Source organism: Artibeus jamaicensis, unplaced genomic scaffold (assembly GCF_021234435.1).
Source record: "Artibeus jamaicensis isolate MK-2021 breed Jamaican fruit bat unplaced genomic scaffold, CSHL_Jam_final contig_456, whole genome shotgun sequence".
NCBI classification, from domain to species: Eukaryota; Metazoa; Chordata; class Mammalia; order Chiroptera; family Phyllostomidae; genus Artibeus; species Artibeus jamaicensis.
The window spans coordinates 1,322,858-1,394,946 of record NW_026521839.1 but is presented as its reverse complement, the minus strand read 5'-3'; positions in this window follow the sequence as shown (position 1 = coordinate 1,394,946).

The window sequence follows — 72,089 nt, the reverse complement described above, 5'->3', positions numbered from 1 at the left end:
CTTTTTTTGTGTGTGATCAGTTGGAGGGGAAGGCAAAATGGTTTATGACAGCAGGAAACTATTCTATGATATTTACAGTAGCAGCCAGTAGAGAAGAGATAGAAAATCCTTTGGGTATGTACAGTGATAACCGTAATCTTCCACCCAACTGGCCACTTTTTAGAAAGGATGGAAAGAAGATAAGGCTCTTGTTGGGGAGGGAAGTTTTGTGAGTTGGATCTAGAAAGCAGTGAGGTTGTGGGAGGCCAGATTCTGAGATAAGGTGGAATAAATGATGGTAAATAGGTGTAGTGTGAAAGAGAATAGAGTTAACCACTAAAGTATTATAGTTCAGGAAACAATGAAGTGGGCTAAGATCTGGGAGAGGTGTTGTATAGTATTTATAATAGTATGGAGTAGCTATTATTTACAATATTAGAACAACAATCATATGACAGAATCTATGTCATATGAACAGGAGGTATTGGACCTTCAATAGTGTGTTGATGGAGCACAAGTGAAGTAAAGGACAGTAAATTAGCAATAGACTATGAATGAGGGGACAGGGAAAACCTGTCAAATGATACAATATATCCAGCCAAGTCAAAGAAGACTATACAGAAAGAGGAATAATACAAAGATACTATTAAAATAAAAGATGTAAGGATAATGAAAACAATATTATTTCATTATTAATGAAAACAATAATAATACAAATATGCAGTAACTTGTAGTTTCTCTGCTATAGCAAAGTGAAATTTGTCTCTCTGTCTCTACTTTTGGAATGTCCCCTCTTTGGGTCCAACTCTGGTCTTTTCACAGTTCCACGTTTTTTGTCTCACTTGTGGGGGGAAGGAAAAAGCAAAAAAAAAAAAAAAAAAAAAAAAAAAGGTAGCAGAAGGGAAGAAAAAGCAATAAGTTTGGAAAGTAAGGAAGAAGAAATAAAACAAGAAAGAAGGAAAGAGAGGTAAAAAGTATTGAAAGATAAAACAATAATAAAGTTAAAAAAATAAAAGATTACTTAAAAAAAAAACACCTCTTATTGGTTTCTAGCTGGCCAGACCAGTTTTTCTGGTCTCACTGGCTGCAGCAGGCTGAGGGGTGATTGGTTAGGCCTTTCTCCCTTCTCTGTGTACTCAGCCAGTCTCACAAGAACTCTCCCAAGATCCAGACCAGTGCCCCACAGAGGGAATCCAGGTCCTTTTTTAGAGCACTTCCCCTCCCCCTCGGGAATCACCACTGTGGGGTGGGGGGTCGGGTGCGGTCACGCGCACCAGGCCAGGTTTCCCTGGTCCTGCAGGCTTGGGTGAGAACCTTTCCCAGTGCTACGGGAAAACGCAAGGGTGACTCTCAATTCTCCCAAGCTGGTGACCACAGACCCCACAGGTAACCAAGGCCCCCTTGTTTGCTTCCTTGTGCCTATTCCTCTCTCTGACACTTCAAGCAAATAGGTCTCTCCCCGTATTTTTCAAACTGCGTGCAGCAGGGTATGGACGGAGCTGATGACCCTTCTCTCTCCCAAGGACCTTGCTGCCAACCCTCTGGTCCCAAAAAGTCTGAGGCAGACCCACTGGGGACCCTGGTACCAGGCAGAGGCAGCAGCCGCGGCAGCGCTCGTCCCTTGGACCTTATTGACCTGCATCCATTTCCTCACCTTCTGGTCTTTCAGTGTCCACTACAATTTCTGGACTCCTATTTTCCAGTGTGCTGGGGCACTGTTGGCTATTTGCTGTGTTCCTCCGCAGATCAGCCAGGTTTTTCTCTCATGCGTGGGGGGGAGCGGAATCCTCTATGTCCTACCCCACTGCTGTCTTCCCCATTCTCCTTGAATTTTCTCACTGTTGTTCTTAAATTGAAGTCAGAGAGAAATCCATTTCAGAGTTAGAAAATAAAAAGAATATGTTCTCCATGTGACTGAGACTGAGACATAATGATGGGACATTTCCCAAATTAAATGGGGATGGGGGAGTCAAACTTCAGGCTTCACTGACCTGTGAGGGTTGCAAATGCTGGGTTCATCCCAAATTCCAAATGATAGGTCCAGAATGGCCACACTAGGCTAACAACTGTGGAACAATGACAAGGAACCCAAAGCCTTGTACCTTTACAATTTAAAAAAATTTTTCCAAACATGCAAATTTTTCTCTGCTGTGTGTCACAGAAGAAGCAGTTAGCAAGCATCCAGTTATACAGCTTCTTTCAAAGAGTTATTGGACATACACTGTATGCCAGGCTCTGTGCTGGGGGCTAAAGATACCATGAGAATAAGACCTAGCTCTGGCCTTCCCTCCAAGGGCTCATGTGTAGAATTTGGGTGTGTGGGGTGAATGAAGAAATAGTTCATTACAATATAGCAGATTACACACCAGTATTATCTGAGAAAAGGGTAGAAGTAAGACTTAAGTTAGTGAAGAAATCTTGAAACTGAAACTTAAGGAGGAAACAGGGATCATGGAGCCTGAGTCAGTACGAGGCTTGGTTGACCTCTCAGGGTAAGTAGGAAACAGAGTGGTGAACAGGAGAGAGAGATCACGTGCTCTGGGCAGAAAAAATAGCATGTGCAAAGACCAAGAGGTGAGAGAGTTCATGATTTGTTTGGGGATGTTAAGCAATTCAGATTGCCCTGAAGTTATGAGGATGAGACAAGGAGCCTAAAGAAGGATGATATAGTACAAGGAAGACCCTGTGGACTATAGTCAAGTGTTTGGAATTTATCCTCAAGGCTATGGGGAATCATTGAAGATTTTAAGCAAATGTACACCTGAAGAAGAACATTTTGACTTCCAAGTGGCAAAGGAATTGGAAGATGGTGAAGAGAAAAGATTGAAGACAAGATGCAAAGGAAAAGCCAACTTGGAGACCTTGCAGTAACCCTGTTGACTCAACCTACTCATCTCCCTTTACGATTTCAGTGTTGGAGACCTCAATATCTGCCCATACCCCCCTTTGATGAAGCACTTTTTGTCCCAGTTGCTGGTAATACTGTCAGCAGATATCAGCTGTCAGCCCCATCAGGCATGATCTCAGCCTCAGAGAGCTGTCTGAACCAAGGTCATGTCTTTCTGGGCATCATCCAAAAGCTCACAACCAATGGCCACCTGATGTGTTGTGTGAAGGCCTGGCTATCTATGCCCAACACCTGACTGTACTGAGGTGCCATTCTGGCTTCAGAGCTCCCCTGGGTCAACTGAGGAAACCTCTGGGCCACCGTCACAATCTCACTTCTTTCTCTATTCAGTTAGGCACCCTCCTCTTTTATAGGCTTGATCCCAATGGCACTCCTTTAAAAGCAAAATCACGCACAAGAGACTTCAAGTCTGAATTTGCCTTCCAGGAAGCTTAACCTCTAACAGTTTCCTTCCCTGTAGGAAAGACATCACACAGGAAAGGTGAGGCAATGTGCCTCCAGAAACAATGTTTTTATTATTAACACCAATAATGAGTAACTGGCAGGAGTAGAAATTCTATGATACTAATGAATTAGTTTTTCTGGAAAGTTGCCAAACCTTCTCATTTAAATAATCTTGACCTTGGAATCAGTACCTATTAGTCCAGAACAGGTTATATCATTGCCTGAGAATAGGGATAAGAACGAGTGTTCTTTAATTATGTGAAACCAGAAATTTTGTATCCAGACAGTTCTATAATTCATTGCTAACTCTACATGGGCATTATTATACCACTTAAAAAATTTCACAACATTAAGATTTTCATGTTTGTTTTCCATGTCAAGATTATTAACTTTTATTGTGTAGTTGCTAGAGTTTGTCATTGTTTACAAATACCACATGATATATAAAAGTCATTTTGTAATTAGCTATATATTTGTAATGTGTCTATTTGGAATACACTTACCCTGATTCATGTAGTTAGGTGATAGGGCCATGCATGAATCACTACAATGATGTCCTATTTCTGTATTTAATGCCATATTTTCCTGAAGTGCTCATAACTTATGAGTGAAACTCTACTTGTAGATACCACTAAATTGTACTGGCCTAAAAATGAAGAGTCTTGAGTGGAGGAATTTTGTTTTGATAGATATATTGAAAAGTTTGCTTCCAAACAACATACAAGTTTTTCATTCCAGTGGAGCAGAAAATGCAGCAAAGCTTCCCAAGCACTTCAGCCTCTGCGATGGCTGCTGTCCTGGCCTGGTGGCTTTGGCCTGTGAGCAGTCTCACCCATTCTTCCCAGTGTGCCAACAAAAGTAAATGTTAGATTATACAAATGTTTGGACAAACATTAGATTATACAAACGTTAGATTATACAAACTTTGAAAACATAAATAGTTCATTGAAATCTCTACACGTATAGCTCTCTAAAAACTTGGTTTCTCAATGTCTCTAATGAAAAATTATTTTCAATTATTTTGTTGTAAAGACTCATTTATAAAACAGTAATTAGGTAAGAAGATAGAGAGAAAAAGAAGCATAATCATGTCATTTACTACCTCTAATATGGTAACTAGTTAAAATCAGTGCTGCCCACTTCATAGTGTTGCCAAAATATTTAATCGTGGAACCTGTCTTCACTGACCCATGAAAAAACAATGGCTGAAGTGAAGTCCATTTTGCTTTAAACAAAATGGAGCTCAAAGGAGTTGATAGCTGATTTTTTGATGATCCAAGTGTTGCTTGAGTATAGAAAAGGCAATACCTCTGGGATATGAATAAAAGTAATGCATGCCAGAGATAAATGCATGATTGAACCATTGTTCTGTAGAATTTTAAAGCTGAACGAATTGTTTAGAGATCAACTAATCCAAGTACATTTTTCAAATGTGAAAACTGAGACTCAGGATGAAAACTGTTCACCTAGCAAACTGATGGAAGAATGGACCCTATTCATTTGTTAATTGAATGAACAAATAAATAAGTGAGTAAATACTGAAATTTAAAAATCATATTTTATCAAGTAAAGAAGACTCAGAGAGAAGATTTATGAGAATTTGAAAAAATTATTAGGGATTAGGCATTAGGAATTAGTCTATAGAGAAAAAGATATCTGAACAGGAAAAGTCATTGTAAAACTGCCAAAGAGATTTCCCCAAACAAACAATATACAGGGAAATTAAATAGATGGGAAAATTTCATGGAGCCAGACTCTCAGGAATTGCAAAGAGAGCATTCCTTTAAAACATATATATCCCTGGCTGGAGTAGCTCAGTGGATTGAGCGTGGGCCTGTGAACCAGACTATCATGGTTCGATTCCCAGTCAGGGCACATGCCTGGGTTGCAGGCCAGTTCCCAGCAGGGGACGCATAAGAGGTCAACCATACATTGATATTTCTCTCCCACTCTTTCTCCTTCCCTGCTCCTCTCTCGAAAAATAAATAAATAAAATATAAAAAAATAAAACATATATATCATATAGTATATAATTTTAATATATATTTTACTGTTGTATATTTAACATGTTATATGCATTGTTATTGCTTTCATATTTTACACTCTAAGATTTATAATACTTAAAATTATTTTTGAAATGTTGTACGTTTAAAAGAATGTTATGTGAAATCATGTAAAACACTACAAAACTCACGTAACCTTGCTAAATTTTACATTTGCCATATATATATTACTTGTAACTTTTTATGATGACAAATTTTAATAGAGATAGAATAAAACAATCAGCACCACATATTCATCACCTAACTTCAATAATTATCAATTCCAGACTGATCTTGTTGTACCTTTATGCTTTCTAATCATTTTAAAATTAATCCAAGACCTTATCTGTGTTTGCTTCTTATTGACAGAACCACAATATCATTTCCACACCTTTTAATAAGATGTTCTTAGTATCATTAGACACTCAGTTAATATTCAAATTTCTAGTTGTTTTACAAACATCATTATTCTTAGAATCAAAATAAGATGAACATATTGAGATGGACTGCTGCAACTCTGAAGTCAGTTTTTATCGATAGGCTTTCCCCCATCACTTTCAGTTTTGTCTTTTACAGGGTATTGAACAAACTAGGGTGCTGTAGAATGTCAATTCCCTTGGTTTGGGTTTGGCCAATTGTATACTCATTATGTTGTTTAATACATTCCTCTGTGCTCTGTATGTCCTGTCACCTTGGAGTTATATCCTTAGGCCTGATCAGATTCAGTTTTAATTATTTCCCCCCACAGTCCTTGGATTTGAGGTCTCGCCATGTAAATTCATATCCCTAGCACATAGTAAACAAGATGGTATAATGGAAATGACACAGTACCAGCTCTCTCTCTTGACTCAACTATTGGCTGCATGACTATAGGCCTTAGCTTCCTCATCTGTAATAAGTCCAGTAATATCTGTTGCAAAGACTATCAATCATGGGCATTAAATATTCATCATAACACATACACCAATCATGTAGCCAGGATTATTTGTGAAAGAGTAAAAAAGCTGAATGAGAATTAAGCATAATCAAGCTGGATTCAAGTTTCAATGACAATGAATCGATAAAGTGCAAAGTATTTTTCTGAACATATTCAAGATATATACCAATAGCTCTACATCCCCAAATTCTTCCTATCATAGTAGTGGTCCTAAAGCTCTAGATGTTGTTAAGGTCAGCATATCAATTATTTATTACTTTAAGCTAATTAGTGGTTTGTTGTTGTTTGTTTACTTGAGTTTCCATCATCTCAACTTATACTTGACTTTAGTATAAAGCCATTGATGAAAATTTGGGCTTTGACACTGTTAGGACCATGGCATTTTGAGAACACAATACAATCTCCCTCTCCACTTTCCCTGACTTAAGTTCTATAATCACAGGTAGAAATGGGAATAGTTCAGTCTAGGAGACAAACAGTTAGAGATAAAAACCTTGGCTCTCAGTACTTCTGTGAACTAGTATATCAAATTTACCTCCCTGAGCTTCCAAACTGACAGCAATAACGTAAGTCCTTATAATGTCATCAGAATTAAATAACACTTGCAAAGCACCCCAAAGAGTGGAAGGAAATGCAGTATTTGCTACATTTGAATTAGAGGTAAGGATTGAGGGTTGTTTCTGACACGTACCTAATAGAAACAGGGAGGTCCCCACAGCTACCTTAAGTTCACCATGTAACGCTGACGTGACTGGGAGCACAGAAACACGGGCGCCAACACTGTGTGACAGCACTCCCCGAAGGTCATCCTCCAGAACACCTAACATCTTGCATTCCTTTTATATTATCACCTGAGAGGAGCTAAGCATGTTTACAATCTTAGAGTCAATTCATGGTCCCCTGAGATCACCTCTGCAGAATCTGGGCTGGGAGTCACCGGTTTACTGTCTCTCTCTCTCTCTCTCTCTCTCTCTCTCAGCATCATGGGAAATGTGACAGTGGGTGGCCATCTGTGAGCTTGATGGAAAGCACTGAGTGGCCTGGTATGCCTTTCTACAGAAACATTAATTAATAGATTCACTCAGGGTTCACCAATGTTTAATTAACTACATTAATTGCATTTCCACTGATTACAAAATGTATGACAGCACCAAGATGAAGAGACTACTTATTGTTAAAATTATAAAAGCTCCATTTCAGGATGCTGGTTGTCCTGTGGAACCCCAGGATATGTTCAGGGGCCATAGAGCCCATTGGAAATGACCATAATCGTGGCACATTTCTTTCTTCTTCCTTTAGCACTCATGGAGCCTCGGCTGGCACTACACAGTGACATCCAGGGAGTGTCATCTGAGTGTAATGGAACTGGAACAAATGATGTGCTGCTTCATCTTCACCTTCCTCATTTGGCTTCCATTTGGGAATATGCAGTAAAGGGACGTTTTCTTCTAAAAGCAGCAAAGTTGACTTTTTTCTGATTAATAAGAGTATAAAATAGGCTACTTAAAGAAAATTGGCAAAATAGAGCAAAACAGAGCAAAAGAAATAAAAATAACACATATTGAGCATGTAATACATGCCAAGTTCATGTCATATAAAGAAATATAATGCCTTATATTCAAAATTTTATAAATCAAATTCTCACAACCACCCTATGAAAGCAGCTGTATTATTATTCACTATGTAGAGTGAAGAAATTAAGGCTTTGAGAAGTACAGTAATTTGTCCAGTCACACAAAAATTTGTCCATAACCCCATCTTCCAGCAACAAGCACTCAGTATTTTAATAGCCCCTCCCACCATGCATATATCTTGTTTGGGGAAGTTAAATTATTTATTTATACTCATATTTACAGCGAAATTTTGAAATGGGTTTAATCATTCTTGTTATGAAGATAACAAAACTGAGATTCAGTTCGATTAATGTGCTCAAGGCCATATAAGCAGTAAGTGTCAGAGCCCAGATTTTAACCCATAGTCTTTTCAATACATCACTGACCCATTTCTCAGTAATAAATTTAGATCAGTGTCGAGATATAAGCCTTAGACTTCCAGACACCAAAACTCTGCTCTGTTCATTGAGTCAGCTCCCACTTAAAGGTTCACATTTTGTGGTGTCAAACTAAGTCTGCCACCATGGCACACATTTGGTATTATCTAAACTCCAAATATTATTATTAGTATGAAATAGTGGAATTTTGTTAACAAGTAGTTTATCTAGCATTATTTATCTCATTTGCATTGACCAAAATCACCTCTGGCACCTCTGCTCACCACTGCATGAATATGAGTTGGGAAACCTATTTTATAAGATAATTTGGCAATGTACTTTAAGAGCCTTTGGAATCTTTGCTTAATTTTTAATAATGCTTGACACCTTACATAGGTTTTTACAATAAAAGCCATAGGGTATACATATGCTTTATTTTGCCTTTTAAATTTATATTACATTTACTTTATGAATATTACTGTATATTTAAAAGTTTTATAAACAAAACTTCCAATGCATTTAGCTTATGTAATATAGTACAACATCTGACACAGTAGAGGCTATGGTAGAGACTCAGAAAATATTTGTTGAATGAATAAATGAGTATTAGTAATGAATCCATTTCAAATTGAGGACAGGTAGGATTTTCCTAATTTATAGTAATGATAAACTACACTGTCATGAATGATGGCAGTTTGAATGCATCCAACTATTTCTACTACCCTTCAAAACTTTACTGAAAATGACATAAAGGGATTTTTACAGCATGAAGATAGACCCCAAGCATAAAGAGAATAGAAAAAGAGAAGATGGAACAAATTTTTGGAAGTTTGAAAGGAAAAGAATGAGTATTAATGGGAAAACATGTAAATGGGAAAGCAAACTAATCTGTGCAATAGAACTGACTGAAGATTCAGAAATTAGGAGTGAATTGAAGATGCTGCTATAGAAAAATGATTGAATCATCCAACTCTGTATTTCCACATGACTGCCCTTTCCACCCTAAGCAAAGAATACAGGTAACTTCTCTAGAGAGGGGCAAACAGTCTTCAGACCAGGGTGGGATCAGGCACAATTGAGGATGATATGCCATAATCAATACACATCCAGTCATTTCCAGGTAAGTCCTGGGAACCACTACTCATCCCAGCAGTCCATCTGTGGGAAGAAGAGAAATATATATAAAAGCTCTTTCTCTCCTTCGTTCCATTGGTTTAGGCAAGAGACACCCCTGAAATTGGATCCTGTTTTGTTGTTGTTTTTTTTTAAGGTTCTACAGAGTATAAGCACTCACACAAAAAATTATTCACTACAAAATTTATGGACACCTCTGTCACTCATCTCTGGCACAGAGAAATCCTTCACTCTAAACATCGCTCTCAGAGCTGCTACTACTACTCATTCCCCAGAGAAGTATTTCTCATTGCCCATCCTGTGCACCAACTTAATGTAGAAGCCCAGGGTGGGCCATTGTTGATACAAAAGTGATACACTCCAGGAAATGACATGATTTGATCGGTGGGAACATTTAGGTCAGAGAAAAGACAAAGTAATGACTTGTTAAACACTCTTCTCAGATAGCAAGTGTGCAACAGACTCTTTCAAGATAAAATATGGCTTCCTTAGAAGTGTTGAACATCATCCATTGCCTTTTGGTACCCAGTCTACATCCTAGAAGCACCCACAAATTAATGCAGAATTACAACTGCAACTCATGGTAGTTAAAAGGCATTTTGCAATAACAAATGATGAAAGTTACTATTAAATTTCTATAAATTATATGTAGATATGGATATAAGTGTGTGAAAATTTATTGCTTATTGTTTACATTGGCAGCTGGGAGAAGTTTGAACCCTTTTGTTGAGAATAGTTTTATTTAATATGTGTATTAATTTAATAAAACATTTTAAAGTGAAGTAAATGTTTTAAGAATTACTTAACTAACTTTAATACCTGATATTAATTTGCATTTGATTTTTAATTTTAATGCAAAAATATAAAACTAATTTATATTAGTTATTTCAAAGAAAACTTTTTAAAAACAGAAGTGGAAAGTATGTTGCATTTATTTTAATTTACTTTTTTGTTGAAATACACTCAAGTTACATACACTTGAGTAAATTATACTTTATTTTCTAATCTCTTGGAGCACTAATATCAATCAGTTCAACCCAATTTATATGAAATTCTTAATTATAATAAATTAGTGATTTAGATTAAATAAGGTAAAATAAGTTTTATATTAATTTATGAAATATGTACAGCTTTATTTTTAATACTCATCAAAACATCACAAGCCCATTTACAGAATCCCTAGGTATGTGTCTTAGTTATTAAATTCAGCCATCTTAGATATTTTACTAATGTTAATTCATAAAAGTAATACAGCTTGATTCATTCAGTCTTGTCATTATAAAATTTGCTTGTCAAGGTAAGAGATGTAAATTACTTTGATTTTACAATTGGTTAACACGGTCTATAACTCCTACACATTTAGAAATAATGGTCTTTGCAGTCTTGCCAGGCCCTGTGATTGTTAGTGTCGAACTTGATCAAAAATTGCACACAGGGTACTCATTTCCCTTTATTTCTGTCATTTTGTTTTTTGTTTAGCCCTTCCAGGCAGCCGGGGGAAGCCAGACCCCACAGCCTAAAGCGTTATCCCTCATCTCAGGCTGGTACCATATGAGGAGCCACAGCCTCCTGTCTGGTTGGGACAGTCCTGGGTGCTGGAGCCTCCAGACCTGCCTGGATAGCAGGTACGTGGAGGACAGGCCAAAGCCCAGTCCTCAGCCAGAGAGATGCTCATGGCTAGTAGCCTGATTTCTCCAGCGCACAGCAGCTAATGTCTGTGGGCAACAGCACCCAGTGAATCCAGGAGGATATTTACCCTGAGTCTGATGTGCTTGCTTAAAGACACTCTGCTCCTCAATGTGAGGAGAGTATCACCTCACCCCACACCAGGTAAAACCTGACCCACTCCCACCTGGTCCAGAGACCAGCCTGTGAAACAGAACATCATCTTGTCTCACATTCCCCTGTGAGGGCACACCTACTCCGCTGACCTCCACCCACATCCATCCATCAGTAGTGTCCATTAGCTCCATTTGGTACATGGCCATTTGAGGTGGGATCCCTGGGTCATTCAGTTCAGTGTGGAGTGTTCTGGCTGTAACCAGAGACCTGATCTAATAGTTGTGCCTAACAGTAGCCCATGTGCCCCCCACAGGAAGTCTGAGTCATAGGAACAGACTATCAGAACCAGGAAGATCGTCAGGGCAGCAGGGAGAAGGATGGAGATTTACTCAGATCTGACTTGCTTTGGCATTTTTTCCAGGACTTTGAGATGTGTGTGTGGTCATTTTCCAGGCCTCCTGGTCAAGGCTGTCTGAGTCCCCAATCTCAGGCCTGTTTATCATATGAGTTCCCCTCACTGCTCCTCAATCTGGCACTCTCTGTGTATGCTCAGTGTAATTAAGGTGAGTGGTACTGTACAATGACAGAAGAGTCTTTTTAAGGGAGAAAGCAGTAATAAACTCTCATGAAAGCCACCACCAACCACTCTAAGAGGCATGAACCATCATCAGACTGAGAGAGGGCCCCACTGGGCCCCAGTGCCCGGGGATAACTGATGGCGCCCTACCAATTGGAGCCATTATTTTCAAAGACAAACACAGAACTCGATGCCCAGCAGTTCTAGGGTATGTACATATATATCCTGTCTGTACAGATGGGCCCATGATTTAGAGCTAACAAACATATTTCCAGGAGGAAAATAGATGTGCTAATCGACAAAGATTTAAGCTACGGAAAGAATCATCAATCTTCCCCTGATGTAATGGTCACTTTGCCTTCCTTTTTTTGTAATGTGATGTCTTAAAAACATGTTTTATTGCTTATGCTTACTTTTCAGTTTTCATGCACTGTAATTCCAAGTTGAGCTTCTTCCAACTATATTGCAGACACACTGATTCAAGAGTGTTCTCATCATATATATCTATGTACCTACATATCTACCTAGGAAAATAAACATAATAGATAGGTAGATAGATAGATAGATAAGAATATTTTTAATTAAAGGGTTGGGAGATATTTCTTTATCCAACAGTATATTCTTTCAGCAAACATTTCTGAGCATTGAATATTTTTAGGACTCCTAGCTGAGTCTTCACACACATTGGATGCAGAAATACGGCTTCTGGAAAGAATTTAAAAATGGATGGCAACTAGGGATTCAAATAGGATATAAACACTTTATGAAAGGCACCCGTCATTTTTACAAAGCTGTTTTCACAAAGCCATGTGGATCACAGGGACAGTTTGATGCCATCAAATTTTTCTTTACATAAATTAAGAGGCAGAACAGACATTCCCTGGGCCCCTTCTTGTCCGTGACTGTGTTTCAAGGAGGGCGAAGGCCTCCAGAATGTTGTAGGCAGTAAGGGTCTGAGGCCTCTTGAACATATCAAACTGGATCATTAGAAATTGTTCTTACATTTTGACACATTACCATATCTCTACCTCAAAGTGGTTGTGTCAAATAATAGAGCTTACTCAGCTCCATTAAAACACAGTGTTTGCTGCGTAGGGGCTGCATCTCTCCTCTGCATCTGTAAGCAAACACTGATGAGAGAAAATACTATAGAAATTAATCAGCATGCTATTAGCAGACCAATGTTCTTAAATCTTAGAAGAAAAGGGTGTCCCTATAAAATGGGTGTTCTAAGCAGACTTCATGAAAAGCTGACATCTGAGCTAGATCTGAAAGCTGGAAAGGAGAAATGACGAGAGCAAAGGCACTGGGGCCTGCCTGAGGGACTAGATTGAAGTTCATGTTGGAGAACAGCAAAAGATAGCGACAGAAAAAAAAGATGCAAGATTGCAAGTATTTACCAGCTCAGCTGAAGGGTTAGGACTTTGCCCTGCTAACAAAAAGAAGCCCTGCAATTTTTGGAGCCAGATGTGTTGAGCATTTAATAAAGGTTTGCTGACAATGGTATGAGATAAGCCTAATAAAATAATAACTACCTTTGATCTGGTTGCATGCTCATGAATAACAATAGCTAACACCAAGTATGGTGCCCAGTCTTCCTGTCTTATTTAGTCTTTACTGCTACATTATAAGTTCCACATTTCACAGCTTAGGAAATAAACAAAAGCTTTAATATTTGCCCAAACTACATGACATCAAGAGGTTGGAGCAAATATGTGACCCCATGACCTGTGCCTTAAACACCCAGATCTCTTTTTTTTTTAGTTTTTTTTTCACATATTTTTATTTAATTATTTTTCAAGTACAGTTTTCTGCCTTTACTCCCATCCCAGCCCATCCCCCCCATGCTCCCCACCTCCCTCCCATTTCCACCCCCCTTAGCTGTTGTCTATGTGTCCTTTACACTAGTTCCTCTAAATCCCTCCCCCTTTTCCCCTGAAATTCCCTCCCCTCTCCCCTCTGGTCGCTGTCCCCCTGTTCTCTATTTCAGTGTCTTTGTTTTTATTCTGCTTGCTTATTTGTTTTGTTGTTTAGCTTCCTGTTAAAGGTGAGATCATATGATATTTGTCTTTCAACACAGATCTCTTAAACATGAAGCCACCCTGCCTCTGCAAGCAACTTTGCAAGAAAATGGCTTCCCATGCAGCTCGTGAAAGGGAGAGGCTGGCTCACTGGGCCAGCTGGAGTGGCGTCTTTTCACCAACAGTATGATACAGACCAATTCTCTCAACCCCAAAATAAACACATGGACAAACAGTTCAATTAATAATTCAACCTTATTCCATTGAGACCTTGGATAACTAACTCAGTCTCTTCCTGCCTCAGTATATTCATCCGGAAAAAATGGAGATAATAGAATCTTACTTTCAGGGTTGTTGTGAAAACTGTAAGAATACATGTGAAACATTCAGAAGAGTGCCTGACAAATAGTGAGCATGAAGTAAGTGTTTGCGAGTATTGTCATTTCTTTGGGGGAAATGTCATCAATTTGTAGCCCCATTTTAAACTGGCTTCCTAAGTTGTTTGGGTGGAGAGTGAAATGTGATGACTCTATCCTGTCTGCTGGAAATTTGCATTTTTCCTTGTAATGCCAACTTCTAAATCTCCAGGAATAACTATCATGATCTGCACTGTGATAATTTTACCAAAAAAAAAATGCCCCACTTTGGGAAGCCTGTCCAAGTGGCCATATGCTTGTGCCCAGGAGACAATCATCATGTGTGACTCTGTGGGCCTATTTGAAACAGTCAAATGGTCATGGTTTATTCTAATGAAGTGATCGATTCTTAACTACAGAGGTGATAGACATTCTGTAGGATTTAACTCAGACTGCCTGTTTTGTTCAGGACATTAGGCTGCCTCTTCTTTCGCTCCCCTCCAGCTCCATCCATGGAGTTTCTTGGCCCCACCCAAGGGTCTATTCATCTTGATATTTTTCTGACACACATCCTGTCTCCCCTTGGTTTCCCAGAAGGCTCCCAGAAGTAGCTATTTCTCACTTTACATTCTCACTCTGAATCTCACTCCTCACAATGACCAGGTGACTTCTCTACCATGGGAGCGAAGGAAAGGGAACATCAGATGAAAGCTCTTCTCCCTGTCTCTTTCCCTCAAACACTAAGCAAATGTTCCAATTCTCCCTGGATTGGAATATTTTCCTATTACAAGCCAGGATATCGCAGGTATGTTCTTCATGCCAACCCTTCCTACCTTTAGCTACTAGTTTCTCAGTTAAGTTTTGACTACTTCCTCTTGATTTGAACATCTGTGATTGGCAAAGACTCAGATGTATGAGTCAGAAATAAAATTTAAAAAACAAGAACCATATGAGTTCACTCATATGTGAGATGTAAACGAGAAAGCAACAACAAATTAAACAAGCAAATAAAAAGTCATCTCATAGACTCAGACAACAGTACGGTGATTGCCAGAGGGAAAAGGAAGTTGGGGGATGTAGAAGAGAGTAAAGGGGTCAAGAATATGGTGATGAAAGGAGACTTGACTTTGGGTGTGAACACACAATGCAATATACAGATGATATATTACAGAATTGAATGCCTGAAACTTATAGAATCTTATTAATCAATGTCATCCCAATAAATTAATTTTTTTGATCTAATGGTCTGTCTTTACTACGATATATTTTTTTATTGTTCTTGTTTATTCTATTACAGTTGTCCTGATTTTTCCCCCTTTGCCCTCCTCTGCCCAGTCCACTCCCCATTCCCGCAGTCCATCCCCCAACTTGTCCATATCTGTGGGTCATTCATACAAGTTCTTTGACTATTTCTTTCTCCTTCTTTCCAACATTATCCCCCTCCCCCGTCCCCTCTGGCAGCTGTCAGTTTGTTCCCTGTTTCTACATCTCTGGTTCTGTTTTGCTTGTTAGTTTGTTTTGTTCATTAAATTCCTCTTATAAGTAAGAGCATACGGAATTTGTTTTTCACCGCCTGGCTTATTTTAGTTAGCATAATATTCTCCAGTTCCATCCACACTGTTCCAAATGGTAGGAGTTCCTTCTTTCTTTCTGCTATGTAGTATTCCATTGTGTAACTGTATGACAGTTTTTTAGTCCACTCAACTACCAGGGGGCACTTAAGCTGTTTCCAACATTTGGCTATTGTAAATAGTGCTGCTATGAACATTGGTTGCTTTGAATATTGCTGCTATGGTGCATAGGTTCTTTTGAGTTGGTGATTTGGGATTCATAGGGTATATTCCCAGCAGTGGAATTGCTGAGTCAAAAGGTAGTCCCATTTTTAATTTTTTAAGGAAATTCCATACTGGTTTCCACAGAGGCTGCACCAGTCTGCATTTCCACCAACAGTACACTAGGATTCCCTTTTCTCCACAACCTCGCCAGCACTTGTTTGTTGATTTATTAGTGACAGCCATTCTGATAGGTGGGAAGTGATATCTCATTGTGGTTTTAATTTGCATTTCTCTGATGGCTAGTGATGTCAAGCATTTTTTCACATGTCTTTGGGCCATCTGTATGTCTTTCTTAAAGAAATGTGTATTCAGGTCCTTTGCCCACTTTTTAATTGGATTATTTGTCTTCCTGGTCTTGAGTCAGATGAGCTCTTTATATATTTTGAAGATCAAACCCTTGTCAAATGTATCATTGGCAAACATGTTCTCCCATATGGTCAGTTCCTTTACATTTTGATAGTTTTTTTTAGCCATGCAGAAGCTTTTTAATTTAATGTAGTCCCATTTGTTTATTTTTTCATTTCCCTTGTGCTAGGAGAGACTGTGCTACTAAAAGTAGTGCTACATGGGCCTACATCCACTGGCTGGTGTAGCTCAGTGGATTGAGCGCGGGCTTGCAAACCAAAGGATTACAGTTCAATTCCCAGTCCGGGAACATGCCTGGGTTGCAGGCCAGTTCCCAGCAGCGGACGCACGAGAGGCAACCATACATTGATATTTCTCTCCCTCTCTCCTTCCCTTCCCCTCTAAAGATAAATAAATAAAATCTTTAAAAAAAAGTAGTGCTACATGGGATACCTGAAATTTTACTGCCTATGTTTTCTGCCAGGATTTTTATGGTATCATGACTTATATTAAAGTCTTTTATCCATTTTGAGTTTATTCTAGTGTATGGTGTGAATTGATGGTCTAGTTTCATTTTTTGCATGTGTCTGTCTAATAAATTTAATATAATTTTATAAAATGGCATAGATGATGAAGCAGTAATAATTTAATTCTGAAATCTCAGTGGTTTGCAGAAACTAACCACTCATTCACTGTATGTCCAACTACATGTTACCATGGGCTCTGCTCCCCACGGTCACTCAGAAACAGGGGCTGGTAGAAACTCTAACATCTGAGCAATCCTCAGTCGCACACACAGTTTCCAGGATCAGATGCTAGGGCCACAGGAGAGAGGAGCTGAAGTGCTGCCAGGGCTGGTTTCATGGCACAGCCCCTATACCACCCACCCATTTCCCACTTAGAAAAGCCTGTGTTTGGTTTCATGCTCTGCTATTGCATCTTGAGCTTCTTACTTTTTTAACAAGAGGCCTCACATTTCCATTTTGCACTGGGCTGCACAGATTGATGTAGTCAATCTTGAGGCAGGAAATCTTATGGCCACACTTTCCACCCACTGATTAACTCCATTAATACTCAGGCTAGGCTTGGCCTTGATTTTTGCTAAGGTGTCTGGGAAATGTAGTTTTTTAAATAAGCTATTTGCTAATGAACACGTGGTATTTTCCCTGCCATGTGAACTTCCATAAGCAATAATTCAGCGCAGAAAGATACCATGCTTAAAGTTAAATACATGATAAAGGAACACTGTTCATACTTTCAGCAGCCCAAGATGTTGAATGATCCCCATGACCCCAAATGCTAGATGACATGGAAGAACACACACAGAAAAATGTGATGTGCCTGCTGTCCAGAAGCTCATATTCTAGAGCAGTGCTTTTCACGCATTAATGTGTACACATATCTCCCAAGTAAAATGGAGATCCTAACTCCATAGCTTTGAGAGGGGCCTTGTGATTCTGCCTTTTTAATAAGCTGTCAAGTAATGCTGATACTACCTGCCTATAGAGCCATACTATGGGTAGGAAGGTTCTCAGTAACACTATAAGCACACATATACACATATATGAAATTAATGTTCTCTCTACATAGAGAGAGATATAAAGGCACTTTTGCTAAATAGCTATCTGGTTAAACAAAGTTTAAAGTTTGTTCTGATTATAAAAAATATTACATACAGGGTTTTTTTTTCTGGCGGAGATGTCTATCTTTCACCCAATTAGTTGTCCTTCGCATTTCTGGTACGTTTGCATTCTTAATTTGATAGAGAAAGAAAGGACTCTTCTTATTTTCAGGTTCATGTTTGGCTGGCTTTCATAATTGATAGTGTCAGAGAATTAGCGCTCCATTTGCAAAAACCCTCTCACCTTAGAATGTGCTATTTGGCAGAATGTTCTGCATCTGTTCTCAGACAACAGCCTCCTTGTTCTGTTCAGCCAAACTACACTGGTGACTGGTAACTGCCAGGAAAGAGTTGGAAGACAGGCTAATTGGGGATAGGAGCAGGGAGGATGTATTTAACCTCCACGAAAAATGGCATGACTCTACAGCTAAGCAGAGAAATACTCACCTTGCTCCTCACCCCTCAAGAGTTGCAACATTACATCACTTGCCTAGTTTAAAAACTGAGAAATGTAAAAAATGATTTGTCTAAGTAACAGGGTGTAGCTCAATATCATAAAGTTGAGCCAACTATAATTGAAAAGTTATAAATAAATAAGTAAATCTTATACCTCCAAAAATTACTTAATATGGTAATTAATTTTTAAAAAGAATACTTTTGAAAGAACTTGAAGAAATTCTCAGGGGCACACCCATCTTTTTAGTAGGCAGGGGAATCAGTGAACATCAAGCCTGATACTGCTCAGACTGCCCCTCCACAGTCATCTCAACATGTCTGTCCTCCATCTGAGAGCTCTGGCCCTCTCCTTAAGTAAGTGCACTGCCCTAGATAGCATCACGCAGTTCACCAAAGCATTTCACATTAAATCGTGTTACAGTGAGGTAACACTTGAAATAGAAAGGGACTGTGAGACCTTTGTTATGGATCAGGAAAAAGAGATGCCAAGGTAATGACTTAGCGTCTGCTTTGCTTAGTTGTTTAATAAATCGAAGTGAGACATTTTTAAATCATGGCTTTACTGAGATACAATTCACATGTGGAATTCACCCACTGAAGGCACCCACTTCGATGGTTTTTAGCACATTCACCTACTGGTGTACAACCTTCAACACAATGTGTGCGGGCGACTTCTCTCTCGAGTCCCCCCAGTGCCATGGACACGCGTGAATGAGTAAATATGGCCAAGAGAAGATGAGATCTGTTTGGGGATGGAGAGTGGGCTGTGGCCAGTTTCTCAGGGGAGACAAAGGCCAGCAGCAGCCAGTTTCTCCAAGGAGAAAAAGGACCCGAGCACCCTCTTCCAAAGCCTTTTATTGGGTTGTAATACACAGGAATACAGGGTGCAAGGATCAAACAGTAGATAACATTACAAAGAAATCTGAGGGCTTACTATGAGTCAGTGTCTGTCAGGAAGAGAGGTGCAGAAACTTTGGGAGACATACTCATTTCCTCTCCGACCCTTATCATATGAATGAAAGCACTCTTAGCAGAGCAGATTTCACAGGTGTATCAGCAAGTCTTTGTGATGCCAGATTTTCCCCCAGGACACGCTCTAGCAAGGCAAGGAGCTGCACCTCTCCCCATCAGGTATTCAGGCTTAAGGGGATTAGAGCCAGGAAGCGCTTCTCCCAGAGAACATGGGGACTCAGGCTTTGACAAAGCTGGGGGGTGAGAGTCCATTGCTCTTTGTTGCAGTGCCCCTCCCCAGTCCTTCCATGAAGGCCTCCCAGGTGATCCAGTCTGGGTTAGGTTGCCCCCTGCTGTGAGGGGTCTTACCTGTCATTGACTTCAGACCAAACTTTGGGGGCAGGGAGAGGAACTGAGGCAGCGTTTGCTACCAGAGACAGGCTTTGTCTCCTGCGGCTGGCATTCCAAAGGTTGTCTCTCACCCTTAGCCACAAGGGGTAGAGATACAATTCCTAAAACTAGGCAGAGTGGTCTACAACAACAATGAACTTCAGAACATTTCATTGCTCCCAAAAGAAAAGCCGAACCCATTAGGGGTCCCTCCTCATTTCCCCTAACCTTGCTTCTCCACACCCCACCTCCAGGAAGCAAACCACTGCTCTGCTCTCTGGCACCAACAGAGGTGCCTACACACAGTTAATGGTTTTTTTCTATTGTTCAAGAAGGGAAAAAGGAAAGAGCAAAATCTGCTCTTCCTCTATTAGAGACAGCTTACAGTTACTTATTCACTTGAGGGGTAAAGTGTTGTAAATTATAAAGTTAATAAGAGTGGAAAATTTTCAAGAAAGTAACTGCTAGGATTTAAATAGTGTTTTGAAGAGATATTTCTTTAATTATTTTTTATTTGGCTTACTCTTTGTTAATAAAATTTTCAAAAATACAGAAGAATATAAAAATAATATAACAAATATACTTTCACCTACCACATAGAGTCAACAATGATTAAGATACTGCCATGAAAGTTTTAATTTTTTTCAGTGTCATTTCAAAGTAAGCTGCATATCATGCACAGTCACTAAAAATTAAGGACAAGTTTTCTACATAGCTACTGTGGTACATAAAATATTAACATTGTGAATTTTCCTTTTACTTGTGCTGAGAGGAGAAAATTATATAATTTACCCATAATACTTTTTAGTCACCCTTTACCATCTGTCACCATTGTTTGGGTCTGAATTCTATACTTCTCTGGGGTTTTTTAATTGTAATTTTTGTTGTATAGTTTATTATTTGTTTTCTGTGATTTTGAAAGATAAATAAATTCAGAAGTCTTTAATTACATGTTAAATCCATCCATTGTCTAATTAATATACTCCACAATCATTCTTAAATCTATATTTAAGCATATAGATGTATCCAATCAGGGAGAATAACTTCTAATTCCCTTTTACTTAAGGTAACGCATTATAAGCATTTTAGTTTCACTCTCTTCAGGTTTTTCCACTCTGTAGCTGATTTACCTGAACGTTCTGGTGTTTGCCCATCTTTCAGTTTTTGTTTCTGTCAGCACAGCAGTCATACCAGTGAGATACCCTTTCTGGAAAGAGCACATCCTCACACATGGGCACTAAGTGGCAGTTTCAGTTTGGCTGACAAGGGGAAATTCTGGAAATAATTTTAAAGAAAGGGTGGCACATCTCTCCATAGAGGCTAGGCTCACCTACCCATGGACTGGCCAGCACTGAAAACAGTAAGCCTCTGGGGTCATTCATGTGTTAATCAGCTTGATTGTGGGGATCAGTTCACAGTGAATACATATATTGAAACATTAAGTCATACATCTTAAATAAATACAATTGTATATGTTGATTATACTTCAATAAAGTTATCAAAAAGATGAAACTCAAAACTCATAATTTTCTAATTATTTTACTACACTTACTGTTATCTGTGCTCTTGTGGTTATTTGCCTCTCTTGTCTCTCTGGTGAAAATACTATATAAAGGTTTCCTCTTGTGTTTCTCTTCCCAGTGCCCTGTCCAAAGTAGTCATATCTGTAGCCTGAAATTGGCTGGAGTAAGACTATTTATACCACAGGAATCAGCAAACACTACACAGAAATCAGGGCCTAGTTATTGTTTCCATTTTGACTTTTTATCATCTAGACTAAACAAAGTGGAGGAAATGTTAGTAGGGTAGGTTACATTTTAAAATGTATTGTAACTGTTACATTATAAAAAGCACTAAAGAGGAAATATCCTCTGGTATTCAATAAAATCTGTTACCTGAAGCAGCAAAGAAGTGGCTGTTATTGACAAACCAGTGACATGTTGACATATTCCTTTCTTATTTTCTTTGACCATACTCCTTAACAAATGAAAATATCAACCAACATGCCCTGGCCGGTGTAGCTCAGTGGATTGAGCGCGGGCCTGTGAACCAAACAACTGCGGTTCGATTCCCAGTCAGGACACATGCCAGGGTGGCAGGCCAGTTCCCAGCAGGGGACGCGTAAGAGGCAACCATACATTGATATTTCTCTTCTCTCTCCTTCCCTTCCCATCTAAAGATAAATAGATAAAATCTTTTTTAAAAGAATAAGAAAATATCAACCAACATTTGTTTTGCAGATACACTCAGGGACCTGATTCTTAAAACAGTCCCCCAATCATGCCTCACATAGCTAAAAACTATGTCTTCCTCAACTTCCAATGTGCAAACAATGGGGACCTGATGCAGAACTAATTAAAGAACTTTATTAAACAGGTTAGAAATAAGAATGAAAATAGAGACAAGAACAATGCCTGTAATGATGGCATTGCCTACAGTTTTCCCAGTGGTTAATTCTGAGATGACTGGCGGTTAGACCTAAACCTGAGCATTAGGAGTGAGTGCATTTCTACCAGGGAAATAAAGCTCAGAAAACCCCATGCTCCCCAGCTTGTTTGGGTGAATCCCATTTCTGTCATTTCCTAAAGCCATTTCATACATAAGAAGAGCTTATATCACCAACAAAGTCTGCTCGCTCATTGGAAATGTGTATGCATGCAAATGTCTCATTTAGTCCTTTCCCCCTCATTTACCACAATTCCATTTAAGTTCGAAGAATATATTCTTGCACTCACTAATCATCACATTTTTTAAATGTCATTTTATCTAAGAAGAAATCAAATTCCACCAGGACATTTCCGGTCCTTTTAGAAGCCATTCTATGGCTGAGAGTGAATTGAAAAATGGCTTCTTGCTGGAAGATCAGTACTTTAAATGTCTGGGTGCAGGGGTGATAATGTCGGGGTTCACTAGGGGGCTTCACCTGGGGGCTTCGTGTGGCCTCAGGGAAATCCCTGTGTTTGTCCAGTTTCAAATGTGCTTCCATGAACACCATCACCTTGGGTGCTGACAAGCATCCTCTGAGGGAGTCAGTTCAGCTGAGCAACATTTCTTCAGAGCCCACTGAGTGTGAGGCAACTTTAGAAGATGAGCACATGAAGCTGGAAAAGACATTGCTGAGATGTCCAGAGGGGCGGCCCCGAGTGGTGGGTTTTCAAATGGCTCCTGCGATGGAAGAAGTCAGCAGCTAGGAAGGTGGTGATTCAGGAGAGCCCATAAACATGCAGAGCAACTCTGTCCTTGTGAGTCAGCACTGTAAAAGTAACAGCAGCAGCTAACATTTGCTGAAAGCCTATTAGGTCTCAGGCACTGTTCTAAACATTGGGGACTCTCAGCAACATTATGGGATAGGTGGGATAGGTGTTTTGTTTTGTTTCACTCCATCTTATAAACAGAGAAGCTGAGACAGTATGTATTCATCTAATGTTATCCCTGCACTTTTATTAAATACTATTTAGAGTTCTAGTCATGTCCCACCAGGGCTACTGGGAAGCAAGGGAAGAATTATATTTCTATGTTTAGCCAAAGCATCACAGAAGTATTCATGTTTCCAAAAGGCTAACTTGGGAGTGCCATAATACTAAGGAAGATAAAGCAAAAAAATTGTAACTGTCAGGCACCAAGCCACAGTCACCCATTCCAGCCATAGTCATCCATTCCAGCCACCTCCTAATACACACAAAATTGCCTTTCTTTGCTACTGGATCTGAGCGTGCTAATGAAGCTAGTAATTTCATGTACTTTCTAATGTCTAGGTCAAATGGGATACATAAAGAATGAAAGGATGACTCATAATCTAGCCTAGCGTGCATTTTAGAACAAACTCCTGAAAAAGGTGGGTGCTGAGAATGAGGTTAACAGCACACCTTCCCGTGCCATGCTTTCTGTCGCAGTGCTCACAGATGCCTTGGTACTGAACTAAGAAAACTGAATTTTCCTTAAAAAATGTCAACTGAAACCAATAGCATCCACCTATCCTATTCCTGAATCTTTTCTCCAGTAATGCAGAGTTGTCTCACATTGTAAACCAACCCCACCGATGGTTAAAGGTGTTTATGCATGAAATTGCTGTGGTTTCTTGAACCTGAGCTCCAGTCTCGATGATAAACATGCTACCTAGATGCAGGTGCTGCATATAAACCATCTCACTGCTGCCAGAGCAGCCCTGTGTGTTCATTACCCCCACACACATGTGTGAAATGCACACCATTGCCTTTCTGTCAGTATCACTTCATCTCCACCAAAAGCCACTTTAATAAGCTTAGTTTATGTGCCTTATCCCTTTGACTACTTCCTTTTCCAAAGGGAAATTTAACCCATTTTTAACCATCCAGATATTTAAAGGATTTTTTTATGTGCAGTCTGAGCTCATTATGAATAAAATAGATCTTTTGCTTCTGTTCCATTTACTCTGGTTATATGCTGGATCAGACTTAAGAGACAATGTCTCATATTTTTAGTTAGAAAATAGTTTTTTTGAGTGTGCCTTTGCCCACCTGCACTTGGCATTTCCTGCCTCATCAGGGCACAGCAGCTGTGTCTACATGGACAAGCAATGTGAGGTGCTGAACAGTGACCAGGAAGGTAGGTTAGTGTAAAGACACTAATTCATATTGGGATCATTCGTACAAAGGATACACATTTCCCAACGCCCGTCATAATAACATTTTTCCACTTAATTTTGCCTGTGTTGCTGTGAGTGCTGCTAAGGGAAATTGGCCTTGCTTTCTTTCTGTCATTGTAAATATAAAACAAGGAAATGTTACGGTTTAGAATAACTGTACCCTAATCTAGAGAGACTGAAAAGTGAGAAAAACAAATATGATGACTCTTGTGTTGATCACGTTTCTGCTTAGTTTTGAGAGTGTACTTAAGGTCTGTAATCCAGCTAGATATTTGACTTGGCTCAAAGGTTAAGTCAGTTAAGGTGGCCAGAGTCACTGTTACTAAAATGATTCAGTGCTGTCTGTTGAGCACTCTCTACATGCCCAGCTCTGTGCTAAACACTTTAATGCATTATTTCAGTTAATTCTTATTTCCCCCCCTAAAGGCAGCATTATTTGTCCCATTTTACAGAATCAAAACTTGAGGCTCAGGGGGATTAAAAATTGTATATCATTCAAGGTGTTACCACTATTCAGTTTAAGAACTGAAATTAAAAGCAGTAGGAACCTAATCAATAAAACAAACAATCAAACAAAATATAACCAAAGACACTGAAATAGAGAACAGGCTGACAGTAACCAGAGGGGAGAGGGGAGGGAATTTCAGGGAGAAGGGGGAAGGGTTTACAGGAACAAATATAAAGGACACATGGACAAAAACAAGGGTGGGGTGGAAATGGGAGGGAGGTGGGAAGGGCTGGTGGGTGGGCTGGGATGGGAGTAAAAAGCAGAAAACTGTACTTCGAAAACAATTTTAAAAAAGCAAGCCCCCCGGCTTCAAGCCCCACACCTTTAATGATTCAATACAGCAGAGCAGCTGTGTTAGTAACTGACATTGACTAAGAAGGACCTGTCAATGGTCAGAAAATTCCAAAAGACCATTTGCACTGTCTTGTTGCATAAACAAGGCTTTCTTTTCAAGGTTACTAAGGGGGAAGAGAAATTACATATTAATTGGAAACCAGAGTTGGATAACTTCAATTCCATTTACAGTGAAGCTATTTTAGATGGCACTTTTCTTTGAAATGGCTTCCTAGGTAGAAGATTATGCTATAGAAGCCCAATGAAACTTCCCATTCCACATATTGGACATGTGAGCCAATAAATTTTAAGGCACAACTTGTGCTATGTAAATACTGGGCCCAGTTAATTTTTATTGCCCACTAACAATATCAGTTTGAGAGCAAAAACACATCTTGTTACTCCTTGACAGATCTTAAAAATGCTTTAGTTTCTCCTTCACTAACCCTAGTACCCTATTTTGTTGTATTGAACATAAGAAGGAAGGGAAGTCACTGAGGTTTGGATATTGATTTAAACTCGTCAAGCCATAGCAATTGCTCCCTCGGTAAAACTAAGTTTTTCAAAGCTATAATTTTCCAAGTTTTTGTCTTAAGGGAGAAATACAAAACTATATATGTTTAGAAAAGCTCTCTGTGTTGTGAGATGATTTGTGCCGCCCTCCCTTCCTCATATAGATCACATAATGCACTGAAATATAATCTAGAAGGTAGCACCCTGTGTCACAAAGAGCTAAGACACAGATGGGCCACTGCAGTCTGGAGAGCCCGCCATGACATAGCTTTAAAGCTCACCATCCTCAACAGATGCAGGCACAGTGAGTTTCAGATTTATTTTAATAGATTTTTGTTTGTGCACAGAATGTTTTATAGTTCGAGGTCTACTGAGGAGAGATATTTATTCTAATTTATTTGCATGTGCTTTCTCGCTCTGAATAAATATTAGTAATTCCTGGCCCTTCTTTGTGAATTGCTGAAATTATTTGAAAGTGGACAAAAATACTATAGAATCAAAAAAATTATCTCAGAATAATGCCAACCACAATGAGTTTCCATACCTGCTGCAGCCCACTTGCAAGGGCCCGGCACAAGAGTTACATTGCATTAACCCGCAGCACCTGCACTCGTCTTGGAACCGGATCCTAGGCTGTCCTTCCCATGCAAACTGGGACCTCTTCTGAGGCGGGAGGAATAAGCCTTCAACTCTCTGTGCTGAATACTTGATTAACCTGTCTCTTCATCATTATTTTTTTCTGATGTATTCCTTTCTCTCAGACACAATTCCCTCATGGCTAGGCCAAAAATGAGAAGCTCATTTGACACAGTGAGTCTGCAGACCTGAATGTTCAGCCACTTACATCCACCAAGACACTTTCACATTAGTGTCTGTCTCCTCAGAACCCTCTCCTCCCTGTCTGGTGAGATGAGAAAAAGAATTCAAATTCAATTTGAAAACTTCATTAGCCTATAATTATTTGAATCAATATTTACAAGGAACCAGCACTATAGTTGGCACTGGGAATATAATAAAGAGACAAACATAAAACTTAAGAAGTTTTATAACTTTATTAATTTATGCATTTATATTTAATTGGGAATATCTTAAGTCCAATACCTCACAAAACTTATGTTCTACCAGCAAGAAAACAAACTGAAAGGAGCTCAATAACAAATGCATCATCAGCATATAGTGGTAAGTGCTAGGAAGCTTGCCAACAGTGTGCTGCGATGTCAGTTAAGGGAGGGTTTTGCCCCTGGAGGGGTTCTCATGCAGGCCCTGAAAAGAAGAAAGAGCAAGCATGTAAGAACCAGTGGGAAAGAGAGTGCTAGCAGAGAAAAAAACACGTGCTAAGGCTTTAAACCTGGAAGGGGCATGTCTGAGGACCTGAGAGAACTGTAAGAGCAACAGGAGCACAGAGAATGGCTTCAAATGCAAATGGAGGGTCAGCAAAGGCTGAAGCACAGGGCCCTGGAGGCTGTGGAGCTGTGAATTTGACTCCAAGTCCAACAGGAAACCATTAAAGAGGGTTAAAGCAGATCAGAATTGCATTTTTCAAGGACTGTTCTGGCTGCTAAGTGGAGAATCTATTTAGAAGGGGTCAGGAGAAGTCTTCATCAAAGTCACAGCCATACCTAAAAACACATTGTTGAGATAATGACACTGTACTCCTTCTCCTCAGGTATGCATGATTCCCATCTCCCTGCTTGGACCAAAGATGTGCAAAAACACTGAAGGCCTTGGGTTTCAACAAAGAGTAGGATGAACTACTGCTTTCTAATTTTCTCTCATCTAACTAGTCATTTACATGGCCAGTAAACAAAAAGGGACACAAAAATAAGACTGAACTGTAGAACTACAAATTGATTTAACATTAATTTCATATTTATTAAATACCTATTAAGTGCCAGGAACTGTGATAAATGCCAAGGGCTCAAATTACTTTTTCCACAAAGAATTCAACCTGATGAGGAAACCAGATTTAGTAAAATAAGGAATTCCTACTCAAAGAGAGAAATACCATTCACTGGAGGTTTTTATGAGGAGCTAAGGGATCACTATAGACACTGTGAATGGCATTGCAATGCCATTCCTCCTTTACAAACTAGCACCCATGATGAAAAAGACATGCCAAAAAATGCCTGGATATTCTTTTCTTCCCACCTACAAAGCAGTTGGAATGCCCAAAACTAAAGGACAGACCTTCAACTCTAAGAGCCAGGCTCCAAGTTTTGAAGTGCACAAACCTGGATATTCTCCCAAACCACCTATGTGTTAGAGTTTGTTGATGGTGAATTCCAGAAGTTCCTTTGCTCTGGAACAAAGCTGGCTTGGAAATGTCAACATTCCTACCTACCTGATTCAGATACTCAAAAACTAGAATAGGTATTGCCAATAAATGTAGTGCCACAGTACATTTTGTTTGCACATATACTAAATGAATAGAATATGATCAATGAGATAATATGGTCATTGAGTCCTTATATACAAGACATGCCATATACAAAACACTATTCTAAGTGCTTTTTATTATTAATTCACTCAATCCTACATCAACTCTGGGAGTTGATACTCATAACAAACTATTTCATTGAGGAGCAAACTGAGGCCTCGAGAGATTGAATAATTTCTTGAGAGCACAGGACTAGTAAGAGGAGCAGCTAAGACTAGAAGGAAGGCAGTCTGGCTCCTTGGCTTTAGAGTAAATAGAATTAATTTTTTTAAGTTTCTGCAGTTTCCGTTTGCTCTGATATATTGAGACAAGGTTAGCTCCTTATCTCATGGGCGAGCATTCCTGAAAAGTCAGAGGGTTTGGTCACCTACAGATGATGCAGTACCAGAAGCAGAACAATTTCTGCCATCGATGGATTCAGTCATGATACTTTTATATAAGCAATAATAATATAAATATTCTATTTTAAACTCTGTTAAAACATGCAAAATATGTTTAAATAAGGAAATCTTATAAAATCAAAATTATCACTTCCCTAAGTGAAAGTAGACAGGTTTCACTGCTGTCTTGATTAGCTGTATATTATTTCTCAGGCATAATCCCACAAAAGAGAAAAATTTTCCCTACAAGACAAATGCTTTGGAGAGTGTTTCTTTCCAGCTGAGTACTCAGAGGCCTCTTTCTCTGACTGCAAAATACAAACCAACAAAAAAAAAGGCACCAAAGAATTCTGAAACAAATACCCAAATAATTGGGGAGGTGGAGCAAAAACTAGAGTAGTCTGAAAGGACAAGATTTTATTTTACTAAATAATAATAAAAGTAATTCTTAGTTGTGTTTTGTGCCTGAGAGTTTAGAGAGTGTTTTCATGTTCAAGCATTACTTTACAAGGGATTTAAAGTATCCCTGTGGGAAAAGCAGGGCAGAATTAGACCCATTCTTCTAATAGGGAACTTAAAAGTGAAGAAATTAAAAAGCTTGCCCAAGACCATACCAGCCCAAAATGAAGCCAGCACTCAAACTTTTGTCTTCTCCTTTCTCGTTTATTTTGCCTGACTCTTTACTGATGAACACGGACGATCTGCCTTAAGTAGATCTTTCTGGGGTGTGTGTGTGTGTGTGTGTGTGTGTGTGTGTGTGTGTGTGTGTGTGTGTGTTCTACTCCCTTATGTAAACGTTGGGAGAAGCATCAAAACTAAAAGTGGGCAAACTTTGTTTAAGGTTGGGAAAAATATTACTAGCAATGGACTGTGTGGAATTCTACTTCTTTTTTAAATATATTTTATTAATTATGCCATTACAGTTGTTCTATTCCCCCCTTCATTCCCCTCCACCCTGCACACCCCCTCCCCCACCATTCTCCCCCCTTTAGTTTGTTACCATGTGTCTCAAGTTCTTTAGATTCTATATTTCCCATACTATTCTTGCCATCCCCTATCTATTTTCTACCTACCATCTATGCTACTTATTTTCTGTACCTTCTCCCCCCTTCTCCTTCTCCCACTCCCCTGTTGCTAACCCTCCATATGATCTTCATTGCTATGGTTCTGCTGCTGATCTAGCTGTCCTCTTAGTTTGCTTTTGTTTTAGGTGTGGTTGTTGATAACTGTGAGTTTGCTGTCCTTTCACTGTTCATCTTTTTTCTCTTCTTTTTCTTAGGTAAGTCTCTTTAACATTTCATATAATAAGGGCTTGGTGATGATGAACTCCTTGAATTTGATCTTACCTGAGAAGCACTTTATCTGTCCTTCCATTCTAACTGAAAGCTTTGCTGAATAGATCAATCTTGGATGTAGGTCTTTGGATTTCATGACTTGGAATTCTTTTTTCCAGCCCCTTCTTGCCTGTAATGTCTCTTTTGAGAAATCAGCTGACAGTCTGATGGGGACTCCTTTGTAGGTGACTGTCCCCTTATCTCTTGCTGCTTCTAGGATTCTCTCCTTCATTTTAATCTTGGCTAATATAATGATGATGTGCCTTAGTGTGTTGCTTCTTGGGTCCAACTTCTTTGGGACTCTCTGAGCTTCCTGGATTTCCTGGAAGTCTATTTCCTTTGCTAGATTAGGGAAGTTCTCCTTTATTATTTGTTCAAATAAGTTTTCCACTCATGGCTGTTCCTCTTTCCCTTCTGGTACCCCTATAATTTGGATGTTGGAATGTTTAAAGATGTCCTGGAGATTCCTAAGCCTCTCCTCATTTTTTTTCTGAATTCTTGTTTCTTCATCCTTTTCTGTTTGGTCATTTTTTTCCTCCTTCTGGTCCAGTCCTTTGATTTGAGTCCCAGTTTCCTTTCCATTACTATTGGTTTCCTGTGTATTTCCCTTCATTTCAATTAGTTTAGCCTTCATATGTTCCTCTAATTTGTGACTAAAATCAACTAGTTTTGTGACCATCCTGATCACCAGTGTTTTGAACTGTGCATCTGAAAGTTTTGCTATTTCTTCATCACTTAGGTTTATTGGCTCTGGGGCTCTGAGTTGTTCTTGAGCCATGTTTTGATCTGTTCCTGCCTGTTTTGTATGAGGAGCAGAGCCTTAGTTGTTCACCAGGGTGGGGCCATTCAGGTCGCTGGTTTGTGATGCTGCATGTGGGGGCGGGGTCAGAGAGGGACAATGGTGGTCCCCTCTGCTGCTTCCTGCTGCTGGGGCCTGTGTGGTCCATCTCACTGCTCGCTCCTTCACGGGTTTATCGGTTTGGCTGAAGGGTTCATAGTTGTCAGACTTCTGTGTAGTTCAATTTTCTGTGGTTTGGCTGCATTTTTGTTGCTAAAACTTTGTTGTTTTTAAACTTGGTTGTGCGAGAAGGCGCGGTGCTTCCACCTACACCTCCATCTTGGTGGAAGTCCGAATTCTACTTCTGATTAGAATTGACAGCCTCTCCCTCTGCCAAGATGGGGTAATTGGGACCACATAAGTCCTCCCCCAAATATATGAAACACATCCTTACAGACACTGGAAAACAGTCAGCACATGATCCCAAAACTCAATATTATTAAGATGTCAATTCTCCTCCAAACTAATTAACACAATCCCAGTCAAAACCTCAGCAGCATAAATAGGCCAGTTGATTTTCAAGTTCATATGAAAGCGCAAAGTACCTAAAACATGCAAGATAATTTGGAAAGTTGAAGGATGTGATTACCTTATGTCAAGACTTATTATCAAGCTACAGTAATAAAACAATGAGTTATTAAAGGCAGACATATAAATCAATGGAATAGAATAAGGAGTCCAGAAATATACCCATACATATGCAGTCAATTAATTCTCCACAATCATATCAAAATAAATCAATGGGAAAAGATTGTCTTTTTAACAAATAGTGGTGGAACCCTTGCATATCTATATAAAAATTATTAACCCCAACCCCCTACCACACACTATAGAGGAAAAGTAACAAAACGGGTTATGTAACTAGACATAAAACTGTACTGTATAACTTCTAACAAAAGATGATAGAAATTCTTCATAACCTTGTTGTAGGCAAAAATTTTTACAGGAGACAAAAGAAAAAAGAAGCTAATGAAATGGAGTTTATCACAATTAAAATAAATTCTTTTCAAAAAACATGAGAAAGTAAAATGGAATCTAAGAAGAAGAAAATATTTGTAATACATATACAGACAAAGAATTTATATTCAGAATATGTAAAGCACTCTTACAACTCTAGAATAATGAACAGTCCAACAAAAATAGGAAGAAAATTGAATACAATGTTTACAAAAAATAAATATATGAATGCCTAAAGGAAGCTGAAAAGATGCTCACCATCATTAGTCATCAGGAAAATGAAAATGAAAATTAAATGAAATATCAACACATCGCTAAAATTGAAAATACTGACAAACCAAGTATTGGTGAAGATGTGTAACAACAGGACAGCTTATATATTGTTTATGGGAATGTAAAATGTTATAACCACTTTGGAAAACATTTGGGCAGTGTGTTTTAAACAGACACAATTTGACCTAGCAAGTTCACACTTAAGTGTTTATCCAAGATAAATCAAAACACATAAACCTTTAGCTAAATGCATATTAACTAAATATTCATAGTAATCTTATATATAATAGTCAAAACCAGAAATAGCCCAGGTGTCTATAAATAGAAAAGAAAGAATAAACAAGCTGTAATATATTCTTCCAATGGAATAATAATAATCAATAAAAGAATAAACTACTAAATAGCAAATTGGTTAGTTCAGGTTCTCCAAGAAACAAAAAATGAGATGAAATTTAACAAGATGAGAGATTTATTGGGGAAAACAGTTCCAGAGAAAAACGAGGGATTGAAAGAGGCAGCCAGTATCAAAGGCACTGAAGCTCTGGCTCCAGTGAAAGAGAGAAGAAAGAAAAAGGACTGGGTAAGTAGCATCAGAGACAGCAACAGAGCTCTAAGAATATTTTGGCCAGGTCACTCAGAAGTTCTTAAATCAAAGCTGTCAGTCAGAAGGACCTGCTTCTGGTAGGAGAGGGCCTGCCTTGAACACCTGCTAGGAGCAGGCTGAGGGAAGTGAGACATCAGCTATGAACATGGTAATGAACTTGGGGCCACAGCTGGGGCCCTGGATCAATTACATGCTCTGAAGCAAGTGATTGGAGCAGCACATTTTCATGGCCACCATAATGTTCTTCAACATGGGTGAATCTCAAAGGCATGCACTAAGTGATAAAAAAGCCAGACACAACAAGTATGCAATGTATGATTCCATTTATATGAAGTTTTAGACCATGCAAAACTAATATTCACTAAAGCAAGACTAATAGTCATTAATGTTTACTATTACTCACTAATCATAATCACTAATATTTCAGCATTGGAAGTCAGAGAAGTGATTGCCTGGAGCAGGAGATGAGGAGAACTGACTGCAAAGCAGCCAGAGGAGACTTTGGGGGAGTGGGACGTGGGGGGTAGGGATCTCCTACATCTTGATCAGACTGGTGATAATGAGGATGTAGACATTTGTCAAAACTCATCACACTGTCATGCTCAAAATGTTTATATTTTAATGTATGCATACTTCATTAACTTTGTGAAAATTTTACATAAGTAAGGCCTTTTTAAAGGAAATCAGAGCAGCCATTCCAGAGGAACTACCTTGCACATCATATGCCTTGGACCTTTGGAATGTTTGAACTGGGCAAAACAACCTTTGGACTAGGCCAAACCAACACTGTCTTTCAAACAACTGTTTATGAAGCTAACAGGAAAGCAGACCTCCTGGCCAAAGGGCTGATAATTATGGACATGTTCTTTAGAATCAATAAGCAGCCATGTATAGCTAAAGAATGCCTTGGCTTGCTAGCATCAACAGAAATTCCTTTCTTATGTTCATGTAATCATTTCCCTTCCTTCTTCTTATAAAATCCCCCTGCCTTCACTCTGATATCAAGACACAGTCTTGGTTTTCTGCCTGAATCTGTGGCCTCGGATTGCAATTCTATGATCTCAAATAAATACTCATTGCCTCTCAGAACGTTTTTATTTTTAGGTGAACAAAGTTAATTTAAAATTTTATATATATTTGTGTGTGTGTGTGTGTGTGTGTGTGTGTGTGATCTGTCCAGAAGGTATCTAGTCAGGTACTATGAAAACTAGAAACTTAAGAAGATACAAGGAATATTGTACGTAGTACAATGACACCTCAGTCCTTTTCAAAGTAGGCACCTTGGGACCTGACACAGTTCTATAGATAGCCATCAGCTACCCCTGGATCATATTTCCCTGGATCTCATCAATGGTCTGAAATCTCTTCCATTTCAAAGGTGATTTTAGTTTTGAGAAAAGCCAAAAGTCGCAGGGTGCCAAATCTAGGCTGTAGTGGGCCTAAGTCACCTGGATGATTTGAAGCTTTGTCCAAAAACTCTGCATGAGAACATGATGCATGAGCAGGCATGTTCTCATGAAGAAGCTAGCTGCCAACCACCAGTTTCCCATATCTTCAGCTTTCTGAATCATCTAAATACTTTCCATGGAGGAATGTTCAAGCTTTACACAAAATCTGATGCAGATACGTTGCTCCACTCACTCAGTCATTTTAAACATGATGGCCGCACAGTACACATACTCACTCAATGATGCCCACTACCCTCACTGACTAGTAAGTCATCATTGTTCATGAATGCACATTCCAGTCCACTCTCCTTGGCTTTCAGGTTAGATAGATGTTGCACAAACCATTCTTGTTACATTAACAATGGCTGGGTTTTTTCTGGATAGACCTCATATTATATATATATATATATATATATATATATATATATATTTCAATTCATTCAAAATTAAGAAGTCTAAAGTAATGTATTAAAACACAGTCACCAAAAAATTTTAAAGTGTTGCTGTCACTCTGGTTCTGGTCCCTGTAAACACTTTCATTTTTTTCATATTTGACCTGTTATACATGCTCTTGGCAGGAGCTTTGCTATTCTCATTTCAGAATCAGGTGCATTCTTATTTGCTTCTTGGGTGTGATGCTTGTATCTATCTCTTGTGCATCTGGACTACCTGCTACATACTTACTTGTAACAAATCATAGGGACATGATGTTTTCAATGACCTTATGAAATGAAACAGCAATCTTTCTTAAACACACACACAAGCTATGTAACCCATTGGTTTTTACACCCATCTGAGCAGGCAGACTTTTTAGCCAACATACTGGTTTTCTTGTTAGCCTAACATTTGGTCTGTGGTTGAAATTAATTTGTCTAAGAAACTATGATGTTTAATATCTCATCACCTTTCACACTGAAGATGATATTCTATTTCAAACATCTAGGCTTGCGTATGTCAGGTAAAGATTACTGGCTACCAGTTTTTAATGTACTTACTCTGTGCCTGCCCCAATGCCTAGCATATTCTACCTGATTTTAACTAGCAACAAACATCATTCTCAAAATAGTAGTAACACTTGCCCAACACCACACAGCTATTAATGAGACCACAGCCATGGTCATGAGGTTTTTAAAAAATTACCAGGGAGAAAAATGTGCTTTTTAGAAAATACATTCAGTTTATTTGCAAACAATTGCATGACACAGAAACTATTGTGTTGATTTTTGAAGTAACAATCCATCTGAGATTAGGGTGATCATTTTCAAAAGAGTGACCACCTTTAATCTTCCAAAACAAAAGGAGCTCTTGAAAAAGTCTGGGCCCAGTTGTTCTAGTTGAACATCTGACAGAAGAGCAATTAGCAGAAAAAGCAAAGAAGTGCTAGCTTCTCTGAGAAAATCTGTCACTTCACATTTGACATCACATGTATTGTAGTCATTTCTTCTCCTTCATGAGTTTCTTCTGTGACACTACTGCTGGCTTGAGGCTCCTTGGAGTAATTATTCCTTTTTTCACCAGCCAGGGTACAGGTGTGTTTCAAAAAGTGCTGCTAGAAATCCCTCCAGAGGGTTCTTCATGTAGTAAAAACCCTTTATCTTTTTCAATCTGAGCAGCACCATATTTGTTCTTTTACATATTGGCCATCTTCATGAACCCTCATTAAGAATAAGGGTAACATAACTTAAAGACATGTAAAGGTTACTGGCCAGCGCCCTATTCTTAGGTGTGAATGCAGATGGCAGAATGAATAAGACCACAAGCCTCCTGAATCCTCTCTCTACTGTAGAGACCTTGGGTACCTGTCATGCTTGGAAATGACCTTGACAAAGATGGGCCTGGTCACTGCAGGGGTTCAGAACCAGTCTCTCCAGAATATGCCACTCTGGCATGCAGATAATTTTGAGCTGAAGATAACTGAGGCCCAAAAGGCTCAGAAGAACTTTTTACCTCCCTCTTAACTGCCCAAAATAATTTAGATAAAGGACCTGGTCCAAGAAGAGTACTATCACCAGAATATAGGCTATGAAGAATATGGACTAGGTGTGGAAAAGGGAACTCTGCAGGCTTGGAGACCAAAGCTCCCTTTGTATTCACTGTGCCTGCACAGCACAGCAAACATGAATTTTTATCCACATGCAAGTTCCCTTGCTCTCCTTTAAAGCCCCAGGCTCCTACCCTGTCCTCTTAGTTCAGAATGGCATATGCACCCTACTTGCCTGAGTGTCTGTGGAGACACAATTCTGAGGTTCATCCAGGTCTCCCTGAGTTCCTTAGAAGGATGAAGTTCCAGCTTCTCACCAAAGTAACTTCCTTCATCATGGAAACATTATTTGTTTTCTTTTCATTCCTCACTCATTCCCCCTCTGTCCTAATAATGTTTCCCAAATGAACAACTTGCACTTGATCCTCATCTGAGAGTAAGTTGCCGGGGAACCCAAACAAAAGCTTCCTCTGTTCTGAATCTAACATTTGGCCTTTTAAAGGCAAAGATAATTCTGTAAGAGATAACACAGTTTTAATAATATTCATGAGCCAATTTTGTTATTATTTTGGTGTTTTAAACATTATTATTTGTTTGTTAAATGCAATTTTATATTCAGTGTAGAGAAAAGTTAGTGGGTATGCACAAGCAATTTATGTCTTTTATAATTAAAGAATCACTATTTACTCCACAATCCAGAGATCGCTACCTTCAATATTATGGAGTATTTGGTTTATTAACTTTGAATGTTTTCAATTCATACATCATCATATAAATATAAATACATAAGAAGTTTTTTCCATGCAGTAATAGACCATAAATGTATTTCTACAGCAATATAATTATACTTCTATATCATCTTTTTAAAAGACTTTTTTATTGTTCAATTACAATTGTTTCCATTTTTCCCCATTACTCTCCTCCACCATACCCACCCCTAACTCTCACATTCAATCCTCCCTCTGCCCAGTTATCTTTGACAATGGGTCCTTTAGACATGTTCTTTGGCAACCATTCCCCTTCTTTCTGCCATTGTCGCCCCCCCTTCCCCTCTGGTTACTGTGAGTTTGTTCTTTACTTCCATGTCTCTGGTTATATTTTGCTTGCTTGTTTGTTTTGTTGATTAGGTTCCACTTATATGTGAGATCATATATTTGTCTTTTACTGCCTGACTTATTTCACTTAGCATAATGCTCTCAAATTTAAAAAAGCTTCTGTACAGCTAAAGAAAACATCAGCAAGATGAATCAACCATATGGGAAAATATATTTGTCAATGTTACCTCAGACAAGGGTTTGATCTTCAAAATATGTAAGAAACTCACATGACTTCACTCCAGAAAGATGAAAAATCTAAGTAAAAAATAGGCAAAGGACCTGAATGACACTTCTCCAAGGAGGACATACAGAAGGCCCAGAGACATATGAAAGGATGCTCAGCATCACTAGCCATCAGAGAGATGCAAATTAAAACCACAGTGAGATAGCATCACACCGACCAGAATGGCCATCATAAACAAATCAATAAGCAACAAGTGCTGGCAAGGTTGTGGAGAAAAGGGGACCCTAGTGCACTGTTGGTGGGAATGCAGACTGGTGCAGCCACTGCAGAAAACAGTATGAAATTTCCTCAAAATATTGAAAATGAAACTGCCTTATGACCTGGCAATTCCACTGCTGGGACCATACCCTAAGAATCCTGAAATACAAATTCAAAAGAACCTACGCACCCCAAAGTTGATAGCAGCACAACTTCCAATGGCTAAGTGCTGGAAGCAAAACTAAGTGCCCATCAGTAAAGGAGTGGATCAAAAAACTGTGGTTCATTTACACAATGGAATACCACACAGCAGAAAGAAAGAAGGAACTCCTACCCTTTGCAACATCATGATGGAAGTGGTAAGCATTATATCATCAATATTGATGGTGGCATAAGATTATCACATTATTCTGATATATATTAATTTTAAGATTCCAATGCATTCTAATATATCATAATTTTTAAAATTCTCTACTTTCAGGTATTTAGGTTATATCTGTTGTTTCATATTATAAACTATACTTTAGTAGATATTCCTGCATATATATCTTTGTATACTTTCCCAGGTTCTTACTAAATGTGTAATTGCTGGATCAAAAGGCACACATGATTTTAAGATACTGAGTACACAATGCACAATAGTTTACCAATACGTACCTCTGCCTGTAGTACAAGAGATTGGCGCCCCTGTTGGTGCTGGGCATTATTATGCCATCAAAAATCTATGCCAATTTTTTTATCCTCACCCAAGGACATTTTTTACATTGATTTTAGAAAGAAAGGAAGGAAGGTAGAGTAACACACACATGAATATTGATGTGAGAGAGAAACATCAATCGGATGATTTCCTGTGCATGCCCTGACTGGGAATCAAATCTGAAACCTGGGTATTTTCCCTGACCAGGAGTCAAACCTGAGACCTTTTGGTCTGTGGGATGATGCTTCAACCAACTAAGCCACACCAACTAGGGCTTATGCCAATTTAACAGCTATGAATAGTAGCTCCCTGTTCTTTGATATACAACTTGTTTAATAGTAAGATTTTAAATGTTTTCATGCTTATTACGCACTTACATGTCTTCTTTAGCAAACTGCCTGTTTGTATCCTTATCTCTTTTTTCCTATTGAGATATTCATAATCTTTTACTGATTTTTACAGTTTCCTTATACATAACAAGCAATAAGTATGCTCTGTAAGTTTCAAACCTTACTCCCAATTTAGAGTTTCTTTTTGGGTTTTTCTCATATGATAATTGTTTATTTTACCAGATTGAAAATATTAACCTTCATTTGTGATTTCTGCCTATGGTGTTCAAATTTATATAAATGTTCACCAATATTTTCTTCTAGCAATTTTTTTTGTTTTGGTTGTTTTTACAGTTAAACCTTTACCGTCTGGAATTCACTTCATTTTTAGGTATGAGGTAAAGCTGTCATTCTTTTTATATCAGTAATTATTAATGCATTCTCACTAGGCCACTGAAGACACAAAGCAGCACAGACATCGCATCTCTCCCTGAGCTCTGGGAGCAAGGGAAGGCACTCTCTTGTGAGTCTGTTTCCTCCTCCTGTGCCTCTTATCACCACAGAGACTCAATTTTTGAGGCATCTGAGGCTTTGGGATAAAAGCCAAACAGCCAAACAGCCAAAACTGACCTATAAGTGGGATGAAACCCTTAAAATTCACTAACATGTAAGAGCAGTCCCTTTTTCTAGGAATATTGAAGGAAGACCGGATGGGCTGAGAATAAAGTCAGCACAGTTCCCACACCAAACCTTTCTTAGCATCTTAATTTATAATATCCTAGTAAAAGAGAACTCTCTTTAGCCAGCATTGCCCACTTCCAAGCTAATAATAACCGTCTCATCTCAGCATCACATGTAAAACAGCTTGCAGTCTCTGCAAGTGAAGTGCTTTGAGGAAAAAAATGTTAACATAATCTGAAAATAATTGCTGGATGCTGGGCTCTGAGAGCTTTGAACTTGTAAAATATGAATGCTTTGAGATTGATGAAACTGCAAAATTATCAGCCCACCCCCCCAACACACAGGCATCTGTGGTTACCAGCCATTTAACACACTGACATGCATGCATCACTAGCTCACAGTAAGGACACGCACTGTGATCCCGACTTTCAGTCATACAAACTGAGGCTCAGTTAAAAGTGAGCAAATGGCAAACTGCAGCATCACTGGGAATCTGCTGGTGCCCAGTCTTGTGCCGATTGAAATAAAAAACATTTTTCTCATAGCCCACAGCACATTCTTTAGCCTCCTTTCTGCCTCTTGTCAGCTCTGTGACCTAGGGCATATCACTTAACCTCTCTAAACATCTGTTTACTTACCTGGAAAGCAAAGGGAATGAACTAGATATCAAAAACCCTTCAGCACTAATACTCTAGGAGTTAATTTTTCAGGGCTAACCTTCATAAATCCTTAGAGCTAAAGGTAAAAACTCCAGACTCTGAAAGGCTCAGAGGGAGTCAAGCTTACATTTGAATTGCAAACGGCCAGTGAGAGCACAGTGATCTTAATCTCATATTTATCTGGTTGCTTGGATGTGTAAGACTGACAGCGCTTATAACTGCTTCTCCAGAGAGAGTTTGAGGAAGGGATCGTTAACGCTGCCCGTTGCATTAGCAGCGTCATTTAGGGAAAATGGTACCCCTCCCCTTCTCCTATTCTTGGCCTGAGATAATGCACTAAATTGTTTCAGAATGGGAAGGGAGTTATTGACTAAAGATAGTCTAACAGGCCTGTTTCATTTTAGAAACTTTAAAACTAATAGCAGCTAAGAATACGGTTTAGAGGGGCTATAATAGCTAAATAAGCATCAGAAACCTGGATCTCTTTGCCTCGAGCCCAGCTATTTCTACACTGTCAGAGTAAATTATTGACAAAACCATCTGGCCCTTTGCAAGAGAACACTACTGCCTGGTTCTGAGCAGGTGACATGCTTTAGTCTGTCAGTGGAGAGGGAAGCTGATTTTGGTTTCAAAGCATTGATAATTTCTCAGGGCTTGCATTTCCTATACAAGAACTGCTCTTATCGCTAAATGCCAGATGAGAAGAACATCGGTTGGAGGGCTGGGAAGAAACAAAAAACAAACACACTGATTGTGAGCATACCTAGGCTATAGGTTTTCAATGCTGCTTGACCTGGAGAAAGAAATGTATTCATTCTCCCGGGCAGATGTGGTCACAGTGTTTCACCCTCCACATGCTTTTACAACATTTAAGCTTCTATGTGTGTATGGAGGGAAGTGCCTGGCCCCCTTCTGCTTTTGTCAGAGCCAATCTTCTTGGGTAGTAAGGAGTCAGAGGGTAAAATGCTGTATCTCAGGAACCTCCTGCTCAGTAGGTCAGTAATTATTTATTTCTGTTCAACCAGTGTAGCCCAGCAGTGACGAAGCTGGATGCATCTGGCCGAGCCTGATGTCCAGACTGCCATTCGCATTTAGGAAGCTGGGTTGGAAAAAATTAAAATGGCATTTCCAGGTGATCTTCTCAGTCCCACCTCTTTGAAAGCTCAGTGATGAGGGAATGAGCCTCCGGGGCACTGCCTGTCTGCTCGCCCCTCGTTCCCCTATGTCTATGGTTGTCGTGAGAATAGCACATATATGGCCTTTCAGAGCCTTTCCTGAAAAATGCCTTTTGTCACAAGTAAGGCAAGTGCTACCAACTTGGATTTCCTCTTTGAATGCGAACCACATTTCACTGTGGCTCAAAAACATTCTGTATTTGTAATAGGAACTTTTATGGCTATTTTACTATTGATGGAGTTTTTTGCCCTAATTTTAGCTATCTCTGCTCATCTGTGGAGCTTCAGAGTAGTGAGCTAGGTGAGTGTTCATTGGCTCCAGCCTCTTACTAGAGGATTTCACCTTCTTTTGAGTAAATTAAAAATATCCAGTTTGGGAGATTTTTAGGACTATGAAAGTATTCTGTATAATACTATAATGATACATATATAATTACACAGTTGTCAAAACCCATAGAAACTTACAACACAAAGAGTAAACCTTAATGTATGCAAACTAGAAAATAACTATTTAGGAGGTCAGGGATTTCAGGGAGGAATACAGACTGACAAGATAATTATTGACAGATAAGCAAGGGGAGAAAATAGAATGACCAATGTAGTAATGGATTAGGGTTGGAGACATCAATAAGAAATCTTGTTTAGCTTAACACTGATACAGATAATTACATAAAAAGTATCTATACATATATGTATGTATATTGATTAGTATATGCCCATATATTTCTTTATCATCTTAGAGGACCTAAAAAATGACACCCAGTACCAATGTGCATGCCTAGTATTTGACCTTAAGTTCTAATACCATTCTCTGATCAAATGAACTAGAGTTCCTTGGAAAATGGCTGATTCTGGAAGTGGGGCAGGAAATATACAAGGCAAGTCTGGAGCATCTCATAGAGCTGGAAAGAAAGGAAGTGAACAGAAGGAGGAGGAGAAGTAGGAGGAAGAGAAAGAGAAGGAAAAGAAGGAGGAGAACCACTCAGAATGATGGAGGTGTATCAAAGGAACACAGGGCCTAGGGGGTATTATGCTAAGTGAAGTAAGTCAGATAGAGAAAGACATATAACATAAGATTTCACTTATATGTAGAATCTAAAGAAGAAAACAAACAAACAAAACAGAGACACACTCACAGATACAAAGAACAAACTAATAGTTACCAGATGCAAGGGGGTTGAGGGGCTGAGTTAAAAAAGGTGAAGACATTAAGAAATACAAATTGGTCATGGGAAGATAAAATACAGCATAGAGAATATAGTCAATAATATTGTGATAACTATGTATGATGCCAGATGAGTGCCAACAAGATTTATTGGGGGGGGGGTCACTTTGTAAATTGTATGAATGTCTAACCACTGTGCTGTACAACTGAAACTAATGTAATAATGAATGTCAACTGTAACTGAAAAAAACACAAGCTCTAATAGCCAAAGCTGGAACAATTTAAGCAACAAAATAAATAAAGCAGTTTTGGATTTTAACCTGAAATATAAACTTCCAAGAGGCCAATTATATAAACGAGTTAGTGAATATAATAGAGAAATAAGACAACTCTCTCATGCAGAAGAATCCCTAATAACTCCCCACTCCTTAACTGTGGACCGTGCATTTAGTGACTTCTTTTCAAAGACTGCAATAGATGGAGAGGGGATAAAAAGACCAACTTTACAGTAGAAAAAACTTACAAAGACTATCTAGTTAAGTGATCACAGTTAACATCAACAGTGGTAACTCATATTGATAGTATGTGCTCTGAAAACAATAGGATGAATAGCACTCTACTTCTCTGTTCTTCCTCCCCAAACCTACCATCCCAATCAAAGTTTCAATCTAGGAGCATCCTACAGCACACTGAACCAGTACTCCTCAAACTGTGAAGGTTAGCCAACACAAGGAAAGCTGAGAAACTGTCACCACCAAGAGAAGGAGCCTAAGAAGAAACGACAATTAAATGCAATGTGATAATTTGGATAAGATTCTCGGAGGGGGCTGCGCATAAAAACAACTAAGTAATAACCAAGGAAATTTGAATAAAGTATGAAGTTTGATTAATAGTAATGATGTATTAATATTGGTAAATTAATTATTAGAAATGTACACAGTATTTTATAAGATAATAATAAAGGAAACTGTGTTTAAGGATATATGGGGCTCCTTTTATTATCTCTTTGATATTTCTGAAAATGAAAAACTTCTTAAAAACTAAAGGCTATTTAAAAAACCATTTTCTAAATACAGATTTTCCCTCTTCCCCTAGCAGAACCAATAGAGAAAGAGACTTCACTATTTTAATCCAAATATCTTCATGTTTTAGTCACTGTGTACTTTTAGGAAGAAAAAAAGAACTCTGGGCAGGAAGGGAGAAATACTCTACAAACAACAAATTCTAGAAGTTGTAAAGAAGCCATAAGCAGGCAATTTATCCTGATATCCTCCATGTAAGTTTTAGGCATCAGAAAAGTTAGTGACAACAAACAGGAGAAATAAAAACACTGTCAATAATGATAAACAGATTAGTGACTGTGCCTGAGGTTTTCCATCAGATTTTTAATCCCCATTCACCAACCCCCCCATTACATATAAGCCCATTAAAACCCAATCAATAGCTCCAAAAGACAAACCCATAGTATCATCTTCTGATTCTGACTCTCTTCCAGTGTTCCTAATCTTAGAGAAGAGTATCATGACCCATCCAGACTTTGAGGTCATCCTTGATAGATGATCTCTTATATCCAAGTTAGCACTAAATCTCTCTATTTCCTGAATATATCCATTTTCCCCACTTCCAATAGCATCACAAAAACCACTGACAGAACCACCCTATACCAAACTATTAATATCTTCCAATTGAATTCATGCAATAAATTCTTAATCATCTAAATGCATTCAGACTGGCTCCCTACTAATCCATTCTTCATGATGGAGCCAGACTGAGCTTTTCAAAACACTAAAGTATTTATCACTTGTTTAAAATCTTCAAAGCTTCTCAGGTCCTCAGAATAAAAACTAAAGTCTTTAATATAGACAACCAGACACTGTAAGATCTGGCTTATACCTACCTTTCCAGACTTTCCCTAATTCCCAGCACTCCATCTGAAACTGGAAAAGTCAGCGTTCATGCTGCCTGTTACAGCCAGAACCAATAAAGAGAGATAAGGATTGTATCTTTATGAGTGTTTTATTCAGATGCTGGCAGTCTGAGAAGATGGCAGGTTCTGTACCCTTAACAACCACCTTAACATCTCATCTCAAGCCAACCATTTTAAAAGGGGAAGAAAAGGTAGATAAGGAGGAACAAAGGTTATTAAGGTAAGAGTTGCAGTCTGGTGGTGATTTTCCTATACCTCTTTATCTGTTGATCAACAATTCTTTATCTGCCTCAATTCTTTTTTTTTAAAGATTTATTTATTTTTAGAAAGAGGGGAAGGGAGAAAGACTGGAAGGGAAACATCAATGTGTGGTTACCACTCACACACCCCCTTACCAGGGACCTAGCCTGCAACCCAGGCATGTGCCCTGTCTGGGAATCAAACCGGTGACCTCTTGCTTTGCAGTCCAGTGCTCAGTCCACTGAACCACACCAGCCAGGGTTGCCTTAATTCCTTATTCTGGCACTGGAATCCAATGGCTCAGATACCATTTCCATTATTTGCACATCCCCAGGGGCACAAAGGTTGAATCGCTTGTCAGTCTTCCAGAGTCACAGAGGTTGTAGGTTATATTCCAATTCCTGGAATAACAGCTTTCTCCATGCATTAGTCACTTAAGCCTATCCACTATAACCAAAGCTAAAATCTTTAATTTGAGTTACTGTGTCACATCCAGAATGAGATCCTCAAACTCACCATGCTGTTTTCCATCTTGACTCCTTTGTGCATGATATTCCTTGTCCTGTGAATGTTCTTCTTCTTCTGTGCTTAGTTAATACCCACCCATTCATTCTTTATTACTCAAATGTCACTTTCTCAGGACCTGTCTCCTAGACTGCAGCATCTCAAAGGCCCGATGTCCTTATTATATGTACTCTTAAAACTATGTCCCTTTATTAGATGTCCCTTACCTTAGCATGTATGGACAAAAAAAGGGAATCTATGAAAAATAACCTCCCGGGGTGATCTGATTATAAATTCCTAACTGGGCAGGTCATGGTGGGTAGCCTCACCCCAGGCATATAACTTCTTTAGTATATAGAGAAGGTTGTTTTGGCCTTAAGCAAGCTCTGTCCATTGTTTCTGTGCATGCAAATTAACACACCTTTGAAATAAGCCTTAACCCCCCTCAAAAAAGCACATAATCTTATTTATTATTCTATCCCCAATCTCTGCTTAGCTTCCTCCCACCTCCATGTAATCTACCTTATGCATAAAAGAAGTGGCAAACTGTTATTCTCTGAAACATTTGAAATCTTGCCCCCTTGTATATGTTGCCAGTTTGGCTCAAATAAACTCGTAAGATTTATCTATAGGTTTAGACATTACTTATATTGCCTCTTGAAAAGCATACCCATTTTATAAGTATTTGAATTATTCTCACCTTTTTCATTAGGCTACAATTACATCAAAGAGTTTATATTTGATTTTGTTCATACTCCATAAATATTTACTGCACGACTAAATGAAGCACAGTGACTTCTTCATGGATTCATATTATGTTCCCTAGTAACCTTGACCCATAGTATGCCAGAGAAAGGGGTGACTAGATGGACCTATATAATTCTTAATGAATTCATGGATCATTCTTTCTTTTTCCTTTTTATTGAATTTGTTCAAGTGATACTGGTTAACAAAACTATACAGGTTGCAGGTGCACAATTCTACAACATATCATCTGTATACTGTATTGTGTGTTTACCACCCCTAGTCAAGTCTCTGTCCATCACCATTTATCCCTCCCTTTATCCTCCTCTACTTCTCACCCCATGCCCCCTACCCTGGGCAATCATCACATTGTTATCTGTGTCCATGATTTTTTTTCTCTTTTTTTTCTTAATCCCTTCACCTGCCACCCCACCCTCTAGTCCTCCAATAGCTGTCAACCTGCTCTCTCTCTATGGGTCTGTCTCTATTTCATGAATCATTCTTAAACTTTTTCATTATGTTACTTTAGGGAGAGGGGAGGATTAGTGAGACCTAATCAACTAGACAAATTAAATTATCACACAATGTCTACATTGTTCATTTAAGCTGTTCAAAGGGCTGAATAGCTCTGCTTTTATTTGGTGCTAACAGTGAAGTATATCTCAGCTGATGCTATTAAAGACCAAACAGAATTGATGATGGAGTGAAAATTGGTTCAGTGGCTAGAACGAGTAAGTAGTATGCAATGGGCCTTTTATTAAATATAGTGTTTAATATTCATGATTTACAATAATAGGTGATTCATTTTAAGATGGGCTACTAGTTTGAGTTTTGCATTGTGCATTACAGAATAAAATTTAATAATATTGCTCTCTGAAAAGTAAAAATAATCTATAATTTTTTTAAAAACCCATAGCTTTCTATAGTCAGTGGGGGAAAAAAGGAAAAATATGGGGGAAAGGTGCCATGGAGTTAACAATGACATTGATATAATGGATTATTAATAAACTTTCTGACCTATTGCAATAAGCTCATATGTAATATGGAAATATTAAATGTTAAATGATGTATTCACAAGTATTTTTAATAATTTCCTTTATCCATATATGCATGTATATTATATATACATGTAGAAAATAAGGGAAAGAGCTATACTTTATTTCCTTGCATTATAAGTGACCCTGATTACATTGTTTCTTACTAACTGAAGTTTATTTTAACATGCAGATGAGTTTGGAACACAGAAGGGCCTTGGAAATGTGCAGTTCACTGTGCAAAGCCAGAGGCTGCAGGCCACGCACACACTCACAGCCACGCTTGCAGGGCCAGCCCGCAGCATGGTTGTCAGGATGGGAAGAAAAAGAAAACCAGTAGAAATAGCACAGTCTATGGAATCTGGAGATCGCTGGTTTAAACCCAGCTTCTGCCACTTACTAATGATGTTACTGAAAATAAATGATCTAACCTCTCTGAACCTCATCTGTGAAGTCTTGGATGAGCGACATCTGTTAGGAAGTTTCATGAGATGTTACATAGTAGGTGTGTAAATGGAGCAATTATTATTAGCACTACAAATACTACTGTTAACACTAAAAATATGCCATGTATACACTCTATACCAGATACTCTAATTAACACTTCAAACACAGCAGTACTTTTGTGCATGCAGAAATAACTTAGGGTTCTGAATACACTGGCTTGACTGTTTGGCTGTGAGAGAAGAAAGCAGCTAGAATTTGGTGTACAAGTGCCCAAATGCATGCATTTCACTTGTTTGTAAATTAAATATACAATCATTTACTCTCTGAAATTCTTTAAGAGATCAGGCACTGTGCCTGTTTCACTGTCTTCTTAGCACACAGTCTGATTTAACATTGATTCAGGACATACACTTCATTGAGTTGAGGGGCCTTGTCTCTTTTGTCACCACTGTGTCATCTGCACTTAGCATAGTGCTTGGCACATATGGGAAATATTTAACAATTATGGGATGAAAGGATGCGTAACTGAATGGCCTTTCTCAGTGGTATTGCTCCTATCGGCCAATGAAGTCGAATGTATATGAAGACATGGCTTTCTGATGTTTTGTGATCCTTTTGATGACATAATAAGAACCATAAATATTCAAAAGTGGAGAATAAAAGCCGTGGGATTGACAAATGAAACAATCTCCTTTGGGCTTATGAACTGTATCTTTTGTAGGACCTTATTTCAAGGAAGAGAGTGAATTATGTTAAGTGTGAAAAGTAATAATCCCTTAGAAGTGTAGAACCAAGGAAGCATAATGAATAGAAGAATTAAGAAATCAGAGAATATTTGGCAGGTTCTTAGAACATGGCCAATACTCATAAAGTAGTTTGTGAGATTCTAGAATCATTGAGACATAAAGACTGAAAGATAACTAGGACCCCAAGTAAGAGGAGTTCACAAAGGACCTATCTGCACAGAGACAAGGCCAGGCAAATTCAAACTTTACCAGAGACTTGAGCTGGGGCCCCTCTCCCTTGAACAGTACACTAGATTGTGTGAAGTTGCGAGGATGCCTTTGTGACAGTTTAGGAGGGCTAAGGTTTCCTTTCTCTAGGCCTCAATGTGGCTTCTGCTGGCCTCTTGAAGAAGGTAAAACTAGGCACACTGAGGTACTTCTCAAAGATCAAGAAGACTCAACTGTCTTTTCTCTCACTAATGGTGTAAGAACAATAATAAGGGGGCAAAGAAAGGTGGGACTGAGTCTTTGCCCAGGTGGAAACAACTGCTAGACCAGTTGTGACAAGGAGGAGAGGAGAGTAAAGCCAAAGAGAGATGTCACCTCCTTAATGTAATGGAACTAACGCATGGTTGGTCCCCCAGAGATGAAACCTCATGAGAGGGTGAATGACCCCTTTGATGGTTTTGACATTAATCCATGGATGAAAAAGTAAAGAGACATCTTGGCTTTGCTTCCCACATATGCACACAAAAATCTGCAAAACTGACTGGTAAATCCAAGCTTCTAGGATTAAATTTAAACTGGCCCTCTGCTAACTCTTGGTAAGCTTCAAAGTTATCTTTCGAATGAATTTCCCACAAGGGAAGATTAAGGAATGACAGTACTGAGCCTTGCCAAAAAGGCCCTCTACTCAACTCAAACATCATTCATAATGAAGACTGTAGGCACCTGCCCATCAAGAACGGAAGTATCCCAGCAGCAACTCCCCTAATTCCCTGAACAGTTGTCAGCTTTCTTTTCAAATGGTGATGATAGATGGATGCACTGACCTGGACCAATCTTTTACTGGTTTTTCAATGCTGATCTTTTACTAAAGACTCGTTAATGCCAATTATCATCTTTGATTAAGCCCATGCTTGACACATGGGCCATATTGCAAGTCTTCACTCCAGACGTGAATTTACAACTGGAGGTTAGCATAATCAATACCCCAGACAGTGTTTTGTTAGAAAGAGAATTTGCCATAAAACCCAGTGCAATTCAGCCAGTGGCATTCAATTCATCACAGCCACCCACTAAGAATGAACCATGACCATCTCCATTAGTCTCCCCCTGTTCTCAGATGTACCACATTGGATCAAGTGCCAGGCTGCAGGAAATGAAATCATCTATTAAGAAGAGGCTGTTTAGAATTCCTCAACAAAATGACCACTAGGAATTTCAACAAGAAAACAAAAAGTATCCTTTGTTCTTCCATGGTTATTCCAACATTAATTATGACCACGTGCTATTGGGTTGGCCAAAAAGTTCATTTTTTTTCCATATGATGGCAGCAGTTATTTGTCTCTGACTTCATTTGAAACAATCTTGTTAGATTGTATTGTGACAGCTATCATATCAGCATGCATTTTTACAAAACTTATCAAAACTGGAGAATTTTTGTGTAGCCATTTTAATGTATGCAATACTTTCAGCATATTATACTTTATTATTTCAAGAATGGTAAAAACACAAGTGAAATGTTAAAAAAGATGTGTGCAGTGTAGGGAGCAGGTGCTGTGACTGATCAAACATGTCAAAAATGGTTTGCAAAGTTTCATGCTGGAGATTTATTGATGGATGATGCTCCACAGTTAGGTAGACCAGTTGAAGTTGATAATGATCAATCAGAGACATTAATTAAGAACAATCAAGGTTATACCACAGGGAGATAGCTGGCATACTCAAAATATCCAAATCAATAAAGTTATTGGTGAAAATGAAAAATGTGTCTTTTATTTTACAAAAAAAACCCTGCCCTGACTGGTGTAGCTCAGTGGATTGAGTGAGGGCCTTCAAAACAGACAATCGTGGTTAGACTCCCAGTCAGGGCACATGCCTGGGTTGCAGGCCGGTTTCCTGCAGGCCAGTTCCCAGCAGGGGATGCACAAAAGGCAATCATACATTGATGTTTCTCTCCCTCTCTCCTTCCCTTTCCCTTCAAAGATAAATAAATAAAAATATTTTTTTTAAAAAACCTAAACATACTTTTTGGCCAACCAAATAGAATAAGATGTAGAACTGATTTTCCCAATCTCATGGAAGTAAGCACGGTTTCAGAACTATCCCTTAGAACATTCCTCTAACTACTGAAAGCCATTCCTTGAATCAGGTTAGAAAGCTAAAAGGAAATGTACTTGTACCATGGAAGCCCAACAGACTACTCCTTGCTGTATCACTCTTCACAGCCTGTTATCAGAGTTTGCTACAAGAAACAGAATTTTGAAATCCACTTCTGCTTGGCTCTGCAATGAGATCCTAGAGCAGGTGGAGCCGAGGCCCAGGAATGTAGAGACACCAAGTTACATAACACACTGCCAGCAAGCTTGTCCCTTGCTCCTCTTGGTCCAAAAGAGCCTCACAGGAATAGATTTTAAGCACATTCACAGTGAGGTTAAATCTCACACAGGCATTATGGGATGGACTGAGGCAGGAGCTAGAGAAAATAGAACTCCTGTGAGAATGGCTCTCAGTGAGGAAGATGTCAGACATGATAAGGCAGATGATGGCTGGAGCTTTTTGAAATGTTGGGAGCACCAATAAAATTGAAAAAGCTATATCACTAGGAGCCTAGCCACACTCCAGTGGGATCACCATCCCCCTCAAAAAAAAATAAGCCATTCAACAGGGAAGTACTGACTAAGATGAAAAGAAAGTCAACAATGTTACACTAATGGGGAAAGATCCCCCAGAGAACACTTCGGAACCAAGGGCAGGCCAGCACTGCCATGTGGACAGACAGCCTGCACAGAGCACATCAGGGGGTGGCCAGTCCTGGCATCTCCAAGGTAGTGGGTAGATGGTGAGCAGACAACAGTGCAGTGGGAAAGGACAACAGTCACTATGAGGAGAGGGTATGAGCCAGTATGAACAGCATAGAATTACAGGTCAGATCTCACATACAGATGCAAGGAGGTTGGACAAAGATGCAGCCAGGTGACATAATAACAAGCTCTTAAAGGGTCCTGAGCTGGAGTCCAAACTGAAGAGGCCTAGCATCCAGTTACCTTTCATTTATGAAATAACACTTTCAGAGGCAACTGCCCATTTCATCATTCAGCATCCATTCTATATAATATTGTGTGACAAAGACATTTCAAAATTTAATGCCAAGAAAATAAAAAACATTGACACATCATAAAACCACCTATAAGACTATATGACTAAGAATGCCATCACATTTCCCTTTCTGACTTGGCCTCAAGGGAGCCCATAATTTAATTTTATACTCAAACATCATAATAATTCTAATCCTTTGGATTAGCATATCTCCACATCTCTTTCAACTTCATGATTTCTTTTTATAATGTGATTATACCACATTCATTCCTTGTGTCTTTTTGTTGTAAGAGCTGGCATATAAAAAATAAATATGGTACTTCTAAACATTTTCATTTATTTATTTATTTTTATAAAAGGGAAGTAGGGAGAAAGAGAAGGAAAAGAAGGAGAAAGAGAGGGAGAAAAACATCAGTATGTGGTTGCTTCTCACATGCCCCCTACTGGGGACCTGGCCTGAAACCCAAGCATGTATCCTGACTGAGAATCAAACTGGCAACCCTTTGGTTCAAAGGCTGGTGCTTAATCCACTGAGCCACACCAGCCACAGCAATATTTTTATTGCATAGTAATTATGATGGCCTAAATTCCATCAATGTATGATCACCTTGTGGAAAGGAACAAGTAGATATTCTCAATTCAGTACTCTCATTTACCCTCCTGTGAGACTGTTAAAAGGATTAGATGCTGGTATAAAAAGATTCTGTAGTCTTCCAGCCAAGATAGAGGCATAGATAGGCACACCATGCCTCCTTGAACAACCAAAAGAAGGACAACAACTTAAAAACAAAAACAACCAGAACTGACAGAAAATTGAACTGTATGGAAGTCTGATAACCAAGAAGTTAAAGAAGACACATTCATCCAGACCAATAGGAGGGGCAAGACAGGCAGCCAGGGCAGAGTGCTTGCAGCAAGTGGCAGCTGGCACACCCAGCAAGGCGGTGGATTGTGGAACAGAGCATGGCGCACAAGGTGGCCAGTGGACAGGGTGGTCCCACATTTGCACACAGATAAACCAGGCAAAACTGGGGAGCAGGATGGACTGCACAACCCAGGGTCACAGAGCAGGAAAATAAAGCCTCAAACCACTGACTGAAAATAGCTGTGGGGGTTGAGGTGCTGGGAGAAACTTCCAGCCTTACAGGAGAGTTCATTGGAGAGATGCACAGGGTCCTAGAACATACACAACCCACCCACCTGGGAATCAGTACCAGGAGTTCCAAATTCTGAATCACAGGGGTACCAGAAGAAGAGGAAGAGCAACACGTGGAAAAGTTACTTCAACAAATAATAAAGAACTTCCCCAATCTGGCACAGAAAATAGACTTCCAGGAAGTCCAGGAAGCTCAAAGAGTCCCAGAGAAGTTGGACCAAGGAGGAACATGCCAAGGCACATCATAATTACATTACTCAAGATTAAAGATAAGGAGAGAATCTTAAAAGCAGCCAGACAAAATTAGAGAGTTACCTACAAAGGAGTACCCAAAAGATTGTCAGCTGATTTCTCAAAAGAGTTCTTACAGGCAAGAAGAGGCTAGAAAGAAGTATTCCAAGTCATGAAAAGCAAGAACCTACATCCAAGACTGCTCTACTGAGCAAAGCTTTCATTTAGAATGGAAGGGCAGATAAAGTGCTTCCCAGATAAGGTCAAGTTAAAGAAGTTCATCATCACCAAGCCCTTATTATATGAAATGTTCAAGGGATTTATCTAAAAAAATAAGATAAAAAATGTGCACAGTAAAATGACAGCAAACTCACAATTATTAACAACATCTACATATACACAATGGAATTCTATGCTGCAGAGAGAAAGAAGGAGCTACTACCCTTTGCAACAACATGGATGGAACTGGAAAGCATTATGCTGAGTGAAATAGGCCAGGTGCTGAAAGACAAATACCATATGATCTCACCTTTAACAGGAAGCTAAACAACAAAACAAACAAGTAAGCAGAAAAAAAAAACCCAAAAAAACAAAGACACTGAAATAGAGAACAAGGGGATAGTGACCAGAGGGGAGAAGGAAGGGAAGTTAAGGGGAAAAAGGGGGGAGGGATTTGGAGGAACAAATAGGAAGGACACAGGGACGAGAACTAAGGGGGGGGAGGAAATGGGAGGGGGGTGGGGAGCAAGGGGCAGGGGAGGCTGGGATGGGAAAAATAGACAAAAAACTGTACTTGAAAAATAACTAAATAAAATTTAAAAAAAAAAACATCTAAAACAAAAACAAACTAAGCAAACAACTAGAACAGAAACAGAACCACAAAAATGGACATCACATGGAGGGTTAGCAACAAGGGAGTGGAAGGAGGAGAGAGGGGAAAAGGTACAGAGAATAAGTAGCATAGATGGTAGATAGAAAATAGACAAGAAGAGTATAAGAATAGTATGGGCAATGTAGAAGCCAAAGAACTTATATGTATGACCCATGGGCATGAACTAAAGGCAGGGAATGTGGGTAGGAGGGGGTGTGCAGGGTGGAGGGAAATGAAGTGGGGGAAATGGGACCACTGTAAAAGCATAATCAATAAAATACATTTTTAAAAAAGGCTTTGTAACTTTAAAACACTACCCAAATGTTTTATGTTACTTTTACATGAGACCCATTGGGAACATTTCTCCTATTCCAAGTCACCTCCCTTATGTTCCTGCCACAGTAGTTAACATTGCCACAGCATTCAGAGCTCTGTCAAAACTCTGCAAGCTGATGTTAAAATATTCAAATCTTTTCTGAGAAAGTGTCATTATAAAATGTAGTCAGCCCATAACACCTTAGCTTAAAAATCACATAGTGTTTAATTGTGCAAAGATGTATATATTGAGAGAATGAGACCCAGGACAAGTTTGGGGGGGCAAGGAAGACAGAACATGGCAGTCCCTGGTGCCTGGGACCGAAGATCCCTCTGGGACCATCAGCTGGCAGCTTACATGGAGTTTGTACCTGGAATGAAGAAAGAGATGGAAGGAGGGAGTAAGGTACAGAAAGGGCTCATTGATTCATTCACCTGCACAAATATGTCCATGGCTGGTCCAGCCTATGTTGTGGGATGCCTCAGAGGAGATGGCAATTGGAATCAGCAAGACAAATTAGCCTGTTCCGGTAGTCAAGTTGAAATGAACTAATTGTTTAAGAAAGGCCTCTCCCATAATTACAGCCTGTGAGACAAATCTGCATCCTCAAACATACCTTAGCTAAAGCTGAGAGTAGCGCTAGGCAATAAGAGCAGCTGGAGTGAAAGCAGCACTGGGCAGCGTGGAGAAAAGACTGTCATCAGTTACGCAGGGCCCAGGGATGCACCCACTGCCCCAAAATGTCTTTAGTGCTGGAGGCTGGGTGTGCAGTGGAAAAAATACATCTGCTTAGAGCAGTGATTTTCAACTGGTATGCCGAGGCAGGAATTTTTCCAACATGCAATACATGGCTATTTAGTCAGGGGCATTGACCTCTTTTCCCTTAGATTGTCAATTTTTTTAATGACAACAGCCAACACAGTAATAGCCATGTGGTATGAAGGAATCAAAATTACACCTATTTTTGTCAGATCAGCAAAAAATATGTTTTTCATGTGCCACAGAATTTCAGTAATTACTTTAAGTGTGCCATGAAATGAAAATGGTTGAAAATTGCTGGCTTACAGGGAAAAGCAGAAACAGAGGCACTCTGGTTGATTCCATGATGAAAGCAGATTGCGGCAAGGTTGAAGAACAAGTGAGGGGATAAAACAATGAGTAAACACAGCAACACAGCTTCCATGTTGCTTCCAAAGGTGCCCGCCTCTGTGGGAGTCTCCTGCCGACTGTTAAGACCCCAGAACAGCTGGCCAGAGCCAGATGCAGGAGAGCCAGCTCTCATCCCTACTGAGAGCTTATCCACATGCTCTGACATCCAGGGTTTCTTAAGGAACACAGACTGGTATGTTAAAGGCCCCAGAGGAATTTTCCTTTGATCACATCTCCACACAACAGCCAGAAGGCTATTTTTAAATGCAGACTGGAGATCTCATCCTGTGTCCCCATTCCCCCGCCTGACCCTCAAAAGCTCTAACTTCTTTCCTTTAAAATGGCCCACAGGCTTCTCCAGTTCTGGCCCTGCTCCAGGCCCTCTCTGAACCACACTACTCTCTACTCATAGAGCCTTGGCTTACACTAGCTGCCCTCAGGCTGCTTCTGAGGCCTTAGTTCTAGCCACCCTCCTGCAGGAAATAACTTCCCCACCTGTTATTTTCCCCACTGCAGGAGTGTTGAAAATTATTTTTCCTACCTTTCTAAGTTCCTTTGGCTGACCTAATAATGGCTGAGCAAATAATCAAATTCGCATAAGAGATTAACAGGAGAAAATGTCCAACTTTATTATATATGTACATGTGGGGGTTCCATAAGTATATGTGACCCGAGAGAACAGATATGCTTCTATAGGCCAGTTAAAGTTTATCTGCCATCTTACTAAGCTAAGGAGAAGAGGGGATTGTGGTTTGAGGCTTCAATGGGCAGGAAGGTAACTCACATAAAGATGGAAAAGCAAATGTTTCATTTAAAAAAAGTATGCTGGGTCATCTTTAACAAGGGGACACAGAGAGGACTTTCAATAAATGGGCCACGTTAGACCCTCTCTAGCTATTACCTGCTTGTTCTTTTAAACTAGAATTGTCTATGATGACAGTGCCCTTCCTGGAGCAGCTCCTCTATCTAATTTATTAGGAAGCTAGGAGGGAGGGCAAAGAATTTCTGGAGTCTTTTGTGTCTTGAAAATAACCAGCTTAAAATAATCAATATCCCAAAAGGTTTATTTTGTGGTGGCAAACTCTGCTCACCTATACCATTCTGTCTGGAAATTTTCAAATCATTCTTCTGATTTCAGCTGAAAGTTTAGCTTTTCAAGCACCTCCTTTGACCCCAAGATTATAACAGGTCCCCTGTTACATGGGCCCAGTGCACCTTGCAGTTCTCATGCACAGTACTCAGCACAGTTATGATGAAAAAGTACTCAGGGAATTTTCTATTTACCATCAGCTTCCTCACTAGACTTCCTGACATGAGAAGAGGTCCAGGTCTGTCTTACCTGTTACTGTGCTCTCGGCCTAGTAGAGAGCTGTGCCTGCCTCAGGCGCCTAATAAATACAGGGTGGGGCAAAAGGAGGTTTACAGTTGTGAGTATGCAAAACACAGAGTTTATCCTTGCATTGTTATTTATTAATCATTGTATAGTTTTTCATATAAACAACTGTAAACCTACTTTTTGCCCTACCCTATCCTTACTCTTTTCATTTGCCCTACCATGTTAAATAAAAAGAGTAAGGAAAGCCAAGCTGAGAATTCTCCTAGTCAAGATGACGTGTTGCAATAGTGAGGTTGGGGAGGGAGAAACGGGATGACTGGATCATCATCAGTGTCCTTACCCTGAACCTTCAAGTTGCAGCTCACATGGTAGAAAGTCTATTCTGAGATTTTCAGGAAGTGGTGGGCATGTTGTCCTCTGTATTTTCACAGAATCTCATTCATGCCACTGTCCAACCTTAGCACACTGCTGTTATGATTTACTTCCTTGTCTGTTTGTCCTAATTCTCTGGCAGCTAACTTCTGGCTGCTCTTTTTTTGTGTTCTCAAAGCATAGCCTGGAGCCAGGTATGCAATGTACACTCAATGAATACTTTGTAAATGGTTGTATAAATGATTAATAGAACATATTTCACCGATGGAAATGAGAAAATCTGACTGCTGTAGGTCAAGGATAGGATCTAGGATGAAGAGAGAAAAATGAGAGTCATCTGATGAACTTGGGCTTACTAACTACTTTTGCGTCTTCAGGAAAACCATGCAAATAGACATAATCTTACACTTGTTCCAATGATGTATCAGTGATGAATCCTGGGCAAAATGTCTTCCAGAGTTGCCCTTATTTCTGTGCCATTTTGGCTAGCATGGAAAGATTGGATCTTACAAAGACACATGGACAATGCTTGCTGGCCAGAAATTAGCATCACATAAAGTGATTTTAAATTTTAAAATCACTTACCCTCACATAATTAGCATCACATAATTTTAAATTTATCATTAAAAATGATAAATTTGCTTGTATGTATTTCAGGACCATATTATGGATCATCCTTCCTCAAGCTTCTCCCTCTTAATTTTGATCTTCACGTGTTACACTTGTAACATTCAAAGATGTGATCTGGTTTTCTTTCCTCAACTAGTGAGATAAATCAAATAAATAGGCCTGAACTCTTGACTGTAGCTACATCATGGCCATTAGAAAAACCAGAGAGAAGGATGTGGCTGCTAGTTCAACACAAACATATCAACATAAACACAAGAAAACAATGAATATGTCACCTGGCTCACACTGGTAACTGGTTATCATTGTCAATATCCATGAGATTTATCAAAGTTCTAGAGATAGAAACTCAAGGCTTCCACATAAATATATCAGCATTCAAATTAACAAAACTGTTACTTCCCATTTTTGACTAATTACAGTCTTATTGTGACAGCTTCTGTGTATTCTAAATAAAGATGACCTCATAATAGCTACTGATGGGCTAGTGATGCAAAACAGGCAAACTCACAAGTGTTATAAGATACTAATAGGTAAACCCTTCAGTCTCACATAGGCTAATTGTGCAATCATGACAGAGCTTATAACATCATAGATCCTTTAAAATTTTCTCTTAAACTGTTTGTGTTTATTACAACCTTTTTTGAATAGCACTGCTAAAGCAGAGTGAAAATTCTTAATAATTATGGTAAGAGAATGCATCTGTATCTCTATACCTATAATATACTTGCCAAATTAATTAGTTCTTTAGTACCTAGTCAAATTAATTAGTTCTATCATCATAATCTGAATTACATTTTTTCATTAAAGCAATGTTGCTTTGCAAATACTATTTGTCATGAGTATGACATTTGAATGTGCTGGTGTTATAGGGTTTCATTTCCTAAATAATATTTCACTATCAGAGAACTTTGCTGGTAGCTGCACATATCTATTCCAATTCTAAGAATACACAGACTAGAAATATTTAAAATTTCAATATAATATTATTTGGGAAAAACCCTTAATCTAGTTTGGCTGATGACTGTAAGCTCTTGCTACATTTGAAAATAAATTATTCTTGGCTGCATAAAACTTCATACAACAAATTCTGCTGGGAAGATTAAATGACTGAAACAGATACTCAGTAATGGAAAAGTCACTATTGCTTCATAAGAGCTACTTTTAAGTTAATGGGTTATCAGAAGAAAATAAGAGCTTGATACAAATTCCAAATGTAAACACAACTAGAGGAAAACTTTTGGCTTAAAATAAACACTCAGAGAAGTATTCTGTCAATATCCAAATTGAAGTACTTTCTCTTTCCACAGTCCCTTTAAGTTTCAGCATTCTGGTGATGATTTGATTAGATTTCTGGCATCTGGGAGATGCGTTATAGCTATTAGATGCCAATTGCTAGCAAGTGGGTAATTTGCCATGCTCTAAACAAGTCCTCTGCGCCAAGATATGTACTGAAATAATTTTGCCTTTAAATTATGCAACATCTTTCCTTGCTTTATTTGCCTGTTTCCTCCTTAGAACACAAGCCTCCTGAGGAAAGGAAATTTGTTTTGTCTCCCACTGGATCCTCAGCTTTTAAAAGTCAAATGCACAGCACTACTCAATAAATATTTGTTGAATGTCAATGAATGAAGTAAAAGGAATGAATAGTGGATTAGATGACCAGGTGGCTACAACAGGAAGACAGCAGGGAAAGGAAGAGGAGCAGTCCCTGAGAGAAAGAATTTAAGCCTTTCAAGAGTTTGCCTAAAACTGCAATATGATGGTGCAGGCAGATGACACCTAGCTTTCACCAGATTATAGAATAGCTTGCATATACCAGTTGCTATGTGGTAGAAGCTCTCCCTGTTACTCCATTCTCCATGGGCCCTACCAACTCACTGCTGCCCATCACAAAAAGCATTTCTGGATACTCCTGAAAGGAAACATTAATCTAGGATCTGTCAGCAGTAAATAAACAAAGGAACTAACACAAAATTGTGGGACTACCTGGAGGAGTCTGAAAGGACTGTTATGGACTGACTCTTGCCATCTTTCTAGAGAAAACTGAGTAGAGACTCTTACACTTAATGGTGACGTATACATAGAGCTAAATGCACACAGCTTCACACGTGGGGATTCACAGTGGAATCTCCGAAGGGGAACTTGAACCCAATCTGGGCCTGAGTGCCTGTCATTAAGAGAGTCCATTGTCCTCAGGCTCAATGTGCTGCAGCAAGAATGTACTCAAACAACTGAAGCCAAAGGGGTCTGGATACAAACATCCAGATGGAGTTATTCTCTTCTGGGGCAGACGACAAGGCACTAGGCTATAAATACTAGGGCTTCCTGTGCCACTAAATGGTGGAGTAGCCTTGAGCAAAGGTTTCAGCATTTGGGCCTAGAAAAGATGGTAAGACAGAGTGGTCTTTTAGACTCTTTCTAGGGTTAGTTTTGGGGAATCCGTGAAAATCCATCAGGCCTAGGTGACTTGACTACGTGTCTGAGGCCCCAAAATTCTTAGCACAAAAAAAATTTAGCCCAACAAAGTAGAAAATGAATGATTCTCTGACGTATTCAAGTTGTATAAAAAAAAAAAAACACTTTCTAGATATCCAGGCTAAAATGGGTGCTCTTTTTCCTCAAATAGCCACTTTCTGTTTTGAAAGTATCTGTATGATTTATCTCACCTCTGTGCTTCAATTTACCTGTGAAGACATTACCTAAATTAACTTAAGTGGATATGTTGAGCACAGGAGGAGAAGAAAAGGATATTCATGAAACTGTGGGAAGGCATGCTTCCTATTATTAGACTGTGTTTCAGTGATGTTCCCCAACTACAAATTCCCTCAGAGTGTTTTTCTGGTATCCAAGGAGTAACCTGGGCATAAATAACCTGAACAGGTCCCGTAAGACACCAACAGCTCTGTATTCATGCCTGTAACTCTGATTTGCATGCACATTTATGCCTTTTGAATAGGTCCAATCATTTTTCATAGCCAATTCTGACACTTGAAAAAGATGAGTGGAGGGAGAAAATAACAAGAATTTGGAACATTACTTAGTTGGAAAACATGTCATTTCTCAACTCCCCCACCTTCCCAAATTAACTAAGTGGCAGTGTGGACGGAAAACGGCAAACTTCAATTGTCACTAAGCATTGTTGCAGGATATGACAGTTCCTGGCAGGAGGATCCCTCCTCTTAATCACATCAAGTTACATAACAGGACAAAAACATCCCATTGTAATTTATTTCACCATCTTTTGTTCCACAAAGCTCTTGACTGTTCCTGTGGAAACTGTCCACATTCTCACAAACCTCAGCACATGCCCGAGGCATGCACCCTGCTCAGAGTCACCAATCTTGTCTCCTCTGTCCTTAAACAAATGAGGACATGTGGGCAACTCAGAATGAGTGATATTCACAGATGGTTCATTTTATAGGATTCACTGCAATCTCAAGGAATTGCTCGGAAGTGCTATTTCTGACATTCCTTATTCTGTTGACATATTCTTCTAATTCACCAGGTTGGAGTCAAAACGCTTGCCACAGCTGTCACCTGGAAAGCGAGTCCAATAAGGATGTTTTACTCAGGAGGTCAGAGCAGACCCCTAGCTCTCTTAGCTTCATCCATGAAAATCCAGCCACAGAAAATAGTATTAGTGCCTTCCTACTTCAGGATCCTTCTCCAGATATTTCCACTATCTGGAACTTCTTGCTCCAAAATCTTCACATGACTCTTCTCTCTTATTATCTACGTCACTGACAAAATGCTGACTCTTCAGAAAAGCCATCTTTGACCACTGTGTACAAAGTTGCACATCATTCCAACCCAACAGACTACTGCCCTAGTTTAACTTTCCTCATGGCACTAAGTGTCTGAAATTTTATTACTCAGTTATTTGTTGATATATATTTTTGACCTGTCTCTCCCAATTGGAATCTGAATTCTGAAGCACTAACTTTGTCTTCTTCAAAACCAAATTCTCAATGACTACTATAACACCTAGAATAAATAATAATGGATTGAATTTGTTAGACAGAAGTGTCATAATAGACAGTTTTAGGACTCTGAGGTCACCAACTTACTGGTTTGTCAAAGAACAGGGAGGGAGAGTGGCTGATGTATCTGCTCCCAGCTATGAAACTGTATGTACTATTTATGTCCCACTTAATGTCTTCATTAAGTGTCATGAAGGCCTCACAAGCACATCATGTCAAACCAAACCAAGCCTTTGACCAGGCCCCCCTCCCAAATGCCACTCTAATGTAAGTGGCACCAGGCCCAACAAACACCCTGGAAATTCCAAATCCCGAACATCATCCTTGACCTAACCTTGTCTCTCATACAGTCTTGACCTTGAAACCGTCACTAAGAACTGTCCACTTTATGTGATAAATAATGCTTATTAATGCTTATTTACTTCCTGGTCCATCAGGGCCTTTGCATCTACTGCTTCTTCTCACACAAACATCCTACATTCTGCCCCCTCTTCACCTACTTAACTCACTGTCTCAGCTTGGATATATTTTTCCAAAAAATTATGGGTAGTTCTCAGTCTAAATCAGCATCTTCAACCTCATACACTCATAGTAAGTGCCTCTGACTACATTTAAAAGTTTTTTCAATGTTTATTTTCTCTCAAACATGTGGTTACTTAATTAATTTCTAACTGACTTTATAGACTTCATCCAGAAGGAATCATTTCTGGTTTTCTAACTAAAATTGACATTAAAAAATATTAGTTGAGTAGATGAATGACCACGAAGTCCTTAAAAGTTGTGATTTAGCCTTATTTTTTTTAATTTTTTGGCTTCCATAAATGTCTAAAACATTGCCATCTACAAAATAGAGGCTTACCAAGTGCTATATGAATAAAGCAAATGCAGTTGTTACTGACCCCATAACTATGGAACACACTGAATTTTTTTTATTGATTGATGAGAGAGATCAATTTGTTGTTCCACTTATTCAAGCACACTTTGGTTGGCTATTGTACATGCCTCAACAGGAGATCAAACCCACAGCCTTGGTGTATTGGGATGACACTCTAACCAACTGAGCTCCGGAGCCAGGGCCAGGAGCCATATGACATGACCCACTAATTCCATGGGACATGATACAATGAGTTGTTACATTTTTTAAACAATGATCCACTGGAGACTCTGGCTCTAGTAACAGCAATGTTTTTTATGTAGGACTGACCTTTCACAGTTCACAACTACAAACTCTGAACCAATTATTATTAAAACACAATAACAATAATTTAAAAGCCCTGGAGAATGATCAAAAGCAGGCAAGAACTAAAATAGATTCTGCCTTTGAAAACCTGGAACCAAACAGAGTCAGATGCATGTTTATACCCCATTAAGACATCTGCATCTCAAGCAGAAAGATGCTGCCTTTCTGAATTGAAGTGTGAGTAAAGAACATCCAGGACTGTCAGAGAGACTGAAAAAATGAGGAGGGAGATTCTGGAAATGAAGAGGGAGACATACAAAATCTACATATAAACTTTCCTCTAATTCTTGGCTGATGCCTGTAATGAACATGTGTGGGAGACACTATAAGAAACTCAGTAAAAAAGCAACCACTAGAAGCTTGAAAAGGAATAGGAGATAATTTGGTGGAGATAGAATTGAATCCCAGCCTGTTAGAGAGCCTTGGTATTTCAAACTCCAAATCTTCCCATCAAAACTCTTTAAGGGCCAGGCCTCAATAGTAAATACTACGATCCAGAACTAAGAGATTATCCTATCAGGATAAAACAGATACCCCCATAAAAGAGTGAAATCAAGATGCTACAAGTTAAAGATTATCAGCCTACCAGGACAAAGATCAACATTCTATAGAGAACCAATTTAGTGTCTCTATAACGTAAAATCCACAGTGCCCACTAAAATAACAACATATGTGAGAAATGAACAAAAACACTTGGATGCATATTCTGAGAAAGATTACTCAGGTGTTGATTTAGCCTGAACTACTTTATATACACTGACTAGCTTTGGGGGGTGGGGAGGCATATCAATGAAGACCAAGGAGTGAATGGGAAACCTTACAAAAAAGTACTAATGCCTATTTTACACAAAACCTTTCAGAAAACAAAAGAGGAAGAATCACGTCTGAATCATTTTTTGAGGCCAGCCTAGTCTTGAAACCAAATGAAAATGTGAAATAAGAACAAAATAAACTAACAAACACCAGTGTGGGAGTTGACTCTGGGAGCAGGGGTTGGGATGGGCAGAGGAGGACAAAGGGGAAAAAACTGGGACAACTATAATAGAATACCAACAAAAATTGACTTAATAAAGTTAAAGCTATTGTTTTTTAAAAAGTAAGTAATGGCACACATACATGCTATCATGAACACAAATCCAAAAATTCTTAAGCAAATATTAGCAGATCAAATCTAGCAATGCTGAAAAGAATAATACATTTTGATCCAGCGGGTTTTAGCCAGAAATATAGATTAGTTTAACATTTGAAAAAAATCAATGTAAATTACCACAAAAAAAGCATAAAGTACAAAAATCATATAATCATCTCAATAAACATAAAACAAATATCCAGCAAATTCATGTTCATTCATGCCTTTAAAAAATCTCAGAAAACTGCCCTGACCAGTGTGGCTCAATTGGTGGGGCATCTTCCCACAAACTGAAAGGTTGCTGCTTTGTTTCCTGATCAGGGTACATACATGCCTGGGTTGTGGGTTCGGTCCCCAGTCAGGGTGCATTTGAGAGGCAACCAATTGATGTTTCTCTCACACATCAATGTTTCTCTCCCTCTCTTTCTCCCTCCCTTTTCCCCTCTCTAAAAATAAATAAATATGTACAAAACAGGAGAGGTTAAGAATAACACAGGAAATGGAGAAGCCAAAGAACTTATATGTATGACCCATGGACATGAACTGGGGAGTGGGGAAGGTTGTTGGGAAGAGGTGTAGGGTAGAGAGGGACAAAGGGGAGAAAAATAAGCCAACTGTAATACACAATCAATAAAATATATGTAAAAATAAAAATAAGTCAATAAAATCTTTTTTAATGTCAGAAAACTACAAATTAAAAAAACTGCCCAATCTTGTAAAGAACATCATTAAAACACCTATAAAGAGCACTATATTTAATGGTGACACTATGTCCATGCTAATGAGGCAAGGCAAAGATGTGTGATCTCACCACAGCATTCAGCATTATGCTGGAGGGCATGATGGTGCCATGAACAATAAAAGGAAATGAAAGGCATTGGGATGCAAAACAAGTAAGCTAAACTGTCTCTATTGAAATTTGACAAGGTAGTATATAAAATAGAATATACTAAGAAAGCTACAAACAAATTACTAAAGCTAAGAAGTGAATAAGCGAGGCTTCTAGAAACAAGGTCAGTATAAGAAAATTAATTATATTTCTATGTACTGAAACTAAAAATTTTTTAATTTCATTTTAAAATAATATGGAAAACCATTAAATATTTAAGATAAAATTTAGCAAAAATATTCCAGACCTCTATACTAAAATGTCTAAAACAATGTGGAGAAGAAATTGAAAGACCTAAATAACTGAAGACATAGATATACCATATTCATGGATTGGAATGCTCAATATTGTTAAAATGCTGATTTTTTTCACACTGTTCTGTTGATTCAATATAACCCCCAATCAAGTTTACAACAGCTGTTTTAAAAATAAAAATTAACAACTTGGTTCAAAAACATGTGGAAAAGCCACAGCAAAAATAAAAGCCACCTAGAATAGTAAAATATTATACCAAAAATATCTGTAATACTCACCTTACTTTACCCAATATCTACTATAAAACTAGAGTTATTAAGATAGTGTAGCACTAGCATGATGATAATAGAGCAGAGAGGTAGAATAAAATACACAATCCAGAACAGACCCAGGTATAAACTATAGTCAAATTATTTTTGTAAAAGGATCCAATGCACTTTCATAGGAAAAGTATTTTCAACAAATGATATAAAACAAATATAAATATAGGAAAAATAAACTTTAATCTCTACCCTACACCACACATAAAAATTAATTTGAGATGCATCAAATTCATCTCAGTGTATGGATCATAAACCCACACATAAGATCTAGAAGTAAAAAGCTTCTAGAAAAAAATATGAGGGAAATATCAGAAGAAAATATCAGAAATACCTTTGTGATATTGGGGTAGGTACAGATATTTCAGAGAACTATCCTATAGAGAGTACCCAAATATATATGTGTACAGAATACATAATAAATGACTACAAATTGTTAATAAAGAGACAAACAATCCAATTTAAACTTCCTAAAAGAATATATACAAATGGTTAGTTTGCACATGAGAAGATGCTCAAAGTCATTAACCTTTGAGTAAATGAAACTCACAACAATCACACGGAATGAAGTGAACACACTGACAACAGCAGACCTGAGTGAAGTGTGAAACAACGGGCCTTTCATGCATTGCAAGAGAAAACGGAAAACAGGACATGTTTCTATCAACTTCTCTTAAAGGCATTTATCTAAGACCAATGAAAATCTAAGTCCACAAAAACTAACTCCCCAATAACTTTCAAAACTACTTTAGTAATAATATCCCAAAGTGAAGCTAATGTCAATGTTCACAACCAGGTCATGGTACATCCATTCAGTGGGATCTTTCTCTAGCCATAGAAATGAGTGATGGATAGACATAACAATATAACAGATGAATCTCCAAAACATATGCTGAGCAAAATAAGACCAAAACAAAAAATTGGGGGCTGTATTACTCTGAATAAAATGGAAGAACAGACAAAGTGACCTGTGATGACAGAAATCAGAACAGTGGTTTTACAGTGGAAGGCAGGTGTTGAGCAGAACAGGGGAAGAGGAAATCTGGGGTGGTAATAGGACTGTCCTACATCTTGATTTGGTGGTGATTTAACAAGTACACATTTATCAAAACTTACTAAATTATACAGTTATGGCCTATGTATTATACTGCATGTCAATTTTATCCCATAAAAGTATTTTAAAGTTTTAAAACTTATCTTTTCATCACATTAGGATAGAAAACACCAGGTTTATCAAAATTAAAACAGAAACTCTTCAGAGACTTTAAGAAGACAAATATGTGTTATAAATGCCTTTGAAGTAATATGGTCTTTATTATTGGCCAGAGCTATTTGTCTTAACAAATGTTTTGTCCTTGCAGAGCATCTTTGAGCACTCATGTTCTGCAGAGAATGCTTTGGAAGCGCTGCTCTAATGCTATTTTCCCTCAGAGGGGACAGTTGCCTGGGCAACACTGCAAGTAGGAAAAATTTAAAGTGACCACCCTGTCTGATAGGATCCAGGTTGGAAACCAATTCACTTTAGCAATGAGAAATCTTAGCCATCAAAATTTTGCAACTCATCCATTTTTTATTCCTGTAACACATGGTAGTAAATAATGTAGGGCTGTTTCCTATTTTACCAAGAACTCTTGGCCTATATGTACAGATAGTACTGGAGAGCTATTGTACTTCACATTTCCATTCATGGAAATTCACCCAACTGAATTCTCTGGAAGCAGAATTATTTCTATTTAAACCATAAATGACATGGTGCCCTTCAAGGTGCAACTCAAATGCCACCTTCATGAATCCTTCATAAAACGTTTCGAATCCTCCACAAACAGAAACCATGTTTTCTTTCTCTGAATACCTCTCTCTTTTTCTTGTTCCTTATTACCTTTCTGTATTTAACTGCATTATTTGTACAGTTTAGATATCTCGTTACAGATACAGAAGTTGGAGAGTTCTCTGTTATAAAAAGAACTCGCAAATAAATTCTGAATTCCTCTTGAAATAGTGAATGAGCACTTGCTACTCTCTCTTTAGCGGAGGAACTCTCATATCTCTGGAATAAGAACTTCAAATTTCGGGCAAGTGCTTATCTTACATCTCTTTGTAACATTGGTCCCCCTGGGCGGAGCCCAGACAAAATAGGATGTCCAGTTTGTTTCTTTCCCTGAACTTCATTTTGAGTGACAAGCTCCCTGACATTTCTGAAGATTAGTGACATAGCTTGATAATTAACAATATTCCCCAAAACTGTTTTACATAAATTAGAAACAGCCAATAAATTGATAGATATTTACATTGCACCTACTTTGTAAACTATACTTGATTAGGTTATGTGAATAACCAAATGTACTAAGGAAGTGACACAATCTGCCATATCATCAAACCTGAACAGTATAACCTATAGGTTGCTCTTTGATATGTCAAAAAACACATAAGCATTTGTGAATTCAAAGCCTTGTATTTCTCCAGTGGGAATGTAGCTACACGGTTACACTAAGGTAGAGTGTAACTCACTCTAAGAGGCAAAATATCCTTAAAAATAATAACATTTTAGGAGGCTTACTATTAATACACAGATAACAGAAAATTCCAAACATTTAATAAAAATCAAAAGACAAATATCAAGAAATAAAGGATGAGGGTGAGAGAAAGGTACAAGAATGAATGCTTCACTTGACACTAATTGCTCCTAGGGTGCAGAGTTGGGTGCCTTTGGGGTGGGGGAAAAGAACATGTTTTACTGTTTCTTTTCTACCTTGAATTCTGTACCCTAGTATTCCCTATTCAAAATATAAATTGGCACTTTAAGTATTTAAAAATTAATAAACATAGAGTCCATCTCTGAAAAGTTACAGTAATCAAGTACATCTTAGTCTAGCAAGTAGCTAATGAAAAATGGAAAAACTATAGACAGTCAAAATAACAGGTCTCTAGGCATTTGTAATGATACTCCCTTGTCCATGAGTACTTTTCTTTTTCTCTCTCCCATTAATTAGATCTGATTTACAAAGCCTAGTTTAATCTCCATCACCTTCTAATGTCTTTAATGATTGCTCCAGTTCTCATGAAATCTCAATTCTCTATACTCTGGCAGACCTTGCAGGTCTATACCATACACATCAGGCTCCCTGCCTACACACAAACATTGCATCTTACTATTTCTTTTTCCTTACTTTGCTCCAGCCACAGCTGACCTTTAATTCTGTTTTTCCAATATGCCAAACTCATTCCTGAATCAAGGCTTGGTCCTTACTCTCCCCTCTGTCTGGAATCTGTTCATCTCAATCTCCACATAACTGACTCCTTCTACAAACTCAAGGTATAGCTCAAATACTGCTTCTTTGCCAAGGCTACCTGGGCAACACTTCTTTCATCCTCCACCAGCCACCTCCCATCAGTACCTGTGATATCATCCTGCTTCCTTTCCCTCCTCTTAGTATGTAACACTATCTGAAACTACCTCTTTAATATCTATGTTTACTTATTTATTTTCTGGTTTTCTCTACTATGATGTAAGCTTCATGAAGATCAGATCTATTTCTTGTTCACCACTCTAGCTCCTAGTACATTTCATGGCACATAATAAGATATTTCATAAATATCTGCTGAAGTAATACCCTGTATCATATTCTGCCCTGTAGTACATGCTGATTATTTCATTTTTATCTCCTCAATTAAATTGTAATTTCCCTAAACTAAGAACCATGCTTCATATTTCATCTGCCTCCCCTATTGCTTGTAGCAAAGATCCAGGAAGATCTGCCCACAAAGACTTAGGGATTGATTAATCAGAGCTTGTGGCAGTCACACAAGTTCTTAGACAGCAGGGAAATACAAACAGGTGATCCTAGAGGTGACTGTGAATGATGTAACTTGACTGCTTCCATGTGTCCAGAATGGGTGATGAGATGACTCATCACCTGACACAGAGGCCATAAACACTTCTGCTCAAGAGTACACTTACAGAAGCCCAAATGTCAATACCAGTTAATACTTGCTCCCCAGAGAGTTCTCACTGAAAGGATAACGTAATGCATTAAAATGTAAATCTTGCTATTTTGCCTGCTTTACATTTAGGGAACATCTTCCTTCTAAAGAGCTCTCAAATAAGTGATAACAGCTCTGTAACTATACACACCTCACACAGGCCAAATGAATTGAAATTAAAACTCGTGGGAGTTGTTCTAAAAATCTCTCTTGGCAGAACGGCATACAAACTTAAAGAAAATGAGGATACAGTTCCTGGGCATAAAAGTTGGGCTGCTCACTTAGTCTCTGAAATTGGAACGCTCAGTTCTGGGAGAGAGGCTGAGGCAGCACAGAACAGTGCTTGCCCTGCCTGCCCCTCAGGACCCCCACATTCCTGTACTTGGTGAAGCTAGGAGCCTAAGGCAGAACTCCATAAAGCATCTCTCACAAACAAGGCCAGTGATTGAGTATGAGAGAAATTACATGATTTATTCAAATACTCAATAAATCTGTGCAGAGTACCTACTAAATAAGTCAGCCATGAAAACCCAAGACAGACAGGTATTTGCCTGCAGTTTGGTTAGGAGATAGGTGAGTAAAAGTATCTATTGTAGAACTGTACACCTGAAACCTATATATATCACCCCCAATAAATTCAATGGATGATAAATTAAGAAAAAAAAGTATCTTCAACACAGCATAATGGAGTTCTAATGAGGATAAGTAAACTGGGAGTACCTAGAAAGGGTACCTAATCCTATTTTGGAAGATCAGAGAAAGTTCCTCAAAGAATTGAAATACAGCTGGGCATTGAAGAATTGTGGGGAGTTAGGCATATGAATAGCAGGGAGAAGAACAGAATGTCCACAGGCATGGATGCACAGAACATGTGGGAACTCTTAAATAAATAATACAGCTAGATTGCAGAGAACACAAGACACTCTGCAAACAGAGCCTTGATATGTTCTGTAAGTATTGCCAATTTTAGTAGGGTATACCCAAAACAGACATCCAACCTTTAAAAAAGTTTTCATTGGCCCTACAGCCAATCAAAGAACACAGTTTCTGAAAGAAAAGTTCAGAAACATTCTCAAAGCACACCATTTAAATATTTCCCTGGAAAGAACATCTTGTCCACTAAATCCCCCAATCTGATGTAGCCAATGGAATAAATCCAAACTGTCTGGTGCCATTTGCTGACTATATGTCTCCAAACACTCTTCCTTTATGTCAAATCTCCTTTGCCTAGTTGAGGGCTTTAATTTCCTGCCATCTCTCTCCATTGTACCCTGCTACTTCAGAGAAGCTACAAAACTTCTTGCCAAGAGTAGCCTCAGTGATTGGAGTATGACTAACATACCAGATTAACGTATAGAGTGATGTGAATCTGGTATCATCCATCACACAATCAAATGCTGGCCTTTTTTAAATGAGTACATTATGGAGAGTGACATTATTAATTAAGTCAATATAATAGAGCAGGCATATCCAGAGAAAAGGCCAATACCATGAGCAGCCATCTGCAGATTTTTAATTTCAGAACCACAGCCCAGTTGTCAATCTTCTCAGGGGACATACAGCTTGCCAGGGTCTACTCTGCCCAGAGAAGTGTCAGTAGAGCACTTCCACATGGGAAGAGAATAGCCTGGCTTTGGGTTAAGCCTGCCATGGGGAGACTGTGGTAAGATGAAGCACAATCCTGGGCATCACACTTATTGGTGACCCAGACAAGACATCTGAATTAGACACCCACCACACTGAGCAGCAGTGTCTAGACCACTTGAGATAGCCAAGTGGAAACAACTAAGTGAGGTGTAAAAAAATAGAGCTGGGAGTCATAGAGCCTGGACTGGAGCATAGCTCAGCCAATTACCCCCCCTCACAAGTTGGGCTTCCTTTTCTCTTCTCAGATGACCACTAAGTTATTTTCCAGTGATGACATTGTATGACTCATTACCCTTGCCACAGTTCTACAATAAGAATAGCCTCCATTACCATCTTCTTTACTGCTAACAACTTCTCCTTTCTCCACTTGCTTCAATAGCTGTGGCTTCTTGGGGGGCCAAAGGAAAAAAGCAAAAGCAAGAACCATCCTGGAGAACAGAAGCTTGGTTTAGTATAGAAAATGAGGCAAACTATCTTTTAATTTCCCAATTTCCCCCAACCATCATGAAAATAACCAACACCCCCTAACAAACTCCTGGGATTATCAGGTAATTTGAGTGTGAAAATGCAGTTTTATTGTTCAGCAGGGTTATCTGTCTTTCACAGCATCATGGCAACATTGGCAAAATGTTGATGTTTTATTATTGACCATACTAATAACCAGAGTCTGAGGGGTCAGCAAAGCATAGCCTGTGGATCAAATATATCTCACAGCCTACAAAATTTTAAAAAATAATAGTAATAATAATAATAATAATAATGTGACAGAGACAGTATTGGTGCGTACAAACTCTAAAATATTTACTCTCTGGCCTTCTGCAAGTGAGCCTTCCAACCTTTGAACAAGAATAAATATAAGACTGTCACTATTTAAAATTTATACAGTAGGTATAAAGCTAAAGCATTCTTTGATATTTGACTCTAATTTCCAATTAGAACATTAAGATATTCCCTCAAAGTAAAGCTCCCTGAAGCTCTCTGGAAACAAAGAATAAAAGCTGTGGAAGCAAGGAAAAATAGGAGAAATCAGATCAGAGAATCAAGAACAGAAGTTGGGGGATGAGGATGAATTACCCAGGTAATGAGGAATAGAAGAAAATGTTCAGAAGTAAGAAAGAGTATGAGGAGTTTGAGTAAATCCAAGTGGTCCAACCAAGGTCAGGTGGGAGGTGAGTATTACTGTGATTTAAAGCTACGTAAGTAAATACAGGTTTGAGATTAAAGGACTTACACACAGAAAAATATCAGGATGTTGTCCTGATGGCAGTGGGGACCAACTAGAACTGAAGTCCACTGATCTTCTTGATACTCATCAAGCTCATGGTATCCCCAGACAAATGAGTCAGACCCTATCCCGAATGGGAGGCTGTAATGATGGAGGTTGTTGAATGGATTATAGGGG